The sequence below is a fragment of the Meriones unguiculatus genome, chromosome 16, assembly GCF_030254825.1.
Source record: "Meriones unguiculatus strain TT.TT164.6M chromosome 16, Bangor_MerUng_6.1, whole genome shotgun sequence".
Lineage (NCBI taxonomy): Eukaryota > Metazoa > Chordata > Mammalia > Rodentia > Muridae > Meriones > Meriones unguiculatus.
The window spans coordinates 17,879,520-17,951,608 of NC_083363.1; the positions used below are offsets into that span (position 1 = coordinate 17,879,520).

The following is a 72,089-nucleotide window of genomic DNA, read 5'->3' on the forward strand; positions in this document are numbered from 1 at the left end:
AGTCAAGGGGGTAAACATAAATGTTTAGAAGGCAGAAGGCAGTTTGGCTACATGTCCCTCTCCGTGGCTGGTCCCTCCAACCAGAGGCATTTGAGCAAGTCGACAGTACCAAGAATGTATACCTTCCGGTGGTGCAGGACTCAAGTGCAATCCAACCAGAAAGGGGTTGGTTAGCCTCCAAACTATCAGAACCCCAGTAGGCACATCTTGCTTGACAGGTTGGTATTATATGCAAAGTCTGTAGCTATTAAGTATATTAGTTACTTTTCTGTTGTTGTGATAACATTTCAAGACTAAAGGCAATTTACAGGATGTTTATTTGGGCTTATGGTCCTTGAGGGTTAGAGTCTATGACAGTAAGGACAGCGAAAGGCAGGCATAGTGGCAGGTCCCTGAGGGTTAGAGCCCATGATGGTAAGGGCAACAAGAGAAGGCATGGCAGCAGGTGCAGAAAGCTGAGGGCTCACATTTTGAAGCATAAACATGAAGCAGAGAGAGCAAATTAGAAGCAAGCTAGGTTTTTTATTCCCTAGCCCATCTCCAGTGACACACTTTCTTTAGCAAGGCCCTCCCCTCAAACCTCCTCAAATAGTGCCATCAACCGGGGATTACGTCCAAACGTTGGAGAAGATAGGGGACATTTCTTATTCAAGCTACTGTAATAAGGATGTTGAGCTCTTCCCCAAACAAGCTGCTGAGCACCTTCTGGCTTTATGCTTGGTAGCTGGCAGGAAGGACGGTTTCAGTTTGATTTGTCTGGATCCTGCATCCGAAAGTGGGTGAGAGGGTCACCATCTAGTTCTGGTGGGCAAAGATGTTAATACTTTTAATTAATTATAAATTAATTATCTATTACCTTTAATTAAATATAAATTAATTCTTTAACAATCAACCTATAAATCCAACATTAAACCAACAAAAATGCCATCATGAGTTTTATTTTGGATAAGGAACATCTGATTCTAAAATTCATATTGAAACACCAAAGGGCCAAGAATATCCAAGGCAATTAAAGGGGGAAATCAAAGCTGGCAGATTTTTGATGAGAACAGACCCCATTTTAAAGAAAGCATCAAGATTAGCATGAAGTTGGGTTAACTAACCAGTGAATCAGAAAGCCTATACATAAGCAGTCACCTGGTTTGTGGAAAAGTCATTGCTATGTTAGAGGAAAGAATCATACTGCCAACAAAATTGCTACATGAGTTGACCATATTTTAAAATGTATCTTTACCATTTCCAAATATCATTGTTCAACATTTAATTCCAGATGGACTGCAGATCTAAATGGGAAAAATGAAACTAGCTCTTAAAGGGCACAGAAAGACTAGATAAGGACGTCTTAGGAGCCGGCAAGATGGTTCAGTGAGCAACGGTCTGAGCCTGTGTGGTGGAAAGAGACTATTGAGTCCTGTAAGTTATCCTCTGTCCTTCACACGACACACATGGTGTGTCATGACTGCACATGTGTTGGCATGAGGCCGCGCACGCGCACACACACACACACACACACACACACACACACACCTAAAAGTTGTCTTAAACACGACTGTGAAGGGCTAGGAATGTGGATCAGCTGGTAGATGGCTTGTCTCGTATGTCAAAAGCCCCGAGTGTGATTCCCAGCACCACGAAATCTACGTGGTGGCTCCTGCTTGTTTTTGCTTCATGAACAAGGCCGACAGGCAATTTGCTATGCAGCCCAGACTGGCCCCAACTCCCCGATTGCCTTCACCTCCTGAGTGCTGGTGTGCACTACCCGATAACTACCACCCAATGACTGCTGTATTTTGTGGTCTGGTTGCTGGTTACACAGGTCTGCCTAGCTGTGAAGACTTACTGGGACTGGCAACTATGACACAAAAGGTTAGCTTTCAATAACGTTTAAAATAATAGAAAAATTAGATGTAGGGTAGAATTAGATTAGGAAGGAGAGATGGAAGGACACCACAATAATAACATTCAAAAGAAATTACCTCTTGAATTAATTTTCATCGTATTATACCCAGTAAAACACATTGCTGCAGACAGCCTAGGAAACCAGGTCTGAACTGAGGCGGGGCTGCCAGAGGAGGTTCTGTTATCTTTTTAGTCAGAATAAATACAGCAATAAAGGGTAAAAAAATATAAAGAGCCCCAGTCAAACATTCAGCACCTGCTTTAGAGTATAAGGTTAAAGTGATTCATCTCACAGTGTTCTCCTGGGCTGTGGGTTAATCACAACTCAATGTATTCTGTGCATTTTGTTTCTGTACTAGAGAAAAGCCTATGTATATTTGTTTTCAAAGGCATGTCTCTCTTACCTATAGCAAAATACTCTTCACCCTTCTGGATCTAAGAACACAGGTAATTTCCACTTAAAATAGGAATGAAATTGCCTATGTGTTTTAGGTCCTAGAAAGCAGGCTTTATTTTGACAGGATATCAGTTCCGTAATTCATATTCGACATAGCTGCATAATTCAAACTCATTATTTAACAATCCACATACTTTAACAGTATCCCTTTTCCTATATTTTATTACATAGCAACATGCTTTCCAGCTTTCTCCACAAGAGAAAGCATTTTGCTTAGGGTGGCGGGGGTGGGGGTGTTTCAAAGTTTTTGTTTTTTTTTTTTTTCATCATATTACAAACTACCAAGAAAGGAAAGGGCTTGAAGACCTGGGAACACAGGGACTTTTCTAGGGCATTGCCACATCATCTCGCACACCCAACGATGACTTTTCAAATGTCCTCAGGGAGCGAGGTGAGGACCCAGGCATCAGAAATATGATAGAATAATTGTTAGGCCATGGGATCCTTCTCTCTCCCTCTCCCCCTCTGTTTGTGTGCGGGGGGATTGGGGTGTGTGTGTGGGTGTGGGTGAAGATGTCTGTAGGGGTGCCTACAGATGCCAGAAAGAGAGTGTATGATCCCTAGGTGTTGTGAGTTTCCCAGTGTGAGTATGGGTGCTGAGGACAGAACCCTAGTCTTCTGCCAGAGTTCCTCGCTGCTGAGCCATCTTTCCATCCCGACATTACACACACACACACACACACACACACACACACACATATATATATTTAATTTAAGGAATCTGGGTTCAAATCTTAGCCATATAATGTGCTAGCTTTGTAAAAGTGAGTTCTTTACTTGTCTATGGCTGAGTTTGCTCATTTTGAACTAAGGATATCCTACCCTTGTTAGGAAAGCCAAGTAGCACATAATGTGAAAACCACTTAGAATCAGCCTTGGTATGTGGGAAGGATTTGATACCTGCTGCTCGTTCCCTGAGAAATGGGGTCTAGTGAATTCTGCCAACTTGTCTACTGACTGACAACTCCGCCACCACCATTGCCTGCCTTCTGCTTTGTCTAGGTCACTCATCCAGGCTCTCACTGGGATGAACATGCATGATAACAAGGGCCATCTCCTAGGCCGATGGCAGTAGAGTCCACTAAACCTTGCCTTTTGCCAGCGAGGACACTGAAGCCCAGAAAGGTTGCCCAGTTTAACCCCCAAGCTCCCACAACTAACTAGAGGCCCAGTGGATATCAGATCCGGGGTCTTCACATTTAGCCCAAGCGCTGTTCTGTAGAGGCCCACAACATGGAACATTAGCCCATCTTCTCGTCCCTCTCATGTTAGACCCCACCAAGAAACGCAAGTACCTCACATCGCTTGTGTTGGTGGGAAGTGGGGGGTGGGGGAGGGTGCAGCTTCCTAAAAGATGTCTATTTCCAGCCTTTATGGATGGTCTACTCTCTGCAGATTCACTAGGGCTAACGGACTGCTACTGCATTTGAGATACTTTGCACAGCGTTGCTTGGTGGTTGCCATGACAACGAAATGTAATAGAAATAGGTTTTTCTAGAGGATTATGCTGGTGGAGGCTTTAGAGCAGCTAGATTACAGTCATGGCTTTGAAGCTTAAAGGATCTCAGAGAATTATGCTGGCACACAGTAGGTACACTGTGATACTGCGGGGGGGAAAATGAACACAGGCTTTTCAATGAGTAAGAAGATAGGACTGTGGAGATCTAAGCCACTAAAATGAGCATTTGAGGCCACGTGGAACAACTTTCCTCAGTACTTCCTTGAAAAAAGATGGCAGCGAATTTTCATAATTAAAGACATGATGTGTGGGAAATGATTTATCCGACCCTCAAGGGCTGTTTCTGACTCTTTTTTTTTTCTGGGGTAGGGGTTCGAGACAGGGTTTCTCTGTCTATACCCTTGTCCTGAACTTACTTTGTAGACCAAGCTGGCCTCAGATTCACCGAGATCCACCTGCCTCTGCCTCCCATGTGCTGGGATCAAAGGTGTGCGTCATCGTGCCCAGCCTGTTTATGGCTGTTGGGCCACTTTATGAGCCTTGTTGCTCAGGGGGTCACGGTGCAAGTGTCAGGAGTCTGGCCCTGGATTCCTTCCCGGCCTTTAATTTGGCATGCCTAGCAGACTGGTGTTTAATCGCTGTATGGAGGCTTTTTGATGAGGGTAGTCAGCCTGTTTAGTCAGCTCTCCTTCCTGGCTGTTCTTGAAGCAGCCATGGACTCAACTAAGTCATGCCTCACCCAAGTTGCCCCGGGCCCTCGTCACCTGGCTCAGATCCCTGAGCTCCTTTGACTCTGCTTCTTCCTCTTCTGCCTGGGAACCCATGTGGCCCTGACTTTCTGCTGGTGGAGGAGCAATCACTTATGGACTGGTGCTGGATAGGCCGAACTTCCAAAGAGAGTACCTGACAAGGCCCAGGCTCCCATTGGACAGAGAATGACACTGTATCAAGCATCTGATCTTCTTCCTTTCTTCCTTTTTCCCTTTGTCTCTCTCTTGCTGTCTCCCTGTCTTCCCTGCCTGGTTTTCATTCCACTCATCTTTATTTCCCATCTCCCCCTTTCCCTGACAATGAAAAGTGGGAGGTTTCAAGAGTCAGACTCCAACAGCCCCAGGCCGGTCTATCTCTCATTCTCGTGTGCATGACTGGCGTGACCTCAAGCAAGCCTCTCTCCATGCCTTGAAGCATCTTCTCTTGGCAACACAGAGCAGCCAGCATTTGTCTCTGATCATTATTGTAGCACTGGAGCTTCTCAAACTTCAGTAGTCGTGAGAATTCCTAAAGAGAAGGGTCAAAATGCCCACGAGTGCCAGCTGACTCCTATAAGCTTCTACTCCAGCTTGACTTTGCCAAGTTCCTGCCACTCCAGCCCCACAGGTCCCGGTTTAAGAAACACTGATTATGTACATCCATGTGTATCGGACTAAGATACATTGTAGCATAAGTACATTTGTGAGTTATGATCATTATTTAGTTAGCACATGTGTATGCCCCATGTGCCAGGGATGATACCGGGCCCTGTAGGTACTTCCTACTTAATTTCTTTTAAACCAGTATAGTTTTTGTGTGCTTTGCTGTTCCCCTTCCAGCCCCCACTAATCACAGGCTCGTAAAGAGAAGGATAAAACGGCACTGTATGAGTGAAATATTAAAAGACAAACTTTAATGCTGATTCTATAATTTATGAGGCATACAGTGACAGACAAGTGATTTTACCCCTTGGAACCATTTTTTTTTTCTTCACGAAAACTGGAGAAGTGACGAAGACAATGATTAAGTGAATACAGTTTATAGTCCTAGCTCTAGCGTTTACTAAGTACGACCTCAGAAAAATGACTTAATTTCTTTGAGCCCCAGCTTTCTTCTGTGTAGAAAAGGAGCTCATTTGTTCAACACTGAGTACTTCTAGAAATATTTACTGAGCCTGGGCAAAACTGTGCCGGGTACTGGAAATGTACTGGTAAGATAGGGCCACCAGCTCATTTGGCTTAGAATGTAACAGTAGACAGATATTACCTGAACAATCATACACATATCCAGCAAAATTTTGTTGTAATTCATTGTACATCCATGTATATTGCTGCTCTCTTCATGACAGCAAGGACACAGAACCAGTCTGGATGTCTGGTGAAGCATACGAAGAAGGTAGCACACATACATGATTCAATATTGTTCAGCTGTAAAGAAAGTGACATCACGACATTTGCAGGGAAACGGGTGGGCCTGGAAAGTCTATTAAGCAAAGTGACCCAAACTAAACCAGAAATAAACCAGATGTTCTTCTTCAGAAGTAGGTGTTAGAGCTGGCATCTGAGGACCTGAAAAAAATGGGGTGAACTATAGTCTAGTGCTGTAGACAGCTTTACTTCAGTTTCAGTGTACTTTCACACACAAATGAAACAAAACAATGATCTACAGAGGGGTGTTTGAGTTCAGAAAAACAGGTAAATAAATGCCACTAGGCACACGCTAACTATTAACGCTAACTGTCCCAGAACTTTCTCAGGATAGACCGATTTAAACACAATTGCCTGGCACAAAGTATAGATTGTATCTGGGAAAGCATGAAAACAAGGAAGAAGGCCGTATCCAGATTCAGGGTCCAGTGACCACATTGTGTTCTACAGCTATGTTCTGACATCCGACAAGAATAAATATGTCTTAAAATCGAATGTGTTTGTCACAGGAGGAAAAAAATCACATCCAAGAACAATCCAGGAAACAAAATGCACCTAAGCGAGGAGAGGAGGGGAACAAAGGGCTTCCCCACCTCCTTCCCTGGAGCCTCTCTCACAGTTCCCCAAGGCATTTATTCTTTTCTTTTGACTACCTCCCAACCAAGGCCATACTATCAATTAGGCAGGATGGGATACAGGCAGAAGGACATAAGTCATGAAAGAGGATACAAAGTTGTTTTTGTGTTTCAAGTCTGTCATTTTTTTTTTTTTCCCTTTCCTTGTGGATCTGCTAATTCAACTTTTGGATATGGAAGTAGCAAGACCTTTAAATGCATCCGGAAGGATCTAACATGCCTTATTCCCTTGAGGCTGTGGAAGCTGGCTTTATTTCAGAGTTGCTGACCCTTAGGACAACATGAAGCACTCACGGCCTGTCACTGACATCCGTCACATTGGCCTACTTATTTATTTTATACATTTACTCATGAGGGAGAGGTTTTCTTTTTTTAACCTGAAAAGATTTCCCCTCTTTATTTCTATTTAAAACTATATCAAATAGTTCTATCAGGGTGTTATTTAATTGGAAATTGTATTGCTCTACATAACATACAGTTTGATGAAGAATTTGATAATATTTATGCTATCGTTAGAAAAAAAAAAGCCCCGTAAAGTCGGCATGCTTTCATTTGAAGTGGAGATACTTCAGGACCAAGAAAGGTGAACAGTTGTCTTGTTCTTGGGTGAGGGCTGAGCCCTAGACCTTGGTCTCCCGCAACCCCCCAGATCACACTCTGCATCAAGAAGACCACTACACTCACACTCTTGGCTGTATGCATCCTCTGGCTAGAACTCTTTTTATTATTTTTTTTAGCTTAATAAATCATTGGAATAAATGCCCTTTAAAGAGTCACCTAGAACAGTTACCTAATGAAGCATAAAATTTTCCAAGAGAGCAGGCCACAGCGCAGCTGCCAACACCCATTTTGTGGGAGCGCCGGTTTGCTTCTGCTTCTCTGAATTTTTAAGGCACGCAGGCACCTCTCATCGAATTATTAGTAAGTATCGACGAAATAATGTTGACCACAGTAGCTGATTTTTGCCAGTGTTGGTCCTCTGCAAGAGTACTAGATGCTCTGAGCTTGCTGAGCCACCTCTCTGGCCTCTCAGTGCAGGCAAAATAAAACATAAAAACCCCAACCAGCTGAAACTTCATTAAGAAATGACGCTTCTCAGGAGCTGGTGTTGAGGGGAGCATCCCCTCAGAGAGAAGGCCTCAGGGTGCTGCATTTAAGTGTGGGTTAACTTCTGCGCTTTTACTAGCCTGAGGTCTGTTTAACCTAACTCCCAGGCACTACCTTCCAGGGCTGGAGTTTGCCAGTCCTGTGGTGTCTCCTTGCCAGATTGCCTGGATGAAGTTAAAACACAAACAGCAGGCCCTTCCTGCTGGCAGCTCTTTGCAGGGGCTGGCCAGCCAGGCTCCATCTTCAAGCCCACTTTCCCTGTCCCCCCGCAACTGGGAAGCACTTGCCTGGGCCTGCAGCATCTCAGCTGGGCAAGGCTGGCACGTGTCCCCGCCTCCCTCCCCAGGGATCATCCTGCATCCCTCCCTGTGATGTCAGCGGAATCCTGAGCCGGATTGAGGGAAAGGCCCACGATCTCCCGCTAGAGGGGCCCAGATGGGGTGGGCCCAGGGGTGGCCGCCCGGGGCCGGGAGCTCCAGCCTCGCGACCCCGGGCGCCGCCCCCGTGTCCCGCCCGCGCCACGCTCCGCCCCGGTCGCCGCTCGTCCCGCGTGGGAGCCGACCCGGCTCAGCCTGATTTACGGCTCTGCTGAAAACCGCTCGCGCGCGGCTCCCCCAGCATCAGCACCGGTGGCTGCGGCGGCAGCAACAAGTCGGGTAAGTGGGCTCGGCTGGAGCCGTGCGCCCGCGCCCCTCCCGCCTCACCGCGGACACGCGGGGAGGGGGTCCCGGCTGCGCAGCGTCGCGGGGAGTCGGGACAGCCGGCTTCCCCGCGGCCACCTGCACGAACTCGCGTGAGCATGGATGCACGCAGTCACCAGCGGGAGCGGGGTGGGAGGCTGGGTGGGGGCGTATGGAAGCGAGGACCCCAGGCAGGGGCTGCCCAGCCTGCCCAGCTCTGCACAGGAAATCGCAACCCTTTTTTGCTAACCTGTGCTCCGGGTTTCTGCTGGGCGGGTGAAAGCCTGGTGCTGTGGGATGCGCGGTTTATCCCATCTCCCCCATGCAAACATGCCTCCCTTCCCACTGCCGCTCCAGAATCTTCTCTTCCTATCCCTGCGCCCCTTGCCAGAGTCTTCAGCCCTGGGCTGGGCCAGGGTTTGCACCCTATTAAACATCCCGGAGCAGCACAAGAAGGTTCCCCTTTGCTGGGGTCCGGTGACTTAGTAACCTGAGAAATATGCCTGCCTAGCGGAAGACTAGGCACCATTTCCATCTCAGCTTCTGGAGGCAGTCAAGGGTGTAACTCAGCCTCTTCACCCTAAGATGCTATCTGGGCTCCTTCCCCGTGGGAACCCGTGCTCCGTTTCCATTCTTTCAGGAAATAAGTACTGGAGACCCTTGCAAAATTGGGTTTTAACAGCCATCTGTTGCCAGGGCAAAGGTGACACACACGCAAAGGCAACAAGAACTTCCGGTTTTTGGAGGAGCTATGCGGACGCCCCGCCTGGTTCCAACACTCTAGAAGGTGTCTTGCTAAAACCGGCGTCGGAGGCAAGGCAAATCCACTCGGAACGTTCTGTTACCGTAGGACCTGTTTATATCAATATATTACCATGGCCCTGTTTATATCAAATGATATCCGACACACGGCATTTCCAGATCTCAGTCGTGTCCAAGTGTTAGGGTAACGCTCTGATTGATGTCTTCACACCAGGAATTAAAAACATTAAAATTCTGAGCAGACAAGATGGCTCAGCAGGTAAGGCCGTGTGTCACCAAGCCTGATGACCTGAGTTCAGTCCCCAGGACACACACACATGGTAGAAGGAGAGAACACGTTTACACAAGTTGTCCTCAGTCCCCCCCCCCCACATACACACACATGCAGAGAGCAAATAAGGAATGCTACTTATTAAAGATAAAGAAAAAATACTAAGAAAAATGTGAGGTTGAAATGTTGTCAGCTCATGGCGTGGTCGAAGCCACTGTGCTTAGCTTGAGCCACCTCTCCCCAAACTTGAGAAAAGATTGCCAAGCTTGCGCTCTTCAAACCTATCTTGACAATGCATGTGACCCTCCCCAGGTTTTATATTCACCTGGGACACCTTTCCAAGTACATTCCAAATTCAGGAGGACTGAACCTCTTTCCCCCATACCTGGGGCTTATTATTTCACCCCCTTTGCTCTAGATTTTTTTTTTTCATCCCCATAAGAGCGTTAGCTACCCCTGCTAAGCTAGGCTGGCGTTGGATTATGAACGCTTCTGCCGCTGCAGGCCCTGGCATCTGTATCCCACCTGAAGTGATACTTTGCAGCAGAAGCAGCAGACAGCACAGAAGAGAGTGAATGTGGCTGCATTTGGCAAAGGGGCTTACGTTTTGATTTCACTGTAAAACTCAGTATTAAATACTGTTTGTGATAGTTGCTTCAAACCAAGAAGCCCGAACTGGTGTAGTCACTATGGAAATGAGCATGGAGATTTCTCAGGAAACTAAAAATAGAATATCATATGACCCAGCTATACCACTCCTGGGCATATCCCCAAAGGGCTCTCTATTCTACTACAGAGATACTTGCTCATCCATTCTTATTGCTGCCCTGTTCATGGTAGCTAAGCATTCCAGCCAAACTAGGTGCCCACCAACAGAAGCGTGGGTAAGGAAAATACAGTACAAACACAAAATGGAATTTTATTCAGCTGTTAAAAAAGATGAAGGCGTGGTGTTTTGCAGGAAAAAACGAATGGGACTGGGCACTGTGATACATGAAATAAGCGAGACTCAGAAGACAAGTGTTACGCTTTCTCTCGAACAAGGATCTTAGAATTTAAGTTGTGTGGGTATGTGTGTGTGTGCATTTGCACTTGCTTGAGTGGGTGCAGGTCATGAAAGAAGAGAGCAGGATAAAAGGTTGTCACGAGGAAAGAGACAGGAGACTAATAGAATGTGACTTGATCGTGGAGGTGGATATTGGGATGGGAGGAAGGGGAAACATCTGGACAGGCAGACAGAGATGTGTGAGGGCACTGGGGAAGAGGTCCGATATGAACAAAGCAAGCCTGAAAGGACCACAAGGAAATCCCTTACTTGGCTCATTTTAAAAAAGCTGATTAAAAACAAAAAAGCCACCAAAGGCAGCCATCATTGCCAGCCAGTGTCATCTCAGTAGCTTTTGACAGACGTGTAAACTGGGGTCTTCTCCTCCTCCCAGGACTTTCAGAGGGATGCAACAGACGACTTTTGAGGAGAGCCGGTACCGTTGGCAGGACTCTCTGGAGAATGTTGCTGTGTGCCTGCCGTTCCGCTGCCCGAGGTGTGGAGACCATACCAGATTTAGAAGCTTGTCGTCCTTGAGGGCCCATCTGGAATTCAGTCACAGCTACGAGGAGCGGACCCTCCTGACAAAATGCAGCCTCCTGCCTTCGCTCAAAGATGCGGAGCTAGCCCGGCCCTCAGAACTCCAGAAACAGGGAAAAGTGCTTCGTGGCCACGCCAAGGTGGCCAAACAGAAGCCGAGCTATGTTAATTTGTACAGCATCTCCCACGGGCACTCCAAGGACCCGAAACCCTTCGAGATGGTGGCGGAGAGGCCCGTGTCCTATGTGCAGACCTACACAGCTGTGGACATTCGGGCCGACTCCCTGGATGCTCCCCGATCGAGCCCTGGGCTCCCCACCCAAGACACCAAAGCGGCTTTCGAGGCTCACGTCAGAGAGAAGTTCAATCGCATGGTAGAGGCCGTGGACAGGACCATCGAGAAGAGAATCGATAAACTCACCAAAGAGCTGGCCCAGAAGACAGCCGAACTGCTGGAAGTGCGGGCGGCCTTTGTGCAGCTGACGCAGAAGAAGCAGGAGGTTCAGAGGCGAGAGCGGGCCCTGAACAGACAGGTGGACGTGGCTGTGGAAATGATCGCGGTGCTGAAGCAGCGCCTGACAGAATCCGAGGAGGAGCTCCTGAGGAAAGAGGAGTAAGTGCTGCTGAACCTCGATGCTAACCCGTGCTGGGGGGTGGGGGGCCCTGCCCCCTCCCCAAGGGACAAGCAGATGTTCAGCGAGGTTCGCTGTGCGTTATCTGCAAGCGTCTTGGCAGCCTTCCTCACTGGTTCGCTGGGACCAGGAGTCAGGAAGCTTTGCTGTCATTCACCTTCCTTGGATATGGTGGCCAGCATGGCGGTGTTAACCTAATTAATGTCTCACTCCTGGCTACTTTGGAAACTGTCCCATGGGGGGGGGGTGTCAGAGAGCATGGTAACACAGCCTGTCCATAAACCTGCCGTCAGCGTGCGAGTATTACGTTCAATGGGAAGGCAGAATAATATGCTGGGAGAACCATTCCGCCACTGTGTGTGTAGATTACATAGTCAAGGACAAGAGGTGATGTCTCATTCTAGTGTTAAAATATGCTCCAAGTTGAACAGACTTTTCTTTCTTAAGTTGCAGTAGGTAGACTGTCCAGAAAAACTAAATGCTAAAGGGAACTTCATCTGCTGTCACTGGATATTTATGTCCCCATTGAAGGGATGTCTAGGTACTTTTAGATCACGCTAGACATTTTAGAGATTGCGTAGTAGGGATGACTTTGAAAGCTGCTTTGTACACTGCTGTGACAACATGTCTGAGGAAAATAATTTAAGGAAGGGTTTATTCTGGCTCACAGTTAGAGGGCATAGTTCATCATGGCAGGGAAGTCATGGCGTCAAGACTGGTTACATTGCACATCCTAATCAGGAAGCAGAGAGAGAGAAAGAGAGCGGAATGCTGGTGCTCCGTTTGTTTTCTCCTTTTCACTCAGTCCTGGACCCCAGCCCATGCGATTGTGTCGCTCATAGTTAATTAGTCTTGCTGACTGTGATTAATTTTAATTGTGAAGTGACTACAATTTTAAATTCACCTCAGTGAGGTTGGCTGGTGGGCATGTCTGTGGGGGATTGTTTCAACTACATTAACTGATGTGGGAGAACCCGGCCCACTTCGGGTGACCCCATTCCCTATTCAGGGCATCACAGACTGTAGTAAGTGTGTGTGGGTGTGGTAGGGAGGCTGAACACAGGAGGCTAGGTATGCATGCATCCATTTTTCTCTCTGCTCTTGACTATGGCTATGACTAGCTGCTTCAAGTTACCACTACTGTCTTGATATGGTGGACTGTGAACTGGAATTGTGATCTAAATAAGTCCTTCCTCTCTTAAGTTGCTTTATAAAAGTCACAGCGGCAGAAAGGGAACTAGGACAGCAGCTCAGTTAAAACTTGCTGGAAATACTGTCATGGATACAGCATGAAGTGTGTTTCATGGTGATTCCAAATCCTATCCTGTTGACAAACCCAGATTAAGCATCAATGCTACTGACTTTCTTTGTTCTTAGGATAAAATGGTCTCTAATGAAGGCATCATTTTTGTTGTGGTGCTTTGGCCGCCGGTGCTTCCTAGCAGGATCCACAGAGGAGACCGGCAGTGCTGGAGACGGTAGATAGCAATGTTTGTAAGAGTAGAGAAAAGCCTAGACTAACTCCCCAGTGTCTTTGTTTGACTTAAAAGCAGTAAATTAAAAGGGCTACAAATTAATGCATTTATTTCTCTTTATGTTTTACAATTTGCTCATAGTGTAAATAGGAGCGGATGTGGGTTTATGGGTAGTGGCTGCGTAGATGGTGGAATGGCGCCTAATAGAAAAGTATTCACGTGGTCAGGTATCTGTTCTTGTCAAGGATTCACTTTCATTGGAGATGGTGAACTCAGCCAGTGATCTGAAAGAGTGGGTTAAGGGCTGGGAATGTACTCCTTCGGCAGAATGTTTGCCTAGTATGCCCAAAGCCTTAGGTTTGGCCTCCGGCACTCATAAAACTATTATGGTGCGCGCCTGTAGTCCTGTAATCTAGCCTTATGGAGGGAAGGCAGGAAGACCAGGAGTTCAAAGTTATCCTCAGCTCCACTGGAAATTGAAGGCCAGCCTAGGCTTTATGCGATTCTTTCTCAACATTAATTAACTAATTAATTAATTAAGAAGCAAATGTGATCCATCTGTGCATTGATAGGGATAGTTTTTTTTTCTTTTTTTTTTTTCTGGAGACAGCACATACCCCCCACCCCCACTCCAGACCTATCTCACGTTCACACATCCATTGTAACTCAAGGACACACTCCTGACAGCATCCTGACACACACCGCTGTGCCCTTTGACTTTAGAGAGCTGTTGATGCTTTCACATGGCATGCTTCTCTGGTGTCTTTTGCACAGTAAACAGAGCTCTGCCATTCCTGCAGACTGGTGGCACATGATATTCCTTGGCATAGCTATAGTGTGGTTGTTTCAACCAATACACCATTGAATGCGCCAGTTTTCTAGGACAAAATATCCTGGGACAGGATATTTAACTCATTATATCTTTGTGTGAGTTATAATCTGGCATTTGTTTATTGTCTGGAATTTATGTCATTTGGATAAACATGCACGTGGCTCCTGAGCTACGGCTTTGCCGTCATTGATTTTTATTTATTTATTTTTAATGTCATGTTTGGGTTGATAGAATAAAAAAGGCGTATTTAGTTTAAGGTAAAAGAAAAAACCCACTTGGAATAAAAATAGAACTCGCTTTAAACTTTCTAATATAAAGACATCATTTTTCTAAGCCTCCATTTGGGGCCATCTTGGCAGTTTCTGTATTCAGGCCTTAAATAAATACATTCTCTGTACATGAGTTGGAACTGAAAGGATCTTGTTCCCAGGAAGGACACTGGGTCTCTTGGTCCTAGTGCAACAAAGACAAAGACAGTGCCCTCTGTCCCTTGGTATCTGCAGAGCCTGGCCCCTGCCCTGCCTACACCATCTCTGCCATCTGAATGGAAACACAGAGACAGCTGTCTATCAACCACATTAGTGTATCCCAACTAAGTTGGCTTGATTGTGTTTGCCTGATTGGGTTCCTTCCCATGTCACCATTCCCTCAGAGGACTATACCTCCCAGAGATGTGGCATTTCTGATGGGAAAGACCCCCTCTCAGCCAAAGAAACTTCTAGATAATTCCTAATAAATGTCCCTTTGTGAGTTCTCCAGGCTCTAGGGTTCAAGGCTGAAAGTTCAATTCTGAGAGCATATAAGGTTGTTACTGTCCCATTTGAGATTCATTTAAATCCGGGTTAACGTTAACATCCAGAGAGCAGATTTGGTCAACACAAACAAACACATAAAAAAAAGACAAATGCATTTAGCTTTAAAAATACCTTTCACTGAAACTGAAATGAATGGCTCCAGGGAAAGGTGGACGTGGTGACATATCCTGTAGTCTTAGTACTTGGAAGGCCAAGGCTAAGGATTGCCTCTAAAACTTCAAGGCCAGGTGCGCTGGTTAGCTTTAACTGTCAACCTTCGACACTCTAGAATTATCTGGGAAGGGAGTCTCAAATGAGTGATTGTTTGTTTATATCAGGTTGGCCTCTAGGTGTGTCTGTGTGATGGTTTTTATTGTTAATTGATGAATGAGGGCCTAGCTCACTGTGGGTGGCACCATTCCCTAGGAAGGAGACCCGAACTACATTATAGCTGAGCTCAGGATTGCTGAGGATAAACCTGCCTGCCAGGAAGCAGCACCCTCCGTGGTTCCCGCCATACTTCTATGGCAGTGAATTGAGTTCATTTTTTGAAGGAGAGGCTGGTATAAGCAGGCCTGACCTCAAAATTCTGTCTTGAGTTCTGCCTTGATTTCCCTCAGTGATGAACTTTGACCCAGAATTGTGAATGGGAATAAACCTGTTCCTCACCAAAGGTGCTTTTGATCGAAGTATTTTACCACAGCAACGGAAGGCAAATGAGAACATTGAGCTGCAAATTGAGTTCCGGGCCAGCCTGGGCTTTAGAATGAGCAAACTGAAAACCAAACCAGACAAAGCCCCAGAGTCCTCTGAGGCTGCGTCCACTCGGTTTACAGCGATGACACAGTCCTTAGCGGAGAAGGCGACTTAGACTTGGTTATCTTTCGCACCATTGTCTCGGGTCTTCTTGGCAAGATATCCGTAGGCTCTGCAGTGCAAATCTGAAAAAAAAAAAAAAAAAAAAAGGATTTGCTCGTCCTCTTTACAAAGTCAGTGTGACTTTAAAAGCCCCATGAGAGCTGCTTTACTTATTGACAAGCAGTGAGGGCTGCTGGGTAACACTTTCTCTAATCTGGTAAATCAATCCAGGCCACCTTGCAGTAAGGGATCCCTAACCAGAACGATGGAGTTAGATAGTCCCTCGGTTGGTTTCTTGGTAATTTAGTAACACCAAATTGATTACACGCCTTCAGCCTGTAAACTTGTAATAAGGCTACTAGGCTATCTTTGATGTGCCCAGGGTGGGGCTAGGAATGTCTGGAGAGCATCAAATCCTTATTTTCCCTCACCACATACATGCAGAAAGCATAAAGTATAACCCATAAGCATACCCTGTACAAACACGGGGGCAGGGATTTGTTACATAGAGAGTGTGTGTGTGTGTGTGTGTGTGTGAGAGAGAGAGAGAGAGAGAGAGAGAGAGAGAGAGAGAGTGTATGCAATTGTACTGTTGTTCTTTGGACACTGTTTTTAAGACATCCCTTCCTGGTCTGGAACCTGTCAAATAGGCTAGGCTGACTGGCCAGAAAGCTATGGGATTCTCCTTTTCTTCCCCCTAATTACAACCAAGTACCCCTACTTGTAAAAAGTGGGGGGGATCAATTTTTAAAATTCGGGGGATCAAATTCAGGTTCTTCTGTTTGCAAGGCAAGCACTGTACTGACTGGGGTGTCTCTTCAGTTTTCCCCGTCGCCTAGTCTATTTTTTTCCTCAGGGCTCTGTTGAGTAGATTCAGCCTCCATAAGCTGGTATTTTAGGCATGTGCCCCAACAAATGGCTGCATGGTAGCTTAAACCAGTGCCTGAGTGGAGGCCACAACTTCAAATTGATCAGATGTTAAAGACTAGACCCTTCCACCTGGAGAGGCCATGAGAGGGGAAAGAAGAGGAAGCATGTTTTGCTGTGGTAGGCGGGGGGGGGGGGGGGAGTTTTCACTGAAAGTCTGAAAGGCTGCAAGTACCTCCTGTGGTTGGTGGTTTTGGAACTAGAAGGCACACCGCACCTCTTTCAGGGGGACCCAGGGTTTTTCAGTTGAAGAAGCAGAAGAAGCAGAAGAAGAGGAGGAGGAGGAGGAGGAGGAGGAGGAGGAGGAGGAGGAGGAGGAGGAGGAGGAGGAGGAGGAGAAGAAGAAGAAGAAGAAGAAGAAGAAGAAGAAGAAGAAGAAGAAGAAGAAGAAGAAGAAGAAGAAGAAGAGGGAAAAAAAAAGGCTGAGAGCCAGGGAGTGACTTGCCGAGGAACAGCTTCTGTCACTGAACTCGAAACCCAGTTGCCCCATCTCCCTGCCGAGGCTCACTGTGTCCTTGCTAGGCTTCTGATGATGTGAGACTTACCCGGGTCTTATATAATCCCAAGCATGGCCCATTTTGGAATAGCTTGCTTCTCAGCTATTTTGAGACGGCTGCTATGGTGACATCATCTATTTTTTTTTTCTGATGTGATTAAAGAGAATGTCAGCTGGCATCGGAGGTGTTGGGAACAGGAACCTGGCACTTTCATCGCAGGGTCATGATGCTAAGCTTCTGAAACACCCAGCTCTGAGCTTTCAGCTTGGCTCTCCAGATGTGCTCACCCAGTCATGGTGGGGCATATGCCATTGTGAGCCTTTGGATAGAGGTGAGGGACCTCTGATTCCAATTATGGTTTTTTAAATTTAAATTTTAAATTTTTATATTAATTACAGCTTATTCATTTTGTATCCCAGCTGTAGCCCCCTTCCTCATTCCCTCCCAATCCCACCCTCCCCTCTCTCATCTCTTCACATGCCCCTCTCCAAGTCCACTGATAGGGGAGGTCCTCCCCGCCTTCCATCTGACCCTAGCCTATCAGGTCTCATCAGGACTGGCTGCATTGTCTTCTTCTGTGACCTGGGAAGGCTGCCCCCTCCTCAGGGGGAGATGATCGAAGAGCTTGCCACTGAGTTCATGTCAGAGACAGCCCCCATTCCCATTACTAAGGAACTCACTTGGACACTGAGCTGCCATGGGCTACATCTGAGCAGGGGTTCTAGGTTATCTCCATGCATGGTCCTTGGTTGGAGTATCAGTCTCAGAAAAGACCCCTGGGCCTAGATTTTTTGGTTCTGTTGGTCTCCTTGTAGAGCTCTTGTCCCCTCCAGGTCTTTCTATCTCCCCCTTCTTTCATAAGATTCCAACTACGATTTTTATTTTGTGCTCTGTAAGCTAAAGTAGGTAGATTCTCTTTCCCTCTTTTCTCTGTCACTTGCTGGGTTCTCAGCCCCTGCAGGAGATGGATATTTCCAGAGAGCCTGATGAGTGTTAGGTTTTGTTTTAGGGTCTGCTCGTACAGTAGTAAGCAATGTGCTTTCAAGGAACCAACCAACCAGAGAGTAAACGACAGAAAACAGATTCCTATGATGTGATGAAAGGGCTTAGAAAGACAGTCTGAGCCAGTGGCATCCATTTAGCTGGGGGATGTGGACCTTTACAGGCAAGCCTGGGCCTAGGACCATGGCTCCGGATCAGAAAGCTTACGGTACAAGCCTGAGGACCGAATTCAGATCCCCAGGGCTCACATGAAAAGCTGAGTGTGTGGAAAGTAAGTGGAGTAACAGCCAGCATCAGCCAGTAGCTCCATGCACACACAGGCTCGCGTGTGCTTAGCACATACTGGCAAGTGTGCATATAGCACACGCATACTCAAAGGCAAGACTGAGTATTGATTGACGCTATTTCCGTTTCGGGACCAGCTAACGCAGTGAGTGGACAACATGGTGTCATCTAGGGAAGTGGCCAGAAGACATCCGTGAGAAGCAGAGGTTGAGGGGGTGAAGACGGATCTGTGGCCTCCACACTGTTAGTTCATCTCTAAGATTCATTCGTTTTCCGTTTATGTGTGTGAGCGTTTGTGTGGATGTGTGCTTCTGCACCATGCGGGCACAGGGCCGGTGGAGGCCAGAAGAGGGAGACCCGTCTCTCTCCCCGGAACTGGAGTGACAGATGATTGTGAGCCACTGTGCACAATTTAGGAGCTGAAGGCAGGTCCTCTGCAAGATCAGCCAGTGCTGTTTACCTCCAAGTCATCTCTACAGCCCTGTAAACAATCTCTGTTGCTTTCAGACATACAGACAGATACAAAGTAAACAGGCCATTAAACATGTTTTCTTAGGAATAGCGTCAAAAAAATTTAGAAATCCCAAGATTTTTTTTTTCTGGTTCTGTATTTCTCTCCATTTTTTTTCTTTTTTTCTCATCCTACCTGAGCAGTTTAGAATGTAGTATTAATCTGCTTGGAATCAATAAATTAATTTGATTTTCTGACTAGAAAAAGTTTTTAAGAAAATCTCTATGTATGTATATGAGACGTACATGCTTCGGAAGGTGTGTGCAGTTTGTGTGTGTGTGGGTGGGTGGGGGGGTGTGAGGCCAGAGGTCATTGTTATGTGTCTTCCTTCAGCATTCTCTACCTTAGCTTTTAAGGCAGGGTCTCTCACTGAACCTGGAACTCATCAGTTCAGCTAGGCGGGCCGGCCAGTGAGCTCAAGGGATTCATCTTTCCCTGCTCCTCTGCTTAGTATTGGGGTGCCAGATGTTCATCCAAGTCAGCTTTCACGTGGGTTTTGGGGATCTGAACTTAGACTCTGATGCTTGCAGCAGGCACTTTACCCACTGAGATATCTCCCCCAATCTACACCCCCCAAAAAAAAAACTTAATAAAGAGCATACTTGTTTATTCAAAAAGCCAAAAGAGAAAAATGAGGCAAGGGGCCAGAAAACAGCAGAGAAGCAAGTCTCAAGTTTGGGTGGCTCCCTCGGGGAGCAAAGGACCATACTCTGGCTTCCAAGCTTGCAGCTGGGCTCCGGGGGCCTGGAAGGGGGTGATTCTTGCGTCTTTTGGCTTGCTTCACTGCTGACGTTACAGATCATCTGAGGTGCTGTGTGATCAATAGTTAGGACTATTTTTAGCTGGAGGTATTTTTAATCATTTCATATCCTCCTGGATAGGTTCATAAATCAGTAATGCAAAATAGAATTTAAAGAACTCATTTGAATCTTCCTTTGGGGAAGGGAAGGGTTCTGCGATTTTTGAGAGTAGAACAGGAGACCATTTTAGATCCCACGGTACCTCAGTAGGAGGTTTCTGTGGTTTAGTCATTGGCTTGTGCCCAGAGACTGTCTGGAAAGGAACAAAGGAAGCTGAAGGGGTTTTTCTGTGGGTTGGGATGCTCAGCTGGAGCTCTGGTTGTACATTTGCACTTCATTAAGAATTTCTTAGGTCTCTGTTATCTGCTGGACTCTTGTGGACTACACACAGTGACCCTGATGGTTTACCTTGCTGGTCGACTTGGCGGGATTTAGAATCACCGTGGTAACGAATCCCAGGGCACATCTGAGAGGGCTTATCTCACTTAGGGTAGCTGAGTGGAAAGATCCATCTGAAATGTGGGCAGCAGTGTTCTGTGGGTTGGAGTCCCAGACTAAATAAAAAAGGAAAAAATGAACCGAGTACTGGCATGCATCCCTCTCTCCTTCCTAACGGTGGGTACCATGGACCAACAGCTTCAAGCTCTTGACCTCCAAGGAACGGCACCCTCCAGGACTGTGAGCCAAAATATTGTTTCCACTGTTAAGATGCTTCTGTGATGCCCTTTGCCATAGCAAGGCCAGCAACTAACATGCTCCCCCAACTCAACGATTTTATGATGGAATGAGTAAGTCCCACAACCCATCTCCTATGACGTGTGCCCTGACAGGGTCCTGTGGGAGTACACAGCCCTCCATCACTACACTTGGGGGAGTACAGGTAGAAGTGTTTCCTCCAGGGAGAGCCTGGGGTTAGAAAGAGCACTAAGACAGGGGCCTAGGGAGAGGCTCTGGCTGAGAGAACAGCATAAGCAAGAGTTACCATAAGGCACAGGTAAGACTCTGGCTGAGTGCTGGAATGCAGGAAGCCGCACAGATAAGCAATGGTCTTTGCTAGCCAGCTGCAAGAGGTGACAGGGGCCGTACATTGTCCCTCCTTAATAAGGTGTATGCTTCGAGCTCGTGTATGTATATGTGTGAGTGTGTGGTGTTTTGTCTGTGTGTGCATGTGTGTATGAAAGCCGGATGTCAGCCTTGGTTCCTCAGTGCAGTCCCTCACCGATGTTGAGCTCACCATGTGGGTTAGGATGTAGGATGGCAGGACCGTGATGCCTACAGATCCACTCGTCTCTGTCTCCACCTCTCCTGTGCTGGGATTTGAAGCCAGAGCCCCCACACCTAGCTGTTTTCACTCACGGAGCCATCTCCTCATCACCTCTGTCACTTCCTAAATTCACTGCTCGTTGTGCTGATCACATGACAGTGCCTTTTGATTTCCCCCCTCCCCCCAAGGTTAGCTGCCTTTAACTCATCTCAGAAGAAGTAACCCGGGGCCCTCTGTCTCTGAAAATGTAAACATAACGGGTAGATGAGATGTCTCAGCAAGGTATCTGTTACCAGGCCCAAAGGCCTAAGTTTGAACCCCACAATCCACGTGGTAGGAGGAGAGACCTCACTTCTGTGAGTTGTGCTCTGACCTCCACATACGCACTGTGGTGTGTGCATGCGTGCTTGTGAGAGTGCTCTCCCGTGCACGCGGGCACGCGCGCGCGCGCACACACACACACACACACACGATAAATACATAAATGTAATAATAAATAAAAGTAACAGTGTTCAGTTTGCAGAGTTTATGGCTGTCCTATAAAGCAGTGAACGGGTGAGTAAGCAAATACTTTATTGTCACTAAGGTTCTGGCTGTATAGAAAGGGCTTTCCCCTGTGCCTCTCTTGGCTGTGTTGATTTCCAAGGCCTCTGAGTCCTGGGCCTGGATCACAGTCCCTGGGCTGCATATCAGTCTGCGTAGTAATGAGAATCAGTGTCAATTTATTACACTGTAACTGGCATTTTCCCCCGTTAAGGTCAATGTTACTTTTACTAGGCATATTTCCCCTAAAATTTTGGATTTAATAATATTTTACTTTTTTTTTAAATATGAGAAAAGTCAAAGATGGGACAAAAAGTGACTTAGGAGCAGTTAAAGGGATGTTTTTTTTCTCCCAGCACCCTGACTGAGATTGGCCCTTATCTTTGTACCTGGCCTCTGAGAGCCTCTCGCAGTGTTGTGACTCAGCAAGGCAAAACCCTAAATTAAAACCATGAAGGAGTTTCACTGTTCCTCAGGTTTGCGTCACGTTATTTTCCCTCTTAGCCATAAGCCTTGTCATTGGGTGTTTCAGGATCTACGACTGTAATGTCTGCCCAAGCCACCACAGGAAACATTTCAACCACAGATTTTGTGAAGAATAGTTATCCCCCCCGCAAACAATTTAGTAAGAAGAGGGACACTGTTTTGAAAGTTTCACAAATACTGTTTACTTTCAAATTTTATTCATTATTATTGCATGTGTGGAGGAGTGTCGATGTGGTGTGGGGGTCAAAGGGCAAGTTTTGGGAGCTCTCCTTTCTTTTTTGTCAGTTCTGGAGACCAAACTCTTTGCAGGCTCATGCTTCAAACCGTCTTCCCCACCAAGCCTTTTTACCCGCCTTGCGAATACGTTTAATATCTAGCTTCACCAAGTACAGCTAGGCTTTACTAGCTCTGCGTTCAGTTTGGTTAAAAAAAAAATTATTTTGGTTAAAATACATGAAAGGAGTCTGGGATCACACAGAGTCCCGGTGGGGCGGCTGAGGGGTATCTGGATCTCCTTTGCAGAGAACAGCAGATGACATTACGCCAAAACTCCGCAACAAACCGGAAGTTTCCAAAAGAGTAACTCCGCCGTGGAATCTGAAGCCAGATCACGGCCGTGCTGCTCTCTTACACTGGGATCCACGTTTCTGTCAGGTGCCTGGTGTTTTACGGTTTGGAGTATAATTACTAAAGAAGTTATAATTGCAGTGTGGTTGCCCCTCCCCCACCTTTTGCTATTTTGTTTGTGAGGCGGAGTCTTCTGTAGTCCAGGTTGATCTCACTAGGTAGCTGAGGATGACCTTAAACTCCTAATCCTCCTTCCTCCAGCTCCCGAAGGCTGGGCTTACATGCCAGCACCCCCATGCCCGCTTTTATGCGGTTCTGGGGCTTTGTGGATGCTGGCATAGCTCCACCAACTGAGCTATGGCTTCAGATCTAACCTTAATACTTCCTACCAATCCCTAGGAAAATAAAGTTGCGGTTCTCAGCGGTCTCTCCTCCCCTTTTTCACAAGTCTGGGTCTTCCTGTGACCTATGAGTGTCCCAGCTGCTCTGTCCTTGCACACATCCTGGCAGTGGCTCCAATCAGTCTGTCTGCCTCTGGTGTACCTGGTTTATGATTCTGAGGTGTCCCCGTGGCTTCTTCCTCAAGGCCTCCTTCTGGTGTCTCCATCTAAAGTGTTGGTATTGACTTTGCTTTCTGAAATATTGCCTCTCCCATCTCCGTCGCTCTGTCACCCTGTACCTCGTTTCAGTGCTGTTAACCTAATCCCTGACAGAGGCATTTACTTTTACGTTCCATGGTGACTTTCCATCAACTTCCAGCCCCAACCCTCCCGCCATTGCCGCAGCCCTCAGAACCGATGCATTGTAGGTGCTCATCAGAACGCAATGAGTGAATGACGTCACATATGTTTTGTCCTTGCAGAGAAGTTTGCACATTCAACCACTTCCTGGAAGCAGCTGCTGAGAAGGAGGTTCAAGGAAAAGCGAGGCTCCAGGACTTTATTGAGAACCTGTTGCAGCGGGTGGAATTGGCCGAGAAGCAGTTGGAGTACTATCAAAGCCAGCAGGCCTCTGCCTTCAGCCGTGACACGAGTGAGCACATGGTGAGTCCTCACCCAGCCAGCCAGCCGTCAGCCCTGAGGCCTCCCGAGTGCAGGGATGTAGACAAAGCTAAGGGAGCAGTGTGGCTCATAGGGGATTCCTAGGTTTAAAGTCTGAGGCCAGACTGTGCCTCTGTCTGGCCATGGTACTGGAGCTCCAGGAAGGAAGCTAAATCCGAGGTACCCACTGACCTGCTCTTCTTTGACCTCCATTCCAAGTTGAATTGGAAAATAACAAAGTTCCAGTGTTAGTTTTCAAGTAGACCTGAAAGGTACCCAGGTTTGAAGCTCTTCAAAGGAGAACCATCTCAAGAAAGCAAAATCCAGGCATACACATATGCACTCGACTTTCCTTACAAGGCAGGAAAATGCTCTTCAACAACACTCATTGTGAAACTTCCTTTGAGTGGATATTCAAAAACAATCCATGGCAGGTGATGGGTTTTGATATACTATTTCACACAGCGGGGGCTTAAGAAGTCTTCCGCCACCCTAGATGAAGCCTCTGCTGTGTTTAGTGGTCCCCTTAAGTGGCTTGATCAAGACTCCCTGGCCTCTGAAGGGCAGTAGGGTGCCTGATCACTCTCCAGGCAGGGTGAGTGGATGGTCAGGTCCGCCAGCTGTACACTCCAACCTTAGTAGAGATAGAGATAACATAGAAAATAAAACCAGGACTCCCAGCCCCACCCCAGGTCAGCAGTAGACTAAATAAGGAGGTAAATCTCTATGTGAGGGTTCAGCCCTGCTGGTACACCCTCTCTCTCTCTCTTTTTCAGGCAGGTGCATTCTGTGTAATATTCCCGAGGCCGAATCATAACTCACAAGCTGACTCCTCTCTTTCCTTCTAGAAAAATGCCAAGAATATTCTATACTAGCTAGTTCTAGTACGGTCTCTCTTGACTAGCAGTAGCTGGAGGGACACTCCGAGCCCTCTCAAGCCACCTTGTTGCATCATTCCCTTTCACAAGGAAGGGTTGTGCCCTGAGGTCATAGAGCACGGATGTGAGATGAACACTCTTGACTTGCTTCTTACTGAGCCTAGATGGTTTTGCCTTTGTGGATCTGTAACTCTTCTGGAAAATGAAGTGAGTGGGAACAGTGCTCTTGCAGCCTTTGGGGCCTGTAGAGTTATCAGCTCACCTGAGATGGTTCAGAGTCCCACACCATTAACCTTTTCAGTATGTAGGTGGCTAAGTCACCCCAAAGGCAGCCGTGTGTGACACCCTGCACTCTGCCAATGGTGTGTGACAAAGAGAAACAGTAGAGGGCAGGGAGGAAGCAAGGAAGCCTTAAGTGTTCCTTCCCTTTCTATTTCTGTGCTCATGTCCTTTGCTCAACTCATTTTTCCCAGCTTGAAAATTCAGTCTTTTGAGAGCTGTGGCCATAATTATCTCACATGTATTTAGTTTCATATTCAAGAGTTGAATAGCATCCCACCTCTTCTGGTCAGATACACTAATGCAAAATATATGTGGGTGCACAATGTATGTGTACCTACAGAGATCTATACACATGTAAACGTGCATGCTCACATACTATGCACACAAATGTAGATTTACACAAGGTACACAAACAGTTTACCTCACACAGGTTAGGAAAGTAAGTAGTTATGTTTGTCTCTTTTGTGGTTCAATCAAATGATCTGCCTTCGGCCAGCTGGCTCAACCCCAGGAAATGTTGGCTAAGCCAAGCAATATTAAGTGCAGTTGAAATTATAATGAGCAATTTAGAGATGAGAGCTGTGTGACTGGTGGGATCAGGCTGTAACGAGAGGAACGGCCTAACTGATGTAGATTGGAGCTCCCGCCTTGGAAATACACAGAGCAAGGAAGGGTTTAGGCACATGAATTGGTAGTTTATCCTATTTGCTTTGTATCTTCCTCAGCCCTTCTTTGAGTCAAGTTGGGCGGTCTGCAGACTCTATAACGAGAAGGTTCTCTCTCTCTCTCTCTCTCTCTCTCTCTCACTTTAGTCATAGGCATCCATCTGTAAAATGAGGAGCGATGTTTTTGTTATAATCAGAGAGCTATGTCTGTTCTATTGCACTCTGTGAATACGGAGGCAGAATAACTTGGATGCTTTTAGAAGGAAGAACTTTGCAATCAGATACTTGGCAGAGCTTAGTTCGGTTGCAGAGTGCCCATCTGACACAAGCTTCTGGAGTCACTTAGTGCCACACAGGACAAGCAGACATCCTGCCTGACCCTCCCATATCTCATCTTCCCTGCTAGCACCTCTGTGTCCTTCCTCCAGAGTCATTAGGAAACTTGCCACCGGCTCTGCTCTCACCTCTCAATGCAGGCTGCACACTGCAGACCCAGTTCTGCCTCACCACCCCCTCTTCTTCTCTTTCCCCTAGAAACACTCCAGAGAGAAGGATAGCCCTCGTATTGCTAAGTGGGCTGCCTCTTCCAGAACATGACTATTAGTGCTGTGTCCGCCTGTGCTGTGGAACGCTTTCCCTCCCTTCACCTTTTGTGCCTTTTCTGAAACAATGTCTGGCATTCAGCATCTTTCCCCAGATCCCCTTGAGCATTTTTGTTCTTTTGCACCTGGCTGATTTCTAAAAATATAGTATGCTTACTCAGATATTTTATTTTTGTGCTCTGAAAAATGCTGTCAAATTAGACACAAAGTGACCTAATAGCCCATCTGCCAGAAAATCATCCTCGGAACCACTCAGATGGAGGATTGTTAAAACAGCTTGGATAATCTTGTCTTAAGTACTGCATTCATTTCCTCCTGGCTGCTAATTGAGGACTAGCAGTAATTCACTTCACACTTACTTACTGAGGGCACAGTGCTTATGAGGTGCCTATGCCATGAGCAAAGGCAAGCAAGGTCCCTTTTCTCTTGTGTGGAGGGGACAGCCAGCAAATCAATAATGGCATTCTTTCATCACGGTAACTACTGCAAAGGCAGTGAAAGGTGACAAATGTTTCAGGGTAGGTAGCTGCTTGGGGCCCCTGAACGGAAAGACTCCCACACCTACCCTGTGACCTGGATAGCAGCTCTGCGGAAAGTTAGAAGCAGGGCGTTCTAGGCAAGGACAACATGGCATAAGTGTAAAAACACGGGCTGCATGGTTGAGGGGTAGGAGGCAAAGGCAGAGAGTTCCAGATTACAAGAGGAGTTTACACATATTCCTAGTGCACGGGGAAGCTGTGGAAGGCTTCTGGGTTGGAGGGGTGTCAGAATGAGAGATGGTTAGAGGCTATTATGATAGGAGGTGAGAGGTAGGGGCTGGGAGGAAGCAGCAGAGGAGGACAGAGGATAGCTGAGGACCGCACCTTGGAGTGGAGCTGAAGAGGCCTTTGGGTGCAGCTGGGGTCACACCGAGAGCATGTGAGGGACAGGGTATCAGGAAGGAACTGCTGGAGGGTCACACTGAGACGGGGAGGAACAGGGGCATCAGGAATGACCTGGAGGTCTTGGTCTGAACAGGAGGGTGGACGGGGCTGTTATTTCCGAAAAACTTAAAAACTGGTGAGTGACCAGTTCTTCCAGACATGTGGTATCTCAGAACACTATGCCTATAATTTAAAAACCTGTATGTCTAGGCTCCATTACCAGGGGTCCAGCCACCAGCACATCCAAAGTATTTCGGAAAAAAACCTTAATAAATATAGATTTGTTATCATCATCACCATCATTATTATTATTACTATTGTTATTAGCCCTGGATGGCCTAAATGCAGTATGTAGGCCAGTCCAGCTAGGAACTCACAGAAACCGACCTATCCACCGTGGTGGGATCGAAAGAATGCACCGCTCTTGCTATTATTTTTAAATATTTGTTTGTTCTTGTTTTTATGTGTGTGAGTGTGTGTGTGTGCATGGATAGATGTGCACCACATGTGTGGATTGGGTCCCCTGGAACTGGACACAGAGATGGTTGTTAGTCACCGGGTGGGTTCCAGGAACCACCAGGGTGTTCTGGAAGAGCAGTGAGTGCCCCTTCTTAAGACAATTATAATGTGATCACATCATTTCCCTGCTTTCATTTGCTCCCTCCGATTCCTCCCATGTCTTGCTGTCTCTCAAATTCATGGCTGCCTTTTCTTTAATGATGTGTATATACGTGTGTGTGTGTGTGTGTGTGTGTATGAATGTAAATGTATATATGGGCATAGCCTTATTGACGTTTCTAAGAGATACAGTCTCACAGCCAACTTCCTTTTTTTCCTGTCTCTTACAATACATATGAACATAGGTAGGTTTATATCTAAAATACATAGGTATTGTGTAGCGTACACACACAGTATGCTCAGCTTGTATACTGGCTGCTGTACCGCTGAATTCGGGACTGATCACTTGGTGTTAGACAGGTGATGTGCTCTTCCATCTCTCAGCATTCCCCAGTTGCCCGTAGTTCTTCGTCTAGGATTGAGGTTCTATGTTTTTTTCCCCCTTCCATGTTAGCCTGTCTATTTGCATCATAGTGGTTCAGGTCATGTTTAGGCAGCCATGTTGATGAGACTTAATGGGGATAGCCTTGCTGACTAGATACAGTCTAATGAAATTTCTAATAGATACAGTTTCACAGCCAACTTCCTTTTCCTCTGGCTCTTAGAATCTTTCTACCCCTCGCCTGCAGTGGTCCCAGCGGTCCCTTCTCTCCAGACCCATTACTATTATTATTACTATTATTAGCAGTATTAGTATTATTGTTTTCTTTGTTTTTTGTTTTTTTGAGACTGTTTCTCTGTGTAGCTCTGGCTGTCCTGGAACTCACTCTGTAGACCAGGCTGGTCTTGAACTCACAGAGATCTACTTGCCTCTGCTTTCTGAATGCTGGGATTAAAGGCATGCGCCACCACTGCCCAGCCAGCTCCATTATTTTGAAATAATGTTATAAGAGCTACTTGTGCATCCTTTACTCCTTATTAGGTATTGCAAACAACTTAATGATGATTTAGACTCACAGGTGTGCCCAGCCCATGGCCAGACTCCAGCTGAGAATCCCTGTGTACGTAGTAGCTGGAATTTTGTGTGGGGTGTGTGTGTGATTTTCATAACTTGAGTTTGCTAAGGTGAACTTTGCAGATGACAGCATCACGTTGCAACGTCAAAAGGTTGGATGCACCTTGTAGATATGTGAGAGGTGGGGGTGTGCGGGTCATGTTCAAACACTATAGCACCTTGTACAAGGGGCTTGTGTGTTCATGGCTCTTGGTGTCCTGAGGAGATTTGGAACCCACTGATACTAACCATGTCATAATCCCCCTGGTCCAAATTCCAAGTAGGCCTTTCTCTCACATTTTTTTAAACTAAATTTTTATTTTTATATTAATTGCAGTTTATTCACTTTGTATCCCAGCTGTAGCCCCCTCCTTCATTCCCTCCCAATCTCACTCTCCCTCCCTCATCTCCTCCCATATCCCTCCCCCAGTCCACTGATAGGGGAGGTCCTCCTCCCCTTCCCTCTGACCCTAGCCTATCAGGTCTCATCAGGACTGGCTACATTGTCTTCCTCTGTGGCCTAGCAAGGCTGCTACCCACTCTGCCCCCTCAGGAGGAGATGATCATGAGATCAGCCACTGATTTCATGTCAGAGACAGTTTTTGTTCCCGTTACTAGGGAACCCACTTGGATACTGAGCTGCCATGGGCTACATCTAAGCAGGGGATCTGGGTTATATCCATGAAGGGTCCTTGGTTGGAGTATCATCGCTCTCATTTTTTTTCATTGTTCTCTTTTTAAAATCTGCCTAAAGATGTGACATGACTTCATCCTAGTTAGAGCTGTTTCAGGGCAGTTGGGAGCCTAGGGCTGTCAGTACTCTGGGCTTCCCCATAGGTGGAATGATGACATCTGGATCACAATACTATAGTCATCAACTTACGCTCCCAATGAAGGCACTCTGAGCCCGGCCACAAAGTACAGGCAGATATTTTATTGCCTGAAATGGACATCATCTTGATGGTAGATGGCCTTAGGGATGTTTGTGGGGTTGGTCTTCATATGTTCTCATTTTAGAAATGATATATTTAGGAAATAACATTTGATGCTCATTTCCCCTTAGTTGGTACTTTGTAACTAGCTACAGCTGTATTAAATCAGCTGCAAACAGAGCCAGATCCTGAGAAATAATGACACATTGTGCCAGGTTTTAGAAACAGGGTTTCCCCCCCAAAAAAAACCCCTGATTTTTGAGAAGCTTTTTAATTTTTCCATTTTTTAATTTTTGGGAAGTTTTGATACATTCCCAAATTTCTTGGAAAACTGAGAACAGGTGTTCGGAGAGGCTCACTGAATAAGGCAATCTGGGACACTCTTGTTCTCTGATGTAATGGAGGGCTCCCTGCGTAATGCCATCAGCTGGTTACAGACCTCCTTAGTAAGAATTTGGTGCCTTCTTAAACACCGAATTTAGAGCTGTGTCCAGGAGCAGGACAGATGAGTCCGTGGGTAAAGTGCTTGCTGTGCAGTCATGAAGACCCGAGTTCAGGACCTCAGGACCAACATAAAGCGTGGAGCATGGCTGTGTGTGTGCAGTAATACCCCATTACTGCAGGGGTGGTGGTGAAGGAGGCAGACGGATCCTGAGGAGGACTTACTGGCCGCTAGCCTAACAGTAAGCTCCACGTTCAGAGAGAGACTCTGTCTTGAGACAGTAGGTAGAGGTTAAAAGAGGAATAAATACGGCCAATGTCCTTCTCTAGCTGCTGTGTGCACGTGCAAGCCCTCCCCCCAGACACACACACTGAGTAATCCGTTCACCCCCTCCCTTGACCCCACACGTACCTATACATGAGTCCCATCTAGCCTTCCGGTGAACTGACGTTTTTCTCCTGTTTGTTTCCCATCAGCTCACAGACATCTCATTGAATAGGAAGCCCAGATGCCTGTACGTATGTCTTTTTTTATACTTGGACCATTGGGTAATGTTTACGTTGTATGTTTTCCTGTTGCATTTGATAAGCTTTCGACACGGGGATTTTTTTTTAAAGGCTTCTGTGAACCTGCATGCTGCTGCCGCTTTTAAATAGGTAGCAGCTGCTCAGTGGGTGGCATTGCTGGATTGATGGTCTCAGGGTATTAATTATCTACTATAACTTTTTCTTACTAATATATGATATTTATATAGATACACATATATATTACACATATATGTGATATATAGTATTATTATTACTCTAGATGCAGTATTTATATGCCACATAGTTTAAAATATGTACACAACGCTTTTTGCTGAGTCTCCTGGTGAGCTCCTGAAGAGTTAAGAGGTGTGAGTTCCATCCTACAGGGTTAGTAATATCTCCCTGGGATTTAGCATCGCACAGTTGCAGGAGCTGTCACGGATTGCGATACGAGTACCTGTGGCAGGGGCGTGGTCACCGCGGTGGGCAGGAATGGCTAGTTATTTTTCTCTCAGGTATAAAGAAGCCTCTCTCTGTATGTTCCTCTCCCGGACCCCTCTAGAAGCCGAGGGCACCCGCATTCTGTATGTAACCACCCGGAGCTGAGGGCCCATTGCCATCTGAAGGGGAGGAGCTATCTGAAGAAAGCCAAGGATGAAAGAGGAGCTGGGCTGCTGCCTGCCAAGGTCATTCACGAACAGACGGAGTCTCCGAGAGAATCCTTCAGACCAGCTAAGAAAGTGGAGCACCTGGGCCTGAGCCGTAAAGGCAACTTCAGGCCTAAAATGGCTAAAAAGAAGCCTCCCGCCATCGTGAACATCATCTAGAGCGTGGGTGGCTCCCAATAGCGTCTAGAGCGTGGGTGGCTCAGAGATCACCACGGGGCTTGCGGAATGGGGCTCCAGGGGCCCGACAGTGTTGTCCTTTTGAACATGTCGCCATAGGAAGTCTTAGCAGGAGAGCAAGGAACACAACACTTAGGGACACACTGATTAACAAGAATTTAACACAGGGGATCTCAGTGAACCAAGATTTTATTTCAACCTCCTTTTAGGTGCAAGCGAGGCAAATTACAAAACAAACAACAAACGAAAAATAATAAAGTAAAAGTTGAAACACTCATTTTATAGCTCTGGTAAACACGGACCTGTAACTTGTAGAATAATTGGCCCTGTCTTTCACCATCCTGGCACCTGGCATTCTACATAGTGGCCATTAGTACTTGGGCCACACAGGATGCCAGGCTTTGGTGTTCACTGCTCTCTCTGAATTATGAGGCGAGGAATGTGACTGTGAAGTTCTTCTACTTAAAAATTATTATTATTTATTATTATTATTATTGATGTTTTGAGACAGGGTCTTGCTATGCTATGTAGCCCTGGCTGGCTTGGAACTTGTTATATTCACCAGGCTAGCTTTGAACTTACAGTAATCCTCCTGCCTCTGCCTCCTGAGTTCTGGGAGTACAGGTGTGTGCTACCACACCCACCTGGGAGTCTAAATTTCTTGTGGAGAGCAGTGAAATAAAAGGTTTTCATCGTTGTGTGTTTGTGTGTAGACTCCCTCTGATACATTTGAAAGTCTCTATGATAAAGGCTCCTGTTACCCCTGAGGATTCCGGTGAATTCTTTAATGAATCCGGTGACTTTAATCCCCAGGTGGCTTTCGGGATCTGTTCAGTTAGACCTCAGATCTCACGTTGCCAAGTGGCTTTTGGGTTTGTCTGATTCCCACGTGGGGTCCTTCAGAGCATATTTATTCAGATCCGGGTGCACCCCGCCTGCCTCCTTTGGCTAAGCACGCTGCACACTCAGAGCTGTCTACCAGCCTCTGGACAGCTGCTAAAACCCTTGGGGTCAGCAGCATCACGAATGTGGTGCCCAAGTGCTTCGTGTGCCAGAGGAGGGCACCTCCGGTATCCCAGGAGCGTCCTGGAGGAGGGCACATCCAGTATCCCAGGAGCGTCCTGGCCAAGCTGCAGGGACGGCCAGCTTTCTGCTGCCACCTGCTTCTCCGGAAGTGCCCCCAGCTCGCTGTCTGTTAAGCGTGGGCGTGCCCTTCCCCTTGCTGTCTCCCCTTTCTGCCAGGAAGCTCACTTCACCTCCTGTTGCTTCTGTGACTGGTGGACATGGTCCTCCCTGTCAGCCACACAACTGGCGTGTTCGTTGTACAGTACACTCTACTGTAATTTCAGAAAGCAGGGATGCATGTAGGGCCTGGCCTCTGACACGCTCCTCCCCAAATGCCATCGTGCCCATAAAAGAACTTTCCAGAACCTCCTGTTTCCAAATTCTCCGCTAGAAGGAATTTTCATGTTTTTCCTCAGTTTGAGCATTACCATCAGGTCTGTAGAGTGTCCATATGCTGACATCCTTTCTAAAACAGGAATATTGTTGTCCATAAGTATATACATATATAATACATACACTATAAATATATATGTCAAGTATATGAATAGTTTATTTTTAAATACTCATGGAGAAAGTGCGCATTTGTGGTGGGTGGCTTTAAAACTATATAGCTTTGTTTCTGTAAATCTAATTCCTTTACTTTAAGAATTAAGACTTTAACCTATTTAACACTAGTAGAATTATTGTTATTGCAACAAGTATCTGAATATTACAGTAAAACGGATAAAAAAGCAGTTACTTAGGATGCCAATAAATTGAAAAGGAGAAATCATTTTCAGAGATTTGAACCTGTCCTCGTGGAAAGGTTGATGTTTGAGTCGTCAGTGACTTCTGGCTTACGGGGGACAGAGCTTCCTTGTGGTGTGTGGGCAGATTCCAGGTGGGGTAAAGAACACGGCTGTGGATATCACTGTTCAGGCTGGCATTGTGAAACCTGTAGTGTTCTTATTCATTTGGATAAGAAATGTCCCCCATAGTTATTTCTCATTGATGCTTTTGTCATGGTCGCACTTTGGCTTTTTGTGAACTGAAAAAGTGACTCGCTGGAAAAGTGCTGCATGCTCCCTGTCCTACAGTGTGTGTGAATGACAACAGCTTGTTTTTGAAGATAGCATAGCCTGATCTGTTCCCCATCTTATTTAAAGTAAGTCATTTTGGGTGTTTCTTTAACATGCCTAGAGGGAATGACAGCCCTCTTCGACAGTGGTATACATTCACCTTTGGAAAGCACCATAATGTTGTATCTACCCCTATATACATTACACAAGACAAATAGTTTTGAGATTGACTTACTAGACTTAAAAATTCTTCTGAGTGTCAACTGGATTCTGACCCCCATTGAAGGAAATGCATTAAGTACAGCAGACGTGCTAGAGACATATCAGCTATTTAAGTATGGGAGCTGGCTCGTAGGAGAGATCATTCACCCACACCATGGCCAAGGTCCATTTATGTGTTATCTTCAGATTTTTTTTCCTTGTCCCCTGAGACAATCAACCTTAGATTTGAGGCAGTGGGCTTTTAAAATAAATCACCAAAGTTTCTGGGAAACTATAATCAAGGCTTAACTGACGTATAAATTGAATTTTATTATCTATTTTGTAAGGAGAAAAGATCTTCATTTGAACTGTCCCTCCCCCTCAACCCCCAGACTAAGAAAAGATTCCTGTCTGTAAGTGTGGCTTGCTTGGAGGCTGTATTCCAGTATTCCATAGGGCCAGTCAACTGTATAGACATTAGAATATTTCTGTTCCCAGAATGAAAAAAAAAGTTTTTAGATTATGAAATATTATGATAATAAAGCTATATTTCTGACTAACATGTTGGTCTCTTTCCTCTAGGTCAAGTGTTTTGGGAAAGTCATGTTTATTGATCCACTAACAATGAACAAAACACTGCTTCACAAATACACACTGTTCAACGTGTATAAAATCAGTGTGACCTTACACACCTCTCAGCCTTCAGGAAAATTAGCTTACTTACGTTCATGCTCTCCAATTCCTATACCCAAGTATTCTTTTTAACGTATGTTCCCACCAAGGGAGGCTCATTAAAAGCCCTCTCAGCATCTTCTCTGTCTTCCTCTATGACGATGAATAATTCTTCCGACACCTTAGTTTTAGACTTGTCGACTCTTAGCGACAAACCATAAGTAGGTCTCATCGTGCATTCCAGCCTGTGTCTGCTGCACATCCTTGCCACCGTAGGCCCAGAGAGTACTTAGGGCAGGTTGCAGAGAGAGAGGAAACACTCAGCCACTGGTCTTCTAGGAAGCATGGAATTATGAAAGCTCAGTGATTGTCCCCCCTTTCTTTTTGAGTCTGTTAGAGCTATTGGTGAGATGACCTTGCTCTGTTCTCAATACTGAACTATTGTTAGGTTAATGGGTTTACCATGTTACAGTTTTTTTTTTTTTTTTTTTTTTTGAGAACTAACATGATATTCATGATTATCCTCTGGTATTTGAAATGTCTTAGTGTTTTGAATTTCAGGGATGTACAATCCTGAACACAAGGCTTGGAGAGATTTCAAATATTGGCTGATGGTCAACGTTAAACATTGTATACTCATAGAGGACTCACTACCTCAACATGATGATCATCAGTTTATTCTGCCATGTTTTGTCTCATTTGCAAACATTAAGGAAAAAAGGAAAGGGATGAGAGTACAAGAGAGATGACAAAGGATGGCTAAAGGCAAGAGAGGGGCGAAAGTGAGTAGCAAAGAGTCGCAGGGGAGGTGAAGTGATCTGAGCGTGTTATATGCACATAAGGAAACAAAAGAATAGAACCAGTCACTTGGGTGGGCATAAAGTCTGTAATCCTAGTACTCAGAACGTAGAGGCAGGAGGATCAACAATTCAGGGCCATCCTCATCCACATAGCAAGTTCAGGGACAACCTAAGGGATACATGAGAGAATGTGTGAAAGGAGGAAAGAAAGAATGAAGGAAGGAAGAGAAGATGGAAGGAGAGAAGGAAGGAAAAAACATTGTATAATTAACATATACTAATAAAAAATGAAAGAGAAACACAGATGCTTCTACTACTAAACTTCCACAGAGAATGCGATGAACTTCACACAACTCACAACAAATCCCAAACTCACACTGAGGCCTTTAAAAATGATAAACTTTTAAAATAAAGGTGGCAGAAACCTTGGTGACTTCGGGATGGGGTCCATTAGCTAGGACATTACACCATGCCCCACAAGAGAAAACACTGACCAAACTTACTTTTTCAAAACACAGAACTTCACCAATGAATTGCTGAGAAAGTGAAACAGATAGATACAGGGGGGTGGACAATTTTTTTCATTGGGTTTCTTTTCCTGGCATTAATGTAGCAGTAGACTTTTACAATCTCTCTCTTATGTCAACAAAATCAACACATCGGAGGCACTACTGACCCCATTTTGCTATAATGCACGGGCAGCTGTTTCCCAGGATAGAAAAGACTATTCGGGAGAAGAACTTAATCTGTGGGCAGGTTGGATTCTGCCACCCTGATGAATTTTGCATATGTCATGGCAGGTGCCTGGAATGGTACATGAGGACTGTTTTTAGGATGAGAGGGGATATGATGGCTGCCTTCAAGTATCCAAAGCTTCACGTGGAGGGCTACCTGCTTTGTGGCTGCAGAAGACATTGCTTGAGTCAGTGAAAGAAGATTATAAAGAATCTGAAATCAGACCATTAAGCAATGGAAATGTCTTAAGTCCAACGTGGAAAAGGTTACATTAGGGACACGTGAGCTCCCTGAGTGAGCAGTTCTTTATGGTAGTTGAGATTTTGCGGTGGCATTAAACCAGACATTTCTGAAGTGGTCCTGGGCTTCTGTGATAATATGTACAGATGCCACATTGATGTAAATGTTGGCCACATAAAGCAAGCATAAAGGTGATGTGACAAATTGATTTGGGAGATTTCACTTTACTGCTGTGGGCTTTGTTAAGTTTTCTGCAGCACATGTCTGTACTTGCCCTTCCAGAGTCCTTGGGAGACAAGTAGGAATAATGGACACACATTGGGCTTCCATTAGAGGGGGGGGAATGGTGGCTGGGGAAGTAAGAGGCGTGAGCTTGGCACGTTTGCTTCAGCACGATGTGTGTCTCGCTTGGCTGAGTGTGGATTTGATGTTTTCAGAGAAGGTTCATTTTTGTTACAACATGGCTCCTGAAGGCAAGCCAAAAGCTTCATCTGGTGCTCCTCTGAATCAACAGCAACCCTTTCCAGCACTGAGGAGAACTTGGCCATGTTTTACCTAGTGAGACACGACGTGTGGCATGTCAGGCTCCTATGTGGCGCCATCCCTCAGTCTCTTCTACGTCGTACTGGCTGTGCATCAACATTTGTCTTTGTTATGAAAATAGTTACAAAGGTGACTTACCATGAAAGTAAAAGCGGGACTTTACACGGTTTGCAGAAGTTTCTAAGGGCCCAGGAGTAGGAGCCAGATGGTATCAGTTTGAATTTTTCCCAGTTCTTATTTCCGGCTTTGAGCCTTTTCACTGTTAAAAGTGGAGATGATCATATAGTAATGCAGTTGTTGATCCCACAAAGATTCTGTGTCCTAAAATTCAGCTTAGCATTGATAATCAATTAATGCCTCTGGGGTTGGGAAGGTGGGCCAGACAAAGCATGAGGTCTTGACTTTGGAAATACCTTACCCATGTAGGAAGCTGTTCATGGTAGCAAATATCCTACAATCCCAGCATTGGTAAGTTAGGACAGAGGTGCAGCTAGCCAGCCAGTCTAGCCAATTGCTGAGCTCTGGAGTCAGTGAGAGACCTTGTCTCAAAAAACCAAACTAAACCAACAAACAAATAAACCCTTCAAAACATGAGACTGATATAGCAAGACATTCAGGGTTGGCCACTGGTCACCAAGGGCACATGCACGAACTTTTACATCCCTAGGGGCCTACTTCTCCCAGGTTTCCTACTGCCTAAGTTTCTAGGTCTTCCCAAAATAATATTACCATGTGAGGACTAAGCACTCAAATCCTGAATCCATAGGGGACATTATATATTTAAGCCATAGTATTCTACCCCTAGCCTTCAAAAGCTGATGCCCATCCCATAATAGAAAATGCATTTAATCCAAATTCTAGACGCTACCAAATTTCTTCTGATACTTATATTTAAATTTTACAAGATAAAAAAAATTGGATACCTCTAGTATATTGTGGTACACAGTGTCCAAACTGAGGCATAGAAAAGAGATGGGCATTGTCTGAGTCAGTGCTCTGTTACAGTGAAGCGACATGACCAAGGCAACCACAATAAAAGGAAGCATTTAATCAGGGGCTTACTTACAGTTTCAGAGGCTTAGTTCATCATCATGATGGCAGGGAACATGGTGGCATGAATGGCAGGCATAGGGCTGGAAAAGTAGCTGAGAGCTACATCCTGATCCATAGGTAGATAGGCAGCAGGCAGAGGGATTGAGCCTGGCATGGCTTTTGTAATCTCAGAGCCAACCCACAGTCATACACTTTCTTCAAGAAGGCCACGATTCTTAATCCTTCTAATCCTTTCAAACAGTTCCACTCCCTAGTGACTAATCATTCAAACATATGAGCCTATGGAAACCATTCTTAGCCAAACCACCGTAGAACCAAAGACTGAAGTCTACCGAGATTACCATTAAATCCTACAATTCTGTGTTCAACATCCATAATAAGTGATGTTCTGACATAAGTACCTACACGTTTGGGTAGTTCCTTTCCTATGGTCTTAACATCTGCAGTCCACTTGGCCATTTTCTTGGGCCGGCTTGACTTGTAGCTTATAGCTATTATTGGTGGATATTCTACATTTCTAGGATCTCTATCATCCTAAGGTTACATTACAGCTTAGGCCCCACTCTCACGGCTTTATTCATTACACTCTGAGGGCCTCTCTTTAGAGAACCATGCCCCTTATACCAATTCTCAAAAACTTGAGAAGCCTCAGTCACTTCGCAGCTCCTGCATTCTGTGTTTCCACAAAACACGTACCTCATGGATGAGGCCATAGCAGGGAGCATGGCAGGCAGGCAAGCGTGACAAGCATCTGACTAGAAAAGTAGCTGAGAGCTATGTTCTGATCCACAGATGGGCAGGCAGCAGAGTTGGGCCCGACACGGACTTTTAAAACTTCAAGGATACCCCCTTCCCAGTGACACACTTTCTCCAACAAGACCATACCTCCTAATCCTTGTTGACAATCCAGTGGACAGAGCTTGGTCTGTCCATTACATGTTCACCTTTGGTTGCAGTGCTCTGTGAATACCTGGGTGGCAGAAGCTGGAAAATACTTTCCTGTGAGTCCCTTTTCAAATAGAGTATCTCCGTGGATCTCTCCTCTCAGGAAAAAGTCTTTCACGTGACTTTGCTATTTCATACTTTTGACCCAGTGGTGGGTGTGGTCTGACCAATTTCATTTTGTCCCAGTACAAAGAGTTTGGCTTCTCTTTAACGGCACTGACCACTTTATTGACCACAATTTTTAATTTGTTCATTTTTTTTCTGGCCAGGGAGGAAAATTTTCAGATCCTTCTGCTATGCTTTTTGCTTTTAATTTTCACTATAAACTTCATTAACATCAACCAGTGATGATGATGGCATCATATCAGAATTATTAGTGTCTCTTAAAATTTCTGCTGCCAAATCAATTAGTCCATTTTCTTAAAAAAAATTAAGACATGGTCAAAACACAAACAATTCTTTGTCAAAATGTAACATGAATGTCTTTTAGTCTAATTCCCAACAGAGTCCTGTTCCCATCTGAACCCTCATGGATTGCCCATAACTGTCAGCTTTTTGATCAACATTCTAGTCTTAATCCAGTCTTCTGAGATCCCACTAGAATTGTTCATTAAGCTCTGTCTGAGTATGCTAAGATTTCTCTAGCTCGTGTTTTCAAACTGTTCCAAATTCTCCCCACAAACCAATTCAAAGAGTCTAGGAACCATGTGTTCAGCTTTAGTCACAGCAATAACCCTACTTTTGGTACCAATTTTGTATATTGGCTACTTCTTTCATCGCTGTGACCAAAATGCTAACATAATAAGTTAAGGAAGGAGGAAGGGTTCACTCTGCCTCCCAGTTTCAGAAATTCTAAATTATTGTGGTTGGGGAGGGCATGAGAGAGTAGAGCAATTCACACTTTGCTGGACAAGATGCAGAAAACCAGACAGGAAGGAGCCACGGATCATATACTACCAAGAAACTGCCCCCCAGTAACCTACTTCCTCATGCTCGGTCCCACCTTCTAAGTCCCCAGAACTTGAAATAGTACTGCCATCTGGAGATCATGCATTTAAGTCATCTGTCTATGAGAGACTCGACGTATTCATTTACATAACTGGAAATACAGTCCTCTGAGAAATTCTGCATTCGAAAACAACTTTCTCTCTTTTTCCTAAGCACAACCAATCAGGTTGTGTTGTTGTTGCTGATGCTGCTGTGGATGAACTCAAGGGTTTTGTCTACGCCCGGCAAGCTCTCTGTTCCTGAACTTCCCAGTTCATGGTGCCTTTAAAGTCTTTGTCTGTTTATGCCACACTGGTCGTTTTACTTCTGTTGCATTTTTTCTTCTCTCTCTGTTTTTAGTAATATTATCCAAAGTCACCTCTTATCTAGCTTTTTATTTTCGATGAAATGCTGATAATCGCCTACAAGAATCATGGAGGCTTTCAAATGCTTTTCCTGGCAGTGGAAATGGCTGAGAGTACACATCTCAGACCTCAAATAGGAGGCCGAGAGAGACTGGCTGGGAATGGCACACGGCGTCGTTCGAAACTCCGAAGTGCTTCCAGTGACACACCTCCTCCAACAAGGCCCACCAATCAGGTACCTTAAGTACAAGAGCCTGTGGGGACCATCCCCATTAAATAACAACAACAACAACATGCTTTTTGATTGATAACTCAAACACACAACCAGCCCAGTTTTCATTTTGATTTCACCTCTGAATTTTATTCCCTGGATCACCTTCAGTTTTAGGCAAACCTCTTACTCCTTCCTGAACTGCAGGCCCCGACACAGGACAAATGGTTGCATCCCCACCTCTCTCCCCCCCAGTGGATTTAAAGTTGACTTAACAGAAGTGCTCTGAAACTGAAATTTAGTATAAGCCAAACCCAAAGAGAACCAAATGCAAGGAAAGATGTGAGGTAGAGAGTTCCTGTGTACTGAAGTTAGTCCTCTCTTAACAAAAGCAGAAGGAATACTTGATCCCAGCATTAATTCTCTGAATAATCCATTCAAGATGGATCATTTCCATGTTTTCCTACTTCTTAATCTAAAAACAAATGCCTGTTCCTCGAAGGGAGGAGCCTACAGATCCCCACTTCTTGATGACAGAATGTTGGGGAAACAGCTGATGGACTCAAGATGTTTAAAAGGTCTTGGATCCTCTCATCACTGAGTGGCACATTGCACCTTTTCTATTCATACTGAACGTTTTCTGGATGAGAGGCGGGTGAGCAGACACATAAACACGGAACATGAGGTTCTCTCACTGATTTACTTCTCTAGTCCAAGTACTGTAACACTTACAGGCATGCTCCTCTGATTTGAGTCCTTTTTATTTTATGATTTTACTTTACTTTGTGTAAGAATTTTGGAAACAATATTAAAATGAGCATCCCTATACAAGAAAATGAACTTTGATGAATGTTTGAACTTCTACTTTGGCTTACCAAAAATTGTTCGTTAAAGTTGTCACACTGTCCTCGAATGCCAAGTGTGAGGCGCTTCTGCGCGGTGCTGACTATTCCAGCATCTGGCCTGAAGTGTTGGGAGCAGATCGGTTTCACGTCTGCTGCCCCCTATTTTTCAGATGCCATCAATGACACTGATGGACGAAGCATGCATGCAGTAGGTTCTCATAAATAGACGTCGCTGTGAGCATGGACAAAAGGTCCACTCCCTCTCTCTGTTAAAGCCGTGCCAGTGACTCTCCTGCAGCCTTTACCCCTGAGTGGATGGATTAGCAAATGAGAAGGATGAAAGTCACTTCATCTCAATCAAGTCGGTGGGACACTTTCTGGCCTTCCTCAGATACGTTCACTGAATAAGCTAGGTGTGCGCCAGCACCTGAAACACAGGTGGCACTGATTCCTTTTCCTTAGGAAACAGGAAGGATTTGGACCTTTTGGCTCTCTCTCTCTCTCTTTTTAATACCTTGGGAATCTGAGACATGTCGAAGGGAGTCATGCCCTAGAAAGGCAATAGTAAAGTAAGGACCTCACCCCAAGTCACTTAGATTTTTATGAACCAGAAACTCTGCAAGGAAACAAGAATAATTTACTCTTATTTATAGACTTGGTTTTCTTTTACCAGTATACTTTTTAAAATGGCAGTCTCTTAGCATAGCTAGTTTGTTTTTTTTTCTCAATAGACTAACCCTGAAATCTAAGTTTTATTTTCTTTTATTACCTTCATGCACACCAGAGCACCCCACTACACATAGTTTCCTAGTTACCGTTACAAAATCAAGTTGGAGAGGAAAGTGTTTATATTGTTTACACTCTCAGGTAAAAGTACATCAGGGCTGGATTCTGGAGGCCTGAGCTGATGCAGAGGCCATGGAGGGGTGCTGCTCACTGGCTTGCTCCCCTTGACTTGCTCAGCCTGCTTTCTCATAAAACCCAGGACCACCAGCTCAGGGATGGCACCACTCACAATGGACTGGGCGCTCCCACATCGATCACTAAGAAAATACCTAACAGACTTGCTACTTTCTCACTGGAGACTGCCTCCTCTCTGATGACTCTGGATTGTTTGACACAAAACAAGCCATTGCAGATAGGAATCTGGAAGAGTGGAATTCCCTCCATCTTTGTAAGGACACAAAGTGAAACCTGTCTCTTAGGTAAGCTTACCCTGGGATGAGACATTGGATTACAGGTGAGCTGTTATCTGTAGTCACCCAGAAAATAATGTATGCATTTTTTCCCACACTGCAATGACTTTATATAACATGCTAAAACACAAAGGAAGTCAACCTGAGTACTGAGACTGAGTACTCCATGGCAGCCTTCAGCGTTCTTGGCCTGGACTGCAAGAACAGTATGTTAATTGGCTGCAAATTAATAGTAAATTCATTTATTAAGAAAGCACGTGAGGGCTTTCTTCCATGTTTTCTCTTCTAGGTCTTACAATGTCTTTCAGTGCACCCAATCCCTTCTGGAATGTTTGTTTTCTTTTCTGAACCCTGGCCCATAGACATATTCGTATCAGAAGAGCTCTGGAAAATGACCATTTCAAACAAAGAAATCTAGTCTACTTCCATCGCTGAGACCCAACAGTGGCTGGTAACTCTTTACTTACATCAGTCAAGGGAGAATTTGCCTATTTTCATTTATTTTTGCTTAGAGTAAAATGTCTACTGAGAGGAAATCTTTGCAAAGCCAAATGGCTGTCGTAATGCATTATTTTGATGGGAACAATAAAAAAGACTGTGGGAAATCCTAGTTGAACTTACAAGCTCGAAGCTTGAAATGCCTGGGTTTTAACACGATTGAACAAATGTAATTACGATTATCCTGAAATACCACATTACCTCTTGTACTAATGATGCTAAGACATCTTGGAGGCACAATCAGAGTTTGCCTATTGGGGCTCCCAGACTGCAGTGTGAGTGGAGATATCTTTTGGAAGATTGAACTGATTGACTGACATTCTGAATATCAGAATGGGGAAAATCTGGGCATGAAAATCTAGTCAATCCCTTAAATATACTCAGTTGTCCCCTTTCCTTTTGGACGAGGAGGGTGATTGATTACCCCTTTCTGGGATCCCATTATGACTTCATAGAACTCGCTGCAAATGGACACGGTTTTACTTAAGCTCCATCCCATACTGTCTGTAGATCCATATTCTGGTAGAGAAATATACCACACGCTGTAGGAAAACAAGAACAAATTCTAAGCCACAGGAGACAGTTTAAATGCCAAAGCGATGGCTGATTTATGTTGGCAGAAGCTTGGGGGGGCGGGCATTGTGGGAATGGCTTCCGTTGTAAGCTAGATTATTTAGGACCAGGCCAGTGTATTCTCATGAATGAACAGGAAGGAATGGGAATCTTGGGTTCGTTGTGTTAACTCAAGCAAGTAAGAATGGCTTTGCCACACACCTAAAGGACTGAAGGTGTTTAGTAGCCTGTGCTAAGCACTTTAAGCCTCTGAAAGATGAGCAATGGAATGAAGAGGAGAGAATCTATAGGCTCAGGGGGACAGGAGTACTGTAAAGGTCTGTCATGTCTGTCGGACATGCTCGTGGGACAGTTTCATAGCCCAGACATTGAGAAGAACAGGTTAAATGTTCTGGGAAGGCTCTCCGATGTCTGTCTTGAGTGATGACAGCAAGGAAGACTGTCACTATAAAGAGCTCTGTAAGTGTAATGAAGACCCTGAACTGAGCAGTAGGTAATCTAGACACAAAGTCAGTGGGCTGGAGACAGGCTGATTGCTGAGGTCCCCTGGTCCAGCTGAAACAGCCCCACTCTCGGTTAGTAAGCGACCTTGTCTCAAAAGAAAAGGCAGTGCAGCTACCCAGAGGCTGTTTGAGCTGTGGGCTGGCTTTCCCCAGGGTGGGAGGATTGTTCAAGGTTCCTGAATAAACTGCATTGAAAAAAAAATTAATTAATTAATTAAAAATTTTAAAAAAGAAAAAGAAAAGGCAGAGTGCATTTAAGGGAGACTCCCGGCCTCTGGCTTCCACATGCACCTGTGAACATGCTCAGCAACCCCCCCACACGCACACACACGCACACACGCACACACGCGCACACACGCACACACACACGCACACGCACACACACACGCACACACACGCACACACACACACACGCACACACACGCACACACACACACACACACACACGCACACGCACACACACACGCACACACACACGCACACGCACACACACAAGAGTTCTGAAAGAGTTACTGCACTAACATGTATCCTGATTTTACATATGTCCTGACAAGTGGAATAAAAGGAAACTTTCACACTGTTAGTGATTTCAGAATCTCTCTGAAGATTCTGTTAGGCAGTTCAAGCTTTGAGATAATATTTAGTTTTGAAAATTAGGAATGAAAGTGTTATTTCTTTTATTTTAACTCTGAGGAGGATATAAGATATGGTCTTCAGATTATTCTAAGTAACTACAGTTCTTTATTAGAAAAGAAATTTTAACAGAAAATCCTTGCCACAAGGGTAATGTAGGTGATACTGAAAAAGAAGTATGTAACTCAAATATAATGATGATTCCCTTCCCCCCCCATTTTATAACAGGGATTAGGGTTACCAGAAGATCACAGCACTGTGAATCCAATTAGGCTATAATGAAATGCATGCTTTGAGCTTACACACCAATTGATTTAGAGAGGGAAATAATTATAATTACTAGCATGATATTTGGCACTATGATTATACACTAGCTTATTCTGATTATTAAAATCATTCTTATTTTCAGAATTGAATGTACTTAATCTTACACGATACGTTCAAGTTCACAGAGCTGGCTGTGTCTTTGGTTATACCAGCGGGACGAGAGAATCATAAACAGAATAAGGGCATGAGGTCTTGATGAAAAAAAAATCAGATCTGACTACAAATGACTTTGTATTTTTAATGAGTTTTTGCAATAGACCACAGAAAATATCATCTGTAGGAAAAAAAAAAAAGACTGATTATAACCGATTCCTGAAAACTCTAATTTGAGAGACCTGAGTCACTCTCTCTCTCTCTCTCTCTCTTTCTCTCTCTCTCTCTCTCACTCACACACACACATACACACAGAGAGAGAGAGAGTGTGTGTGTGTGTGTGTGTGTGTGTGTGTGTGTGTGTACTTTGCTTAACACTGACTCCACCTCTCACCCTGGCTTCCAAACTGAACACTTAATGTTCTGTTTGTAAAGGCATACAGAAGGAGGTAGTAAAGAATAAGTCATCAGAGGTTTGGTTGGTTGGTAGGTTGCTTGGTTGTTGGTTGGTTGTTGGTTAGTTGGTTGGTTGGTAGGTTGGTAGATTGCTTGGTTGTTGGTTGGTTGGTTGGTAGGTTGGTAGGTTGGTAGGTTGGTAGGTAGGTAGGTAGGTAGGTTGGTTGGTAGGTAATTACTCTGTAACTAACACACAAAAGTCTCATAGCCCCAGGTCCTCCCAGAAGAGAAGCCCAAAGGTATCTGTGTGGTAAAGGGTCCCATGAGTTCACTGCTATGATCCTTTATACGTAAGCCAACACCTGGCACATAGTAGCAATTTAATAAACTTCTGTCGACTGAATGAATAAAAAGATGTTCTATCACACTTTTTTAAAAAATGCAAGTTTAAACACAATGTTGTGGCTTTGGAGATAGTTCGGCTGGTACAATGATTGCCTGATAGCAGGAGGATGTAAGTTCGATTCCCTACAAGCCACAGTGAAAGGAAAAAAGTCCAGGGTGGTAGCACACACTTGTGGTCTCAGTGCTGGGTAAATGGAGATAGGCAGATATAGGGGCTCAGTGGCCCAGCTTAGCCTCCACTGCGAATTCTTGGCTACTGTGAGAACTTGTCTCAAATATAAAGATGGATTGACAGTGTCAGCTCTGCCCTCTGACCTCTCTACACAGACAGTGACCTCCATACATCTGTACATACATGACTCCCTCTGTGCTGTAATAGTTTTCCATTCTGACAATACAGTAACTTGTCCACAATCAATCAATATGGGCACTTCCCTCCCCATACGTTAAATTCTATATTTGACTTTTCATTCTTGCAACTCCATGATCAAATTCTTCAGCTTTGTCTCTGGACCTGATTGTGTCCCTCCTGTTTGTGATGGCCCTGTCCACACACCCCTCCCCCTCTGTGGTTGGTTGACTTATTATGAGGGGGGATGCAACCTCCCTTGGTTCCCCAGCCTTGAAGCCTCTGTTATCGTTTAAAGGTGAAAAGTCTCCCACGGGTTCACATATGTGCATATGTGGTCCTCAGTTGGCTGAAGAAAGTGGGTCTCTGGAGGGTGGGATTGTGAGGAAAGAGCGAAGCACTGCTCCTGTCTGTTCTCTGCCTTTGGACCTGCCAAGAGAGGACAAGCCTTACTGCAACCCTCTGCCCCCGTGGGCGGAGTCCCAGCTGTCATGCCTTCCCCACTGTGAAACTGTGAGCTAAGATCCTTAAGTTGCTTCTTGTCAGGTATCTGGTCCCAAAAAATGAGAAAAGTTATGAATGTAATTCCATCTTCACTTTATCTAAATACGGCAGTGCCCCAAGTAATGGAAAACTGAGAGGAATGAGGAAACTTTGTAGCTGAACGATGGGCCTGTTCAGAGAAGCATTTTTTCTCTTTTGACAATATTTGCATTAATTCTTTGAGAACTTCATACAATGTGTTATGATTGTATGCATCCCTTTCTCCATTTCCTCTCAGATCCATCCACGTCTTCCTATCTACCTAAATGATGTTCCTTAAAAAAAAAATAGAGTCCAATTTGTACAGCCTAAGCATTCCTGGGTGTGGGAATGTACCAAAGGCCACACCCTTAAAGGAAACTTGACCCCTAGACCCAACCTTGCTCTCCCAGAAGCTATCAAATTGCCAGTAGCTTCTCAGCTAGGGGTGGGATTTCATGCCTGTCTCTCCCCTCCATGCTGGAATTCTGTCTGCCTTCAGTGGCTATCACAGCCACAATGAGTTGATATGTGCAACTGCCCTTTTGTGTCCAGGAAAAGCACTGTTTCCTTCACGGCCTCTGGTTCTTTCCAATCCCCTCTTCCGAGATGATCCTTTAGCTGCGGGGACAGATGTGTGACGACGATGTAGTTGCATTTAGGGCTGAGCACCCTTTTGCCTCTTAATTCTCTACACAGTGACCAGTTCTGAGTCCACTAATGATCTTCTGTTGCAAGAAGGAGCTCAGAGAACCCGTTTCTATACCATTTTCTTTTTAACCTTGTCTCTTGTACTCATCATATGTGAATGCTTCCTTGCTTGGCACTTTTTTTTATTTTTATTTTTTAAGATAGATCAAGGAAGAAGTATGTTAAGACAGTGAACATTGATATTTACTTCATATGGCTTCTTCTGCTGCAGCTCTTTAATGCCGGTACTGCGGTGAGGGTGGAAATACGAGCCTTTTAAAGGTTTTATGGTTGTAGATGGGTGATCCAAGCAGTATGTCCTGCCTTTTCAGCCTGAATTCAGCCCAGATAGGAGCTCAGCACCAGGTTGATGTTGAAAAAGTCTCTCTGGCAACAGTCTGCACACATAGTTGTCTTTTAAAACTGGACCTCCCTCCTAGCGTGTTCTTTTTTTTTTGGGGGGGGGAGCCCTCCTATCACTTGCTACCCATTTAATAACTGCCTTGGGTGTGTGATGGGGGAACAGGCCTAGCTGATAGCATTTCTGTTCTCTCTAATGTAAATGCCCTCAGACACAGTCACTGGCAAGCAACGGCTGAGCAGGGTTGGAAACATGGGTACACAATGGTGCCCTCTAGCCGTTGGAAACACCCGGTGGCCCACTTCAGCACGGCCTGCTTCAGGTGTAACTAACTGACTACTCTGACTGCAAATACCTCTGGCTGTTCACCCTCTTTAGGGATATCTTTGATGGTTTGCAGGAAGCGTCTCAGTCTTGTAAGCCAGTGGACCTGAGAGGAAGAAGTGGGGGACTGGCCGCTGCTGCCTCCTGTGCCTGTTTGACAGGAAAGGTCTGAATCTCAGCCTCTGCCCACTGCAGGGACAGCCTTCTCCCAAGCTGTTACAAGCTGCAGCTCAGCATTTAGACTGGAGGATCTGAAGGTGGTTTTGATGTGCTATAAATTGAATTTACTGAGGCCAGTGAGATGTCTCAACTGGTAAGGATGCTTGCTGCAAAGCCTGAAGAGCTGGGTTATATTCTGGGATCCACATGGCGGAAAGAAAGAACAGATTCCCGTAAATTGTCCTCTGATCTTCACAAATGCACCTTGGCATTTGGTGTGTGCACTCCACACACACCATGCATGTATAAATAATAATAATGAATTTATAAGCATATTTTCCACTCAAAGATGTGCTTTTGCTCCTCCTCCTCATCATCATCCTCGTCCTCATCCTCCTCGTCCTCCTTGTCCTCATCTTCCTCCTCCTCTTCTTTTTCTTCTTCTTCGACAGAGTTTTTTTCTGTATAGCCTTGGCTGTCCTGGACCCACTTTCTAGTCTAAAACTCATAGTGATTTGCGTGCCTCTACTTCCCTGTTGCTGGGATTACAGACGTGAGCCACTACACCCGGCTATAGTAAATTTCTTTAGGGATTGGCTTTTAAGTTTTCAACCAATTAGAGGATGAGGAAAAGCCAGGCATGGTGGCCATACCTTTTATCCAAACACTGGGGAGGCAGAGGCAGGTGACTCTTTATGAGTTTGAGGCCAGGCAATGTTACATAGTAAAACCTATCTCAAAAAATGCAAGTCAAAATAAAACAAACAAACAAACAAACAAAAAACAAAAGAAAAAAATAAATAAAATGAACAAATTTATTTAGTTACTATTATTGTTACTAGGGTAATAAACTGGTAATTACCCCATAAATTCTGTGTGCGAGAGCACGCATGTGCAAATGCACCCCTGTGCACACAGTAAGTTTGCATTCGTGGAGAAGTTTTAATTTGAATATGAAATGAGCCCCACAGGCCCATGTTTTGAACACTTAGCCTCTCCGCTGATGGCGATGTTTGGAAGGTTCTAGAGCCTTTAGGAGGTGGGCCCAGCTGGAGAACAAGTGGGCTACTGGAAACTGTTCCTTGGGATTGTTTAAATCCCGCCATCACCAACACACACACACACACACACACACACACACACACACACACACACTGCTTTTGCTTGTTCTCTGCTTCCTGCCTAGTGAGGTTTGAGCTGAGTTGCTCCACCATGAAAGATTCCTACCTTGATAGATTTTTCTGGAAACCATGAATTAAAGAAAATTGTCTTTTTTTTTTTTTTAAGTCATTTTTTTGCCAGAGACATCACGGGGATGTAAAAATAGTTAACATAGTATCTCTTTTGTGGACTCTCAGGATGTCTTGTTTTGGTGTGTCGTAGGTCATTTATTAGGTATATGGCACCAGCAATGCATTTTTCTTCCATCTTCTTTGGAAGTTTCAGCCATTGTTTCCATGTCAGAGGGAGAGACGAGGATCAGCTTCTCCTCTGTTACTGTCTCTCTCCTAAGAAGTAAGGAAGCAGAAGCAGCCATTCCACTGACGGCCAGGAGACATGGCTGGAACTAGAGACGAGCTCAATTGGTCTCTGATGTTCATGCAACAGTACTGCTGCCTAGACGGTTGTGAGCCAGGAGCAGGCCACAGCCCAGGGACAGTGATGGCATGCAGACAGTAAGATCAGGAGGATGGTGAGTAAAGAGCCGATAGGTATTTACCATTAATATTTTTAATGAGACCATGCGTTCTGTCTCATAAACACAGTGTAATTGGGTTACCCATCATCAAGAATAAGCGTCATCAAGAGTAAGTCATGAACACTCCATGCCTTCCTCTGATTTGTCACTTGCAAGGGGTTTACAAACACGCCAATTGCGCCTGGCAATCTTAAGGTTCCTGTTTTATGTACTTGAGGTAGCTTTTGGGACATATCTCATCATCCTGAATCTCTGAAGGTCTCATTTTATTATTCTATCTATCTATCTATCTATCTATCTATCTATCTATCTATCTATCTATCTATCTAAGACAAGGCCTTACTTAGTCCAGGCTGTCCCTGAACTAGCAGCAATCCCCCTGCCTTAACTCCCTGAATGCTGAGATTATAAGCATGTCATCGAATGCTTCCCCATATTTCCTTCTCTAAACAATAGAGGATGAGAGCCCTCCTCACTGAAGTTGAACAATATAATACATTTAGAACAGAAAAGACTCTTGAAGGGTTTTTTGTTTTCAAACATTAAAAACAAAAAACCCTTCTATTTGAACTTTTCATGACATTCAGATGAGATTTAAAAAATAAAAAGCTTTTACATTTTTGTTTATTATTTATTTTTGAGACCAGATAGCCTCAAGCTTGCTATGTATCCAAGGATGACCTTAATTTCGTCCTCTGGCCTCCGCCTTTTGAGTCCTGGGACTGCGGGTGCGCACTACTGTGCCTGCTGGGGATCGAACCCAGGGTTCAGTACATAGCAAAAGCATCATTAAGTCTATCCACTGAGCCACATCCCCAAGCTCCTTTACAGGTTTTTAAAACTTAAGCTTTATAAGGCATAAAACCCAAAACCCTGGAGAAAGCACAAAATTCTAGTTTATTAACAACGTCACGGAACAACTTTATAAAAGAGGCACCAGGGAAGTCGTCGGCTCACCTGCGGAGCTCGCTGAGTGAATCACCCTGACTGTTTTTCTTTCTGCTTCAAGACCAGGCACAAGACATCTGACAAACAGGACACGGTGTGACACTAAGGTGTGGCCTCAGGTGTGCTCCAAGAGAGCGGTGGAGTGACTGCCACGCCTATTTGGACAGAAGTGGTGATGAGGACTAAGCATCTAATCATGTCGTCTTGCTGCTGGTTTTATTTGTCGTTTGCGATGTAATTATAGTGTTTCCCTTTTAAACAGCTCATGATGTGTTTGGCCAAAGGGAAAAACCAGAACAGTTGGTAGAAAGTCAGGGGCCTCACCATCTGTCTCTATCACATTTCCTGGGTTTCCAGTGCAGTGGCTGTGCCTGGGAGACGGGCTACGTTTTACAAATAGGTCAGAGCTATTGATTTTGGCCAACAGCTCTAGACTTAGAAAAACACCCTGACTTTTCCACTCTTTCTAATTTGTGAAATTATCAGCAGACAATAATGCTAACAATAAAAATAAAACTTCTCTTGGATAGCCTTCCAGAATCTTTTTCGAAGAAACAAGGATATACGTACATATAAAAACATTTTAAACTCAGATGGAGCCTCATACATACATACATACATATATACATACATACATGCGATTCTTGTTCAGCTTCACAGTATTTCTCAAATACATTTCCAGGTCTTTCTGCCTCTTTGAAAGGAAGTGGCATAGGCCACGTATGTCTCAAGTATGTCTTTATGTCTATCTCCTACTGATGGTTACACTTCATTGTTTAAATGGTAGCGGTTAACGTAACCAGTGTAGACCACAGTGTGTTTATAGGAGTGTGTGTGTGGGATAAACCTCTAGGTTAAAATGTGTATGTGGGGCTTGGAGATGGCTCAGTTGATGCTTGCTGCACACAAGCAGGAAGGCCTGAATTTGATTCCCAGAACCCTCTTTGAAAACTGGGTGTGGTGGCAAGTCCCCAGTGCTGGGGAGCTAGAGAAAGGAAGATCTGTGTGGGTCACTGGCCCAGAAACCACTGGCTCAGAAGTTTAGCCAGATCAGTCAGCTCTGGGCCAGTGAGACTCCCTGTCACAAACCAACCAACCAACCAACCAACCAACCAACCAACCAAAACCAAAAACAGGCAAAAGTAACACGGTGGGTGGTATCTGAGGCTGACCTCTGGCCTCCACACTATACATTCATGAACTTAAACTGGCACAGAAGATATGTGAAACGCAATGGCCTTTCATTGCTGAGGAGAAAGCAAAGCAGGACAAACTTGGTGATATGAGAATGGGACAAAGGCAGAAAATATTTCTTAAACAACTTTATAACCTTAGGGTTATAAATAACCTTGTGGTAGGTTTTCCGCTTGCCAGTGTGTGTGTGTGTGTGTGTGTGTGTGTGTGTGTGTGTGCCTGTCTGTATGTTAGCAGGTGGAGGCTGGCCTCAGGTGCCTCTCTGCCACTCCTCACCTTAGTTTTTGAGTCAAAGTCTCTCACCAAATCTGAAATCTACCTGTCTCCGTTCCCCCAGAACTGAGGTTACAGATGCATGCTTCCATGTTTGGCTTTTGTGTGGGCTACCGGGGATCCAGGTCCTCAAGCTTGCACACAACTTTTTCTGCTGAGAGAAAGTCTTAAGTGTCATTTGGTCTTAATAGGTACCCACTGTGATCAATGGCTCTAATAACTACAGTGAGATCTAAAAGTAACACAGAATGAGCCCCTAGAGTCATAGTAGAGCCAATAAGAAACATGTTGTGTGATCTTGGTCAAATCCATTCTTGGAACCTCGACGTTCCCACCTTTAAAATATCAGGACATCTCTGCGTCCACTTTTAATTTGCTTCTCATTGATTTGACTACCCACTGGGCTAGCTGGGGGTGCAGTTCTGAGTGAACACCGGCTAAGTGGCCAAGCCTTGGTCCTTTGAACCTGAGCCTGGCTGGCAAGGAGCCCAGCCTTTGCCCAGGTCCACACTGCTGAGAGCTGAGGCGCCAGGTGGAGGTTAAACGGGGAGCACTTGCCATATTTCCCACATCGTCTCTGTCGTCTGGCTCCGGCTATTTTCCCATCTGCTTCCAAGGGACTCTGAGGCAGTGCTCTGTGTAATCCTATCCTCAGTGTCCTCCACAGTGAGTCCTCTTAGGCATGGCACTATGCTGCCATTGCAGATCCATGGACTAAGTGACTCTCTGCCTTCTAATTTCCCAGGGGGATCTCTGAGGCAAACAGCTTGGTATTCATACCTTCATGTGGTACAGATAGTCTGACCACTGGTATTTTTTTGGAGTTATTTTATAAATCCCTTGCTTAACTGATCGCTCCAGTGACCCCCTTCTGGGTTTTAAGACCTCTAGCATTAGTACTCCTGTATTTTCAGCTTGATCCAACGTTGCATAACTGTAAATATTCAACATAATAGAAAGGCCAGTGCTAGTCTAATGACAAAAAGGGAAAAAGTTTGAAAGGGCCAATTCAGAGATAATTGAAGGTCTGAATGGCTTCCAAATGAGTGAGTCAGTAAGACTGAAAAGAATCATCGAAAACAACCTTGCTTCAAATAGTAGACAAATGTATGAGTATCCAGACTATTCTTTTCTAAATATTTTTTCTCCTGTTTTTATTTTTGTTTTTTTGAGACAAGGTTTCTCTGTGTAGCCTCGGCTGTCCTGGACTCGCTTTATAGACCAGGCTGGCCTCGAACTCACAGCAATCCTTCTGCCTCTGCCTCCCTGAGTGCTGGGATTAAAGGCATGTGCTACCACGCCTTTATTATAAATATGTTTTAAAGATCTATTTAGTTACCCATTTACTCCATGAGTGTACCATATGTATGAAGTACCTGAGGAGGTCAGAAGAGGGCATCAGAGTCTCCCGAGTAGCAGTGAATAGATGTGGGGCCTGGGAACAGAACCCAGGTCCTTTGATGGAGCAGTGTGCACACTTAGCAACAGAACTTTTTCTACAGCCCCTTAAAGATTTATTTTTATTTGTATTTGTGCGTATGTGTAAACATGTATATGCAGAGGCCAGAAGAGGGTGTCAGATCTCCTGGAACTGGAGTTACACACAGTTGTGAGCTGCCTAAGAGAGGTAGGAACCAAACTTGGGTCCTCTGAAAGATCAGGAAATGCTCTCAGCCACTGAACCATCTCTCTAGCCCCAGACTATTCCATTTTAAACCCTAAGATTTACTTTAAGCACTCTCCCAGTAAATCCAGAATTGGCACTCACTTTTCAGTCATTATGAGGCTTAGAAGAATCTCAGGATGTGATCCAGGAAAACCTCTCAACACTCTGCTTTTCCTCTGAGGGCCCAGATTAGCAGGGGAGTCAAGCCAAAAGGAACTACACATTGCTAGAGTAGGACCTGCTCCTTGGAGAAGCTTGATTTAAGTTCAACTGAGACTTCTCCGAAGAGGAATAAAAACATGGGTCGAGATGGGGAGGTGGTCATATTGGTAGCATGCTTATCTAACATGCTTGAAGCTCTGGCTTCCATTTCCAGTACTACATAAACTGTGTGTGGTGGCACATACTATAATCCCAGCACTTGGGAGGTAGAGGCAGGAGGGTAGGAAGTTGAAGGCCATTCTCGTTAAAGTATTGAGTTTGAGGCCAGCCTGGGCTACAGGAGACCCACCTTCAATCAAACAAAAACAACAACAACAGAAAACAAATAAATCAAATAAACACACACAAAAATCCCCAAACCCAAGACAACTTCATTAGAACTTATGAGTTACTCAGGGATTTAATGAGTTTTTGGAAGCTCCAGAAGTTGGGTTCCTAAAATGAATTCCTTCAGACAGTAGGCTATGTATGACTCACTGACTTTGGCCATCAAGGCAGCTGAATCACCTGCTCTCAGCTCGGTTTCGTATGAGCTGAAGCTGGCTGGATATTTCTGTCTTGCTGATTTCAAGTACCAAGTATTTAGTATACAGACACTGTGATGTCCTGCTTGGGAAAAGTTACCCATTGCTCATGCACAGATGGCCTTCAGGAGTGAAAACACATTAGTAATGCCTTTTAGTTGCTGATGATGAAACACTTGCTCCAAACATCTCGATGGCTTCTATTACTCATGTAGAACTGAGTGGTCTGATGAGGAGCCAAAGTGGAATTCAGAAGCTCCAACAGAAGGAGAAGGAGTCTCCCAAGACGTCACCTGCAAGCCTTGTTTTTTAAAACCCCAAATCTGGTATAGGCCTCAAAGACGCTGAGGGTGGAACTCTTGATACTTCAGAAAGAGGGAGTATTAGAAACAGTCAGCCAAGAGTTTCCTTGGAAATACTGAGGAAGTAAAACCACAGTGGGGGAGTTCCCAGTTTTCTTGCTCTGTGTGTTCACTGTGGACTTTTTTGGTGAGATGGAAAATGGGTGGAGGAGGGTCTGGAGAGATGGTCAGCAGTTCCAAGGCTGTTCTGTTTTTGCAGAGGATCTGAATTCTGTTCCCTCATATTGGGCATCTCACCAACTGCCTGCAACTCCAGCTCTAGGGTATCTGACTCCTTCTTCTGCTCCACTGGACTCACAAGTGCACATACCTACCTACCTACCTATAAATACACACACACAAACACACACACACACACACACACACACACACACACACAGAGAGAGAGAGAGAGAGAGAGAGAGAGAGAGAGAGAGAGAGAGAGAGATCATAAAAAAGAATGGTGGGGGTAGGAAAGCTTCCAGATCAAAACTGAAGGTGCTTAAAGAGCCATGAGGCCCAGACATCTACCCAAGCTTCCATTTCTTCATTTACTAAATTTAAGGGTTGGGGAAGACTGGCATTTCCCAAACTTCCTTGAACAAAAACATGACCAGGAGTACTTGTTAAAAATAGGACTACACTTAGCCTAGCCCAGCTGAGTTGAATGCAAATTGCTAGGTGGGGGCTGAGAATTGGTGTAATTGGCTCCTTGGTGACTGTCAGACAAGTTTGGAAGTTTGGGAAACACTCAGTAAGATGTCAGCCAGCTTTAAATTTGCCCAACGGTCCTTCAACACATCATGACCCTTCTCTCTTTATGGCCTTGGGGGGGGCACCCAACCTGGAAGACCCAAGGTCAGTTTGTTGTCCGTCTTCTGCACTGACACCACCTCTCAGAGAGGGTCAGCTCCATTGACTCATTTTAGAGTTTAAATAGATCAAGCGGCTGGAGTAAGTGATGGCTCAGTAAGTTGCTCTTCCGGAGGACCTGAGTTTTGTTCTCAGCACCCTAGAGGGCTCACAACCACCTGTAACTCCAGCTCCAGGGAAACTCACACCAACACACAGGGCAGAAGCATGAATACTTGAGCACCTCATGCACACACGCACACACTCATACACACACGCACACACTCATGCGTTTGCATGCACACATACACACACCCCTTAAACAGTCCAAGAGCTAGTTTTTGTCTTTCCCTCTGACTTAACAACAGGATCTGTAGTCAAGGGGAGAGAAGTATTGAGAATATTAACAAGCGAGGCAAAGACCTCAGCCACTCTGAAAACTGCCCAGCACTGGTCACCCATGAAGAAGGATGCCTGCATCAGGGGAGGGGTGGTGAAGGTGGACATCCGGTCCTCAGCCAGGGTGGCATCTCAAGTCAGAACAAACTTGTTGCTGCCCCCGACCAGTGACAGCTTTGGGAAGCTTCCTTGAGCAGTTTACATGGCTCTTCTTGCGATCCGAACTGCTGACGCGAACAGGAGAGCATCCTTGTTTAGAAGACAAAAAAAACAAAACAAAACAAAACAAAAAACAAAAAACTCATACATGGTAAATTCACCCTTTTCTGTATCCAGCTCTGTTTATCAACGAAACACCTCCACTTATGGATTCAGTGATATTTCTTCCGAAAAAGCAGGCACAACTGCTGTTCCTTCCTTGAAGTGTTGTATTCTAGAAGAGGAGACAGATAATGAAGTAAGTGAACAAATAAATGGAACCATCCCCGACAGTGACACTCAAGATATGGAAATGGCAGGGGTGGGCCAGGGTGGGGTGAGGTGTGCCTCTGGAGCCTGTGGAGGTCAGAGGATAACGTGTGGGTGGCAGTTCTCCTTCATTCACACAAGTGAATTGGTTTTATCTTTGTGGGTCCTGGGGATCTGTGCACAATTCAGGTCATCGGGCTTGGCAACGAGAGGCTTTAGCAGCTCAGCCATCTTGTCAGCCTCAGACAAATGCTCTCAGAGTGTGATTAGGAGGCGCTCCTCCTCTACTCTCCTTGCCAGGGAGTTTGGGAAGGGCTATAATGACACTCCATCCCCAACCCAAATGGCGAGGACTTAACCGAGTTCTCAGCCCTGAGCCCGTGTCTCCCAAGGTTTGGAAGCAACTTGTTTTCCGATGACTTGATGTTTTTAATGATTCTCGCGATGAGGCAGGTCTGTGTGGCACTGCAGGTGCCCTAGATTGGACAGTCTGACAGCACCTGTGCTCACTGCCAGCTGGTGGTTGAGGGATGAGGCAGGTGAGATCTAGAACAGTATAAGGCTCTCCCGTCAGGAGACTGAGGACTGCTGGAAGCTCATCTTGGGGAAACTGAAGTATAACGATGAGACAAAGTAGCAGGAGCTTCAGGCGTTTAAGGGAAGCCAGTTTGTGTGAGGGAGATGGCAACATCAGCACCAATTCTCAGCCCGTCTGCTGACTAACACCAAAGTTATTTTTGTCATGGATCTCTGTAGCAACATCTTCATCCAAATCCCTAGCAATGCCGACGTCCTCCAGCTACAAAAATCAAAACGGAAAAAACAAGTCTCTTTTGACCCGTCGACTAAATATGTTATGTCATGTTCTTTACAGGCAAAGTAATAAAAGGTGTGCTCAAGTATGTAATTTCCATACTTGATAAAATACTTAAAATGGTCCCTCAATCAAAACGGATTTGCCAGCCAAGTTACCCATTTCTGCCAGTGTTTTCCACAGATGCTTAGAAGGTCATATTTAACAGCTGAGACTCTAAGATATTTACCTCTTCCGTGTCTGGTTTTCTTTACTATAGGGTTTTCATGCTTTTACATTTGTTTGCTTTTTCCATTCTTTGTATGTGTGTGAGCATGCCATAGTTCGTGGGTGGAGTTCTGGAGGTCCAAGGACAACATTTGGGATTCGGTTCTCTCCTTCAGCTGTGTATGTGATCAAACTCACACTGTCAAGCTTGGTAGCAAGCTTCTTAGCCCACTGAACTGCTCCCCAGCCTTCCTCCCTCTCTCTCCCTCCCTCCCTTCCTCTCTCCCCTTTCCCTTTTCCTCACTTTCAATAAGGTCCTGCCTCCGCCTCCCAAGTGCTGGAATTACAGGCATGGGAGAGGCACATTCTGCTTGTGCAGTGTTAGGGGCCCAAACCAGGGCTTTGACATGCCAGCAAGCACTGTACTGACTGAGCTGTGACCCCAGCTTCCATGGCTATCCCAGCTGTAACCTCAGCCAGCCTTACTGAGGCACACTGATCTGAACACATTTGTGACGTTCCTTAACATACGTGTAAAGGAGCTACCGCCACCTGCTGCCTCATGCAAGATACTACAATTGGCAGAAAACTAGCAATCCCATCAGGCAAGCTGCCAATTTTGCAAGCACCGGGAATTTTCTTCTAGACAGGAAAGTCCCAGTAGCCATGCAAGTTAAATAGACTGGAATATTGAATATTGACTAACTGGCACAAAAGTAACTAAAATCTTTGGGTGAAATCACTGTGCTTTTTTTTTTGTTTGTTTGTTTTTAATGATTGGAAGAGGGTCCACAGGACGCCTTCCCCCCACCCCCTTCTTTTCCTCCTGCCTCCCCTTCCTACTCTTCATTTCTGGCATATGTGCATGTGCCTGTGTGTTTGCAGACGGGCTTGTCCCTCATGGGCACACGAGGGAGCCAGAGGCTGGTGCTGGAGCCTTCCCTCACAGCTTCTCCACCTCGTTTAGAGCTATGGTCACCTACCAAAACTGAGGTTTGCCATCTCCACTACACACACACACACACACACACACACACACACACACACACACACACATCACTGTGCCCAGGGTGAAAATGGTGCTCTAACTTCCTTCATGGTGCTATGACAAAACACGCTGACCAAAAGAAACCCAGGGGAGGAAAGGGGCTCTTGGTCACAGGGTGTCACTGAAGAAAAGCCAGGGCAAAAACTCAAAGCAGAGACCATGGAGGAATTCTGCTTTCTCCCTTGCTTCCGGCTCCATACTCTGCTAGAGTCATCTGCATGGGGAACGGCACCCCCCGCAGTGGACTCTGTCCCCCTACATCAATAACCAATCAAGGTAGCCCTCTCTCACAGGCCTGTATGATAGGGGCTATCACTCAATTAAGACTCCCTTCTCTGTTGTGTCAAGCTGACAGTTAAGGTTAGCTAGGGCACATGGGTTCTGGGGATCCAAGCTAAGCATTCTATCCCTGGAGTCAACTCTCCAGCCCCAGAGCCCCATTCTTAAGGAGGAAAAGCAACAGGCACAAAAGGCAATAATTGAAATTCAATGACATAAGGAAGTTAAACAGTATGTCCAGATTACTGGCAACAATACATAAGAATGTCAATTAACAAGAACAGTTTTGATGACCTGTAAGACCTTAGTCATTCATGGGGGTATTCCTTGAATTTCTTTCCAAGCCCTTGATGATCCACACCACTGCCATGACTGACATCTTGCCGATTGTGGCATCGAGCCAATTAGCTGAGAAAGCCAGGACTAACGGGATGGCCAATGAGCAGTTAGGGTGGTCTGGTTTCAGTACTGGTAACCTTGTGCAAGGAATCTCATTTATGTCAGCAGGCTCATCCCCAATGCGGTCAGGAGAGTCAAAGCCTCTGCTCTGCACGGCACGTTATCATCACTTAAAAGATGTTGTGGATGCAGAGCTGGGCATTGCCAAGGGGTCCTGCAAGCATCCCTGATGTCCTGAGTAGTTTACATTTATGTCTTTCTATAATACATGTATGAATATACGTGTATTCATGTGTGTATACATCCATAGAAACGAATACACATTTCTGTGGGCGTTTGGAGGAGTGAAATGGGTAGAGATGGGGAAACATGGCTGAAGTCATTTAAGCGGCTGACTATTTTACAACTAAGGAGTTATGAACAGCAGTTTGGCTGAATATAACTGCTTTTAAAATTTACGCAGTTAATCTCTATTTGAGACAGTGTTCTATGTAGCCAAGGGCTTGCTGTGTAGTTGAGGCTGTCCTTGAGTGGGCTTGAGCACCTGTGAGTGTGAACACAGATCTTGCCCTCCTGCTGCTACCTGCAAGGACTAGAACTACAGACATGTATACGTTTAACGTGGTGCTAAGGATGGAAGGCCACGCCAGACATACTCTCTACTCACTGAGCCTCATCTCCTGTCCCTAAATTTATTTTTCACTCCTTTATTTTATTTTATTTGGAGACTGGGTCTCACATTGTACTCTAAGCTAAACTGAAACTCACTATGTAGCTTACACTGGCTTCAGAGTTCTATCTCTTCCCCTGCCTCATCCTGAAAGCATAAGGCACCCATTGCTTTAGAAAGGAATTTGTTGATTTTATCTTGAAGGTTGAGCTAAGACATTCTGTTTTTGTTTTGTTTTGTTTTATTTTGTTTTTTTTTCTTTCTCTGTAACTTCTCTTCCTGGTGTAAAGTAACTAGGAAATCCTGTTCTTCTAAAGGAGACCAGCTCTGCCCTTTTCCTTTTGTTTTTAAGGAAAGCATACTGGGAATAGCTGTAGTGACACAGGCAATGTCAAGAGCCCTTTGTGGGAGTTATTTTGCTCTAACTGTATTTTCCAGGAAGATAACAGGCTGCCATATTATCCAGGAGTAACTCATAAACTGTTTTCTTCTAAATTTGCATACTTGTGTGTCAGTGGATATGTGTTAATATGTATGTAGTTGTATGTGCATGCTAGTATGTATATATTAATGTGGATTGATGTTAGTATGGTATGTGAGTTAGCATGTATGTTAGCATGTTTCTTTATGTTAGTGTATATTAGCATGTATGTGTCTTAGTGTAGGTATATAATCTCTTGCATACTGTATGGATTCTTCTCCTGTCAATGAAGAGCTGGCAGGGAATAGGAGGGAGGAGTTCCGGTAGAGAGAGTGAATGCTGGGATAGAGTGAAGTGCACAGAGATTCTCCCTGGACACTGAGGAGGACAGACACATGAAACCTGAGCAGAGGTAGCCAGCCACATGTCAGAACTTAGAACAGAATAAATGAGACATCAGTTATGAACAAGTCAGGGAAAATGCCTAACTATATTAGCCTAGGCTTTTGTAAATATATATAAGGACTCAGAATCATTATTTCTGGGAACAAGGGCATGGGTGAAAAACACAGGTTACAGAAAAACCCTTTCTTCATCTTGGTGTAAGGCTAGTACATTTTAGTATATGGGTGTTCATGTGTGTGTTAATGTGTCTATTAGTATGTACATATTAGTATATGGGTGTTCATGTATGTGTTAGTGTGTCTATTAGTACGTATGTGTCTTGGTGTTAGTGTATGTCTCTGTGTGTATTACTAGTATGCACACGTTCTGCATGTGCATGTGTGTGTATATATTCTAATATGTGATTAATATGCATGTTAGTGTTATCTGTGGTAGCATGTTTGCATGTTAGTGTGTATTCATATGTTAGTATGTATTTATGATATGTTAGTGCTTTAGCATGTATTAGTATGGGTGTGTTCTGTTACTTCTAGCTTGTGTATTTCATCTTATTATGTTTTTATGTGTGTTCGTGTATATTTGTTAGTATGGGTTTGTTCTGTGTTAGTATGTGGTCAAATTACTGAGTGTGTGTGTGCGTGTGCGTGTGTGTGTCTATGGGTGTTTGTAGGTTATCATGTGTTCATGTGTGTTTGTTAGTATGTATTTGTGGGATTAGGAGCCATAGATAATCTTTTTTGCGCCTGACTCTGCTTTGGAAATGCCCTAAACGCAGGGCCGTGGTAAGTCTCCTCTCCACCACTAGGGGGCGAGAGCAGACAATGAATCAGCCTGGCTCGCAGGGAGCCAGCCCGCAGGCTTGGCTCCTGGCTCCCGCAGTTTCATCTCTCCTGGCAGCTCGCGCTCTTTGCTTGATGCGCTTTATTCGCCGATGAGCTTGAAAAGCTACCTTACTCCTTCTTATAGTCCATGTCATTTACTTAATGCCTTTATTATTTTTTCCATCGTTAGTAATTTAATCTACTGTCCTGAAAAGGGAATGTTTTAACCAACTCAACATAAATATTAAATCGCTCTTGTTTCAAATGTTGGGCCGTCAGAACTCTGCCCTGTGTCGGTGGAGTGCTGGCTGCGTAAGCATTGTGCGACTGTGGGCCCTCTTTTTATTTTCTATTTACTGTGTCCCCCACCAAGAGGACTTCTTGTAATTAAACTCACATGCTTATCCAGGAGTCAGTGGGATCCAGGACCTTAAGCTAACAATCTCTGTCACATAGAATTGGCATTATCACAGGTGACCTGCTGCTGTCTTCCAGACAGTGATGGTGACACTCTCCACATCCATGTTCTCAGAGGGCAGACACCTTCCTGTTCATCTGCCTACCATGCCAGCGCAGTGTCTTGCACAGACGGTACCCACAGTGGGTAAACACGAGGGAGGAAGCCGGAAGTTGGAAGTGGGAGAGCACATCCAGCTGCTCCCTGGGTAGGATGCGGAGAATGGTAAGTCCCTCCCAGTGGAAGCATGGCTTTACTCATCAGTGTATCATCTATCCTAGGGCTTCTACGTGCTCTGAGCATTCCAAATTGATCGGAGCTTTGCTAAAAACAGGATCCCAGGCCCTGCTCCAGAATGATGAGTCTGAATCCTTGGGAGATCACGGATTCCTATACATGAATCTACACACTGTGAATGTCTGTCTTGTACTTTGCAAAGCACTTCATATGCATTAGGTGCGTGAAAAATAGTACAATCAGTGGTTCACTCTCTGTCATTCTTTTTGATCCTAACATATCATTTGATGAAACAAGCCATTTCATTTAAGTAAAAAGGGGAAAAATATTTTCACATAGGGAAAATATTTTCTTTGACAACAAAGAAGACAAACCTTTTAAAATAAACAGAAACCAAGAATAATCCTCATCCTAAAAGGCTTGGGCACCTAGGCACAAAGGCTAATCATTTCAGGTTCCAACCTTTGCAGTATTTTTGGGTCTCTCTCTCTCCGACACTCTCTCCACATCCCCCTTCCCAAGACCATGACAGACTCTGCTGCATGCTCATGAAGACTTAGCTGGCCTTCTGGGCTAACATGTGACTTGTCTGCTGCGGGCACGGATTGTTCCTGGAGTCCCTTCTTGGCAGGAACCCGGCTCATTTGACACAAGGGCAAGGCTGAGTCTCCCCACAAGGACAATAGCCCCAGTTCCGTGAAGATGCATGCTTGCCTGTTCTGCTGAGGTCAGCTAGGCTGTCTCTGAGCCTCTGTGGCAAAGCCAGCCTGACTCTGTTGGGAGGCACAAGCTGGAGTCTCTGCGTAGGAGAAAGGAAAGTGCTGGCCAGAGTAACATCAGAGTAACTATCATCTCGCTGCTAGGAAGTGATCTGTCTGGCTGCAAGAAGCCCAGGAGTTTGCACAACACCACTGAATAATCTGACCTCATCATACCCAGCGCAGCTAATCAGGCTTAGCTCCTCTGTGTTCCCAACAAGCAAGACAGTTGCTCCCTCCGCACCCAACGCATCCTACCCCTTACAACTTGTGTGCGCTGGCTCAACGCTCCTCCCCAGAGAGACTTCCTTAGTCTCCTTGCCACCTGTGAGAGCTAATCTCTATTGTCAATGCGATGACATCTAGAAGCACCTGGCAGACAAAACCCTAGACACATCTGTGGGGGACTTTCCATATGAGGTTAACTGCAGGGGGAGGACACACCCACCGTGGGCAGCACCATCCTATAGGTTTGGGTCCCTGATTACACACAGAGAGAAGCCTAGAAGGCTAGAATTCATCACTCTCTTCCTCGTGACTGTGGATGCCTCAAGCTCCTGCCACATGGGAATGTGAGCCAAAATAAAGTTGCCTTCTTGGAGTGTTCTGTCCCAGTAATGGGAAAAGTAACGACACCACCCAGAGCAGGAATTGTCTTGTCACAATCACTGAGCTGTGTCTAATTACTTTGTGCTCTAATTACCTTGTCTTATGCCATGATTATAACAACTCCAGTGAGCAGTTGCTCTTAATACTAACAAATGGATAGCCAGACGGGTCAGGCTCCTCGGCAAAGGCCACCCAGCTAGTATGAAGCAGGGCTGAGAGTCAAGGCCCTGCTTAGATCCATTCCACATCCCCTGGGATTTCTTTGCTCCCCCATTGTCCAACCAACTCTCTGACTTTGGGTATTGGTTGTTATCTAAATCACCCCCCCTATACACGTACTGCACACACATGCCAAACACCACACACACACACACACACACACACACACACACACACACACACACCATGCTACCCCCACACTCTAAGTAGCCAAACCAGTAGAGAAGGCAGCCAAGCGCCCTCTGCACCCCCTTCCCGTTTTATAGATGAAAAAACCGAGGGTCAGAGATGTAAGAGGTCATACAGAATCCAGCCCTGTCCATAGGCAAAGTCTTGCCCCTTCCTGGACTCTCTTCCTAGGGTTTCTGAGTCAATAAGCCAGGCACAAGCGTTTGGGGTTTGCGGTTTTAAAAAGTAGCTCCCTCACAAGCCCACTCAGCCACAGTTCACAATCACCCATCCTCCGTCTCACCTGTGAGTCCATCTGCTTCCTCTGTATCCTCCTGTCTCTTAGGTCTGACCCTACCAGACTCATCATTTATACATCCATGTCCAGTGTCCAACCAGAGGCTAAGAGGGGTATTCGTGTGTCCTGCAACTTGCTTGTGGACAGAATCAAAGACAGTTTGAGATGGTTAAATGTCTGATTACAGGTCATAAGGAAATGGCTTTTATCAATTTAATTCCAGGGCGCATGCTAGTGGGCCCTCCGGGTGAGCGGAGGGCGTCTAAGGTTGACCTGGCCTCATATGCTTTGCTTCGGAATGACTGTGGAGCCCGGTAGGTTGCTCCAGATAACAGAGTGGCCCCAGCCCATCTTTCTTTTTGCCTTCCCAGGCTGCGTAGACACACTCAGCAAAGATGATCCTCAGACACGTGGGGGTCTGCCTTACTCTGCTATGACAAGATGGAGCCAAGCCCCAGTGACACTCTTGCCCTGGAGTGGCAGAGCCTTATATGGAAGTGGCGTGCGCGCTTTCTGCTTTACTGGGGTATCTTTAAATAGCAGGGAACAGCATCTCAAAGCTTTCCAAGGAGCTACTTAAAGTTATTTTTCTCCATGACAACAGCCTGCCAATGAGGATACAATTTAAAGAGCTAGGACCCCGAGCAGGAAGAGAAATGGAAAATTTCCCTGCTGAAATTGAAGGCTCGAAGACGAACCCAAGCTGGCATGTAAATTCCATACATTGACTCACGGTTAGAGAGCAGGTGAGATGAGCAATCAGAGCTCGGTGTTTAATTAACTTCGAGCCGCAGCCAGGGGCTTACAGGTGTTCACCTGGAGGCGGATGAGGCACTCATGGGCCTGTGTTATTACTGCTGGAGCTGAAACTATGGATCTGTTTCCTTACTCACTACCCGTAGGAGCTTGAAGCCATCGATTTTGTTTAGCCACTTAAAAATCAACATCTAAATAATCCCTTTGGCCCTTTCCTTAAGTACAACCTTGCGGAAATACCTTTTGCCTCACGAAAGCTAATTCCCAGGCACCAACTATCTGCACTCAGCTCCTGGCTTTCTAACAGCTAGGCGGGCACTGTCCCATCTCCACCCTGACCCTTGAACTCCTCGGCTTTTGTTTCTACAGTCTGAGAGGTTGCCTTTCTCCCCTGGTTGGGAAGGGAGCTATGGGATGTGCCTTCTACTCCTAATTGTCCCCAGAGAAAAATACGAACTTGCCCTGGTAAGTTCTCCTCCCGCAACCATGCCACGTGTCTAGAACTGAGTGACGTCAGTTCTAGAACAGCACCCCACAGAGCAGAGCCAATGTTGCCTGCACGCAGACACCCTTTATAACAGCCCTTACGTTCTCAAGAGAGCCCCAACCTCTGGCTCTGTTAAGAGCAGGTACCCTGACAGTGGTCAGCGTCACCCATTACTATTAGACAGATGTCCTGGTTGCCCTTTTATAGCAAGCACCGAGCTAGGTGATGGGGCAGTGAAGGATTGATAGTCATCTTCGCTGTCTGGGGTGGGTAGTTTTTCTCTCATGGCCAGTGCTGGTCCTGTGCTTTGAAAACATGAAATTGGTCACAGCATTCCTTAGCTAAAAGAAGAGCCACCAGACCTCCCCCCCAAAAACTTCTTTCCAATTGTTTTTTTTTTCTTTTGGATACAGTGCCACTGGGCATTGAGCCTTTCCAAGGAGACTGTCCCAGATCCTGCCTCTCTCCCCGGCTCCTGCCCCTCACTCTTGGAGCCCCAGCTCTGACTGTTTGTGCCTGTTTGTGGAGAGGGATCCAGCAAGGTAAACAGAGTCCGGAAGTGTAAGCTTGCATTTGTATGCATCCCTTGAGGAGAAGGTTCAAAACCCTAACTCTGCCTGGGGAAGCTGTTTTTCTTCCCCTGCTCTTTTGCCAGAAAATAAATATCACTGTCATTTTGAAAATCGAAGTGGTAGCTTTTAAGCAATTTGCAAATAATAGAGCTGAAGACTTTAAGAGGGAAATGGGCACAATTTCTGCAGCCAGAGACCCGTGATGACCTCTTAGCTGGTAAGCTGAGCACACAGCAACAGGGAGGTAAGTGCCTTTGACTCTATCTCTCTGTGGATGAATGACCCCATGACCAGGAAATGATGTTAACTTAAAAAATAAAACTAAGCCAGGCATCTTCACTGTGACAGCTTAAATAGACAATGATTAGTGCCCTTGAACTTTTGCCCCATGGAATATGGCGTGACTCAGGGAAGGGTATGTGCGCTTGCTACAGCCAAACCTGCCACCTGCAACAAGCGCTTGGCTAATGCTACCGAGGCCAGGGAGCCGGCTTCCCCTTTCTTTGCTTCCTCTCGGGCTGGGAGGCAAAGCACTTCTCTAGGGAAGAATCCACTATCCCTCTGGCTTTGGAGCCTGGACTGGCTCTCGTGGTCAGCTCTTTCTTGCCCGAGTTCTCACCTTAATTCTGCTCCTCCATGTGTTCCTGATCCTGGACTCCATTTGAGTTTGAGGTCTTTTGGAAGGCTAGGGGTGATGGGAAGAGAGAGAGTATCAACATACCTGGTTCATGTACCCCTAGGAGAAGCTATACCCAGTCACTTCTAATTTTGGACATTGCCAGTTAGTTCTCCATTAATGGCGATCCAGAGTCTCAGTGGCCTTCAACTAGATTACTCTCATCTTGGCCCTGGGCCCTGGGTCTGTCTGGTATTGCCCTTTTATTGTTTTCACCCTTCCCCAATGCTTCAAACATGGTAGGTAGCTTTCCTTCAAGTGGTCTTACCACCTCTTAAAAATCACAGCTCAGAAGTCATGCAATTTCAGGTCATGGACACTAGGGGCGCTGTCTTACCCCATCCTTCTGGCTGAGGGCTCTCTCTATCCAGAAGCATCCCGCCCAGTGTCTTGGTCCTCTGAATAGTTCCCACTCACACAGACATATTTGGTGACCATTAGTCACTACGGGATTGGAGACTAAGTCCTTCCACCCTGGTGTGGTTCCAAATTCTGCCTCTTTGGGGGATATATCGTGGAGGTACCACAGTTCTGTTTGGAAAGAACTCCGCTCAATAACCTGTATTTAGTCCTCATTCCTGTGTGGTCAAGGACACTTGGTTTCCCCAGTTATTATTTTATTTTTTTCAAATTCACAGTTAAGAGCTTTGAAGCTGATGGACAGCTGGGTCGTTTCCTAACCATGCGACTTGGGGGAAGCCGCCCCATTTCTGCATGCCCTGATTTTTTTTCAACTGTAAAATAAGAATAACAGAGCCAAAGAGCTTCACCCAAAAGGAGCCTGTGTTCAGTAAGCTCTATAGAAATGCTGATGATACTATGAGCATGATGGTTGCTTGATTCATCTTTGGAGTTTTGGAAGGCAGAAGAAAACATAGGGAAGGTTTGAAGCACAAGCCCTTTCCTTCTTCTTATAATGGGAGTTGGGGAGCACGGTTGGACATACAATTCCAGACCTGAGAAGGGAGGGGTGCGATTCCTTCACAACTTTCCTTGTGGCTAATTCTCTTTTCTCAAACGTTTTCTTAGAAATTTAATATATTTCTATTTATTTATTCTGTGTATGCATGTGTGTAGAGGCTGGCATCACTCACTGGCATCGCTTCCTTCCTTCTACCAAGTGGGTTCCCGGAATCAAATTCAAGTCATCAGGCTTGGTAGTGGACATCTTTACTGAGCTGTCTCAGTGGCCCACACATAGCTGACTCTCTAGTTGCTGTCATTTTGTGCAGATCTGGGCTATGACCACATCCCGGGTGGAAGAGCTGGTGGGATTGAAAATTGTTCTTTCCTCACTCTGTCCTAGAGCTGGAATGAAACAGCCTGGCCCGAGTTCCTGGCTTTGAAGTGTGGGAGGTGACAGTGAAGGACAGAAAAGAGGCTTATTGAGGATGCTGCTACATCACACAGGAAAAGAAAAGGGGCTGTGGTAGTCTTGGCTTCTGCCTGCTGCTGCTCAGCCAAGCTGAGAACACACGGCTTCACTTAGCAAACCTGACCTCATGATCCTGTCGATTACAAGCCATTCAAATGTGTTTTGAATTTTCTAGACAAGGGTGTGTTGCCTCCTGATGCTGACTAGTAAAATTCCTGATTAGATCCCAGCTCTGAAATGTTGAGTAGAAAGGGATGGAGAGAAGGGAGGAAAGGATGGATGGCTGGATAGGTAGGTAGGTAGGTAGGTAGATAGATAGATAGATAGACAGATAGATAGATAGATAATAAGTAGATAGATAATAGATTGATAGATGATTGATAGTAGATGGATGGATAGATAGATAGCTAGATAGACAGACAGACAGACAGACAGACAGACAGACAGACAGATAGATAGATAGATAGATAGATAAATACTTGGACCTTTTAATGATTTAGTAACAAAATATATACCTTAACACAGGATTGTGTGTGGAAGCACAATTGTGTGAATCCTCCTGTGGCTGGGGGGGGGGGGGGAGACTAAGCCGCTTTCTTGAATCATCAGATGCCCTCCCCTTCTCTAGCTTGCCACACCCTCCCTCTCCTACCTTAGCCAATATGTGAAGACTTCTGCTTACGTAGTGTGTTTGTGTGTGTGTGTATGCACAGCGTGTGGGCACATGTGCGTGTTCATATGAGTGTGAGTACATGTGTGTGCATTCACGCAGAGGCCAGAACTCAACCTGGGGTGCTGGGGATGGAACTCAGGTTTTCACACTTGCAAGGCAGGCAGGACCTTGCCACCCAAGCCATTTTATCCCCTTCAGTGTTTCCTTTTAGACATACAGTTTAGGCTTCCCGAGAGACAGATGCTAAATAGCATACACTGACTTTCTTGCTAAGAAAATATCTAGCAAACAGTTGAAGGTTAGCCTGTCCTTAGACAGCGATGTTCAGTCTGTAAGACTGGTCACTCACGCTGTCAGTTTCCGGTCACTTTATTTTTTTTTTCCCCTCACACTGAAATACATGCGATGAGGAGTTTGGCTTGTATTTGAAAATCATCAGCTAAGAAGACTCAGACTCGATTATCAGTTTCACTTTGTGAACGGCCAAAAGAGATACTGTCCTGGTGCAGGGGCTCTCTGACACTTCATTCCCCCTGCTGCCACGAAGATGGGCATAGGGGGCATTAGCATGGCTGTCCAGCAGCTACCTTCCACAGAGGACACACTCTCTTCTGTCAGCTTTCCTTTTCCAGCCCCTGTCCTAGCCTTGTCCTGTACAGAAGCTCTGCCTGATGCCTCCATGGTCGCAGTGCATGGAGTGGCAGGAGTTGGCTCAAGTGGAGTAGATGGAGTCTCAGTCCTCGCTTTAGGTTAGAACCAAGACCCAAAAAGTTCTTCTCCACAATGAACTCCCACACCAATGCTTTATTATTCACATGTATCTATGTGAATACGTTACTTTCTTTCAACAAGGGTCTAAAATACAAACTGGCTAATTCCAAGCAGCATAAACCATGTCCACTGTAGGTAGAAAAGTTACAAAGTTTCTCTCCAGTGTAATAAGGTACTGTGGATCTGTAAGAAGGAAGTGTTGGCCTTATCAGGTGCCAGCTGTGGGTCTACTATCAGTGTGGAATAAGCAGTCATTTTGCACACCCAAGAAAAATACGGCAGATCATAATATTGACAGGAAATGTGCATGTATTCAGGGTCTAGAGAGGTGGCTCTGAGGCTAAGAGTCCTTGCTGTGTAATTTTGAGGAGCAGGATTCAGCTTCCAGCATCCACGCAAGCTGGGGGTGTCCTGCACATGCCTGCAAGCTCAGCTGTAAGAGAAGCAGAGACAGGATGGTCACCTGGGCCTGCTGGCTTCTGGACTTTGGGAAAAGTGTAAACCCTAGGCCCAGGGAGAGGTCATGCCTCCAAGCGATGGACAGAAAGTGACAAAGGAGGAGACCCACAGGTGTGGGCACCCACATTCATATATGTGCGCACACACAGGCACACACACACATAGCCAAATGTCTTGGGACTGGAATTATGGCTCATCTGTTAAGAACATACACTACTCCGACCAAGGATCTGAGTTCAGCTCCCAGCACCCACATCAGGAGGCTCATAACCATTTGTAACTCCAGCTCCAGGAGATCCAGTCCTCTCTTCTGGCCTCTTCTGGCACTGTACTTACATGCAATGTCCCCCAACACACAGACAGACAGACAGACAGACACACACACACACACACACACACACACACACGCGCACACACACACATATGCACCTAATTAAAAAATGAGATAAAGATCTTTTACAAAAAAAAGTACCGTTATTGATATTAGAAGCAGTACTTTTACTCACTAGCAAATTGTCTTTTCAACTTTGAATGTCGGCCAGTTTTTGTTGCTTTGGTAAAATAATGACAGTGTGTGCCTTTCACTGTTGGAGGTGGAATAGATTCCTGAATGCCAAAATACGTGAGAATTTGGAAAATGTCAGGCCCATGTGTGAGAAGAGAGGAGGGCTCTCAGGCCCATGTGTGAGAAGAGAGGAGGGCTCTCAGGCGTCAGAGGGGGAGTATAGGAATTAGCTAGATCCTGCATTTTAGTTTTCCCATGTGATGCTGCTTATTGGCCGTGCTATTTCCCTGTTATATGCTCAGAATTGGTTTCTGATTCTCTGTTTGTCTGAATTAAAGTAAACATCCCTCCTTGGTGAATCTATAAAAGTCAGAGTAGCGGCTGTATCTGGGGGGAGGGAGGGCGTGTAGAAGAGGCCCAAGGGAGCTCCAGCGTGGGTGCCCAAGTTCTGTTCCTAGTTCCGACTGTGGCTAGAGTGGCGTTTACCTTATTAAACTGTGCACTTATTTTGTTGAGTTGCTATTTTTGTGTTTTATGTTTTACAATGGGAGCCTAAAAGTGAACACGTAAAAATGTTAAGACTTGACAGAGCTGTGTTGTTATGTAATTGCGTCTTCCATTTCATTTCAAAAAAAGTTACTCTGTATTTTTTTGTATTACTAGAATATTTCATGATAATATTTCATCTTAGATTCTCCTTCTTAGTTTCCAAATTCCCTATAAAAGGACAAAACTTTTGTTCTTATTTTTAGTTTATTTATCTTTAAAATAAAATAATGGTCTTGTTAAATGGCCCAGGCTGACAGAGCTCATTATGTAATCTTCCCTGGCCTCTAAATCCTGATCTTTCAACCTGTAACTTACGTCACGAAGCACTTCTCTACAGTCAGATGGGCTCCACTTCGCTACTGCTCTAAGGCATTCTGAACAATTGAAGGATACAAGGTCCTTCGTTTTAATTTCACACAGAGCCAGGCCAGGTCATGGGGTAGAGCTGAGCCTCAGATTCTAGGGGTGTGCTATTAACTGCCGTTTTTCTGCTGACTTGTGAAACTCTGAATGAAGTCAGAGAAGCAAAGAAAATGAACCCAGAAGCAAAGCTGTCCAAACAGAAGAACGCACCGAGAACCCTAGTGACAGGCGACCAGGCTATGCCGCGTATGCGAGTACAGGGGCCAAGAAACCGATCTGGAAAGAATATGTCAAAACACACAGTGTCTGCCTAAATTAACAGCTCTTGGATATCATTCTTGGAAAGTGAAATTAATAAACAAAAGTTCTTCTTTCTTAGGAAATGCACATAGAGTTCACCTTCCTGCATGTGCCACGTGGATCTTTTCTGAAACAAACCATTCACCAGAGAAGGTTAAGGGCAATAGGTGTGCGGATTCGCTGGTGTCTCCCAGCTGGAGACAGC

At 45.3% G+C, this 72,089-nt stretch overlaps 1 protein-coding gene and 1 long non-coding RNA gene across 2 annotated transcripts; one reads left to right on the forward strand and one right to left on the reverse strand.

Annotated features, from left to right (window-relative positions):
* Positions 1-316: 316 nt before the first annotated feature.
* On the reverse strand, positions 317-9,088 carry LOC132648359 (uncharacterized). The gene is made up of 3 exons (XR_009586747.1): positions 8,665-9,088; positions 5,832-6,133; positions 317-801 (listed from the first exon to the last, which is right to left on the reverse strand). It is a non-coding gene; the product is annotated as an uncharacterized LOC132648359 (long non-coding RNA).
* Positions 8,021-34,737, forward strand: Znf365 (zinc finger protein 365). Its single transcript, XM_021635246.2, has 5 exons — positions 8,021-8,390; positions 10,887-11,645; positions 23,368-23,548; positions 30,358-30,395; positions 30,971-34,737. Exons 2-5 carry the CDS (start codon positions 10,900-10,902, stop codon positions 31,233-31,235), a joined length of 1,230 nt encoding a protein of 409 aa, XP_021490921.1. The 5' UTR covers positions 8,021-8,390; positions 10,887-10,899; the 3' UTR covers positions 31,236-34,737.
* Positions 34,738-72,089: the final 37,352 nt, after the last annotated feature.

Coding starts and splice junctions, on each gene's coding strand:
- Znf365 (XM_021635246.2), top strand. CDS start 10,900: ATGCAACAGACGACTTTTGAGGAGAGCCGGTACCGTTGGCAGGACTCT. Junction 23,549..30,357: donor GTGACACGAGTGAGCACATG/GTGAGTCCTCAC, acceptor GTTTCCCATCAG/CTCACAGACATCTCATTGAA. Junction 30,396..30,970: donor AATAGGAAGCCCAGATGCCT/GTACGTATGTCT, acceptor GGACCCCTCTAG/AAGCCGAGGGCACCCGCATT.